Source organism: Periophthalmus magnuspinnatus, chromosome 5, assembly GCF_009829125.3.
Source record: "Periophthalmus magnuspinnatus isolate fPerMag1 chromosome 5, fPerMag1.2.pri, whole genome shotgun sequence".
Classification (NCBI taxonomy): Eukaryota; Metazoa; Chordata; class Actinopteri; order Gobiiformes; family Gobiidae; genus Periophthalmus; species Periophthalmus magnuspinnatus.
In genome coordinates this window covers 28,247,831-28,307,333 of record NC_047130.1, presented here as the reverse complement: position 1 = coordinate 28,307,333, position 59,503 = coordinate 28,247,831, and the positions used below count along the sequence as shown (strand labels likewise).

The following is a 59,503-nucleotide window of genomic DNA, read 5'->3' as shown; positions in this document are numbered from 1 at the left end:
ATTATTTCCTGCCTATTTTAATGTCTTTGCAAAGTTATACTGAACTTACATAATATCCAGGATGGAGTGATGAGAGCTCATTTGTATTCATCAACTCCTTCTGAGAATTCTTAGAGCTACACATGTTTTAGAAAGAGCGCAAAATGTTTTCAGACTTGTTAAAACTCTGAAGTGATGGAGCTAACTGCACAGCAATTTACTCATTCTAACCTACAGGCAAAACTTGCTTTCATATTCCCTTTCTGTGCCCTTGAGCAAGGCGCTTAGACAGATTTGTAAAATAAACAGTTAGCCCTCATTTATTATTTATAATAGGTGTGCGAAGTGAATGTGGAAAATGTTGCATTGGGGAAGCAAGATGTTCCTTTCATTTTTGCAAACTAAAACTAGCTGACTGCAGTTTTCGACCCAATCAACACATTTGATTGTTATCGAACAAGTTGTTGCTGAATTCCAGTATAAATTGAGACTGCTGAGCGCCGCAGAGGGGAGTACAGTGACCTGGAATAGTGTGAAATTTGGAGAAATAACACAGATGTCATGAGGAGCTATTGTATTGGTTGAAATGGAGACAAAAGTTTGTCTAAGCCTACTTCATCATCACAGTGTAAAATGATACGAGCAGTTCTGTCTGTGCGGAGATTTATCTTTGCAACAAAAACTGGATAAACTGTAAGAACTTTGGGGTAGAAACTGAAACACTTCTATTGGTGATGTTCTGAGAGGATGACTGATGAGACACAGCTGCCAATTTACACCAGTCTACCGTTTCATGGGTTTCAGTTTCCTGTTTATAGGCGCCATTTTGAGGACTTTTGGGTTTGGATAATGCACGCAACATAGTGTGAAGTGTCTTGCTCAAGAACACAAAATGTGCTTCAAATCTGGAACCAAACCATCAAAACTACGGTTATAAGACAATCACTGTGCCGCATAAATACATAAACTTACAAAAGCAGATCTGATTGGTATTATTGCCTTGGATAATCTACCGAAACACTTTCAAAGCAGGGCTATCGAGACATTAAACCTCTCCACTTGATTGTAAGTCGTTCAAGAGCCTCATACTGTATTTGTATCGGAAATCCATGAGCGCTCCAGCTGAAAAGCAAACACGAGCGTGAAGAGGGAGTTGAAGAGCTGTTGTGTGCCCATTTGGAGAGTATAACACTCGAAAAACCAAAAGTCAATTAATCTTTCCAAAAAGTGCTATTAAATTTGATAAGCTAAATGTTAAAGTCAAAGGATGTAAGTTTTGTTTTTAACCACAAAAAACAGCCTGTTGATGATTTATTTTTTGTTATTGCTCTGAAAAACTTAAAAGAACCTGTGTCCTTACTGTGAGTGGGCTCGTGAGTGAAGAATGTTCCGAAGTACGTACCTTTAATACAGAGTTGAATCACCATTTTCATGATTCATATTGCAGTGGGTGTGTGGTCACTAACTTCATGTGGAGGAGCAAGATTCTGACGTGTCTCACAAAGGCAGCAGCAGCATCACTGTGGGGGCAAAAATAAACTGTGCAATTAGTAAGCACGAGATGGAAGCTGGTGTGAGTACGGACCCGATGGCATTCCAATTCAAATTCAGTTCCAAATGATGACTGTAAACGGTTGACAATTTTATAAGTGCTGGCATATTGATTGGGGGATGCAGTTGGGGACTTGAGAGATGATTAATGGTAAGTCATTTTTGTGCAGGTGGATGGGAGCCAGATTGTGTGTGTACAGTGATGTCTCTGCTGCCTTTTTAACACACAAATCTCTAGACAGTCCTCGCCGTCGCCTCGTCTCCCCATAGGCTGTTTGGTCTCTACATTTTGATGTGTTTTCCTGTTAAGTGGCTTGGCTTGTTCAGTATTCATCAGTCATGTCTCGAGTTCCATCTGAACTATACAATGCAACTAGGAAATATTTTCTTTGGCATTTTCATGTTCAAGTTTAAAGAAAATGGGATGCCTTTTGTGTTACTTTGGTGTTCGATCTTGCAGTGGTAAAGAGATACTGAAAAGGAGAACCAAAACTGGTGCCCAGCCGTTTAAATGTGCAAAATTATTAGCTGAAAAGGCTCCCTATAAACACAACTCTAATATATTCCCATGCAGTATATTACAGATAATTACAACGAGTGATTGACAGAGAAATATGCTCAATACTTATTACATACTCACAATCGCCATAACAAATTAGCTTCTAGAAATAGACTTGTAATCAAAATCAATCTCTCGTGTTTGTATTGAACTGATTCCAACTTCACCTGAGGCGCATAGTCACGGTGCACTGACTGCGTTAAATTTTGATTCAAAGAAAGTGCCTCTTCAAAACCCATGATTCAAAACCCAGTAGGAGTTTTGATTGAAGAATGGATTTCTTGAGCCAGTTAATCTTTGGTTCATTTTATGGATTGAGCGAGTTTACGCGCAGCTCCGGCTCATGAATACCCCACACTCCCACTGCTTGTCTCATACATAGTTATAACTTGTGTTTGTCCCCAACTTTCACTCTTCATCCCCCACACAGAAGCACGGTTTGAGTCATTTCCATACGTGCTCGTGCCACATACAATATACCCATTCTTGTGCTTGTGCTTTCAGAGTTTCAAAACACTACTTGTTTACTTCTCCTTTGAAAATAAAATGTATTTAGCATTTGTCAAAAGTACATATATAATATTACACAAAATGGATTCTTGTGAGCTTTAAGTCATGTTCTAATGTCTCCCCTTCAAAAACACACCCAAAGTTGTGTTTTGTTTCTTTCATACATGTTTTGAGTAATCTTTTGTGTTGTTCCGTTCCACCTTGTGATGTCATGTAGTGGTAGTTTTCATGTTGACAATTCCAGGGCTGAAATCATCCAAATATAGTGAAGGTGTATGGAGTTTAAAAACACAGTAGAGCACTTCCTGTATCACCACATGACATCACAAGGAGTGTTTTCTGTTTGAGAGAAGAACTCAGCTTAAATATGCAGGATTTGTGTGGTAAAAGTGTGTGAATGAAACAAAACGCAACTCCAGGTCTCTGTTTAATGAAAAAATATTATACTTTAGATTAGAAAATAGCGTAACATGACCCTTTAAGCAATGTTAATGTGAAGTGCTGTTTGACTTTTGTGAAATAAAAATATTATTCATCCTCATTTGGTGGATTGGATTACAAGCTCTTTATCGTCTTGGCTCATAGTTACTCATGGCTTTGATAACCACAAACTTTACCGATACAGAGAAGCAATGTATTTTATTAAAAAAGGGCGCTATTGCAATATAATCACTACATAATGAAACTACAGCACATGGCTTCGGGTTTGTGAAGTTGTAGTGTATTGTTTTGTATCCTGCTGTTATATATTTGTGAAAAATGTCTGTGCGAGAGTGCTGCAAAGAGCTTCCTGTGGGCTGAGCCTTGTACAAGAGGTGTGGGCTTGTACTGTTAACCATAAGTGCCCAGGAGAGATCAGAAAATTACTTAAACATGGATGAAAGACATAGAAAACCTCTTAAGGAATGTTTTTAATGGGAAAATTATAATATGGTAGAAAGCTCCAAAAAGTCCATTTTGCATAATCCCCCTTTTTAATAGTTCATACTTTACAACCTTTATTCTGCCCATGCATATCTTGTAGGACTGGTCTGACTGTTTGCCAGCGGTGGGCAGTTACAACATAGCGGTCAGGTCTCAGTGGAGTTTGTGGTTCATGTGAGGAAGTGGGGATGCCACTCGTGGGGATTTGGAGAGAGATGAGGTGGAGGAGGGGCGGGGATAGAGGGTTGAGGACAGCGTTTCCTTGGGCGATTGGAATGTCTTCATGCATGTTCCTGTTTGTAGAGGCTCCACACGGCTCCCACGAGTTGGCAGGAAACCACAGGCTGCCTTCCAATGGGCTGATAAGCTGTAATGTAAAACACAACAACTTAATTAGATCAAAATATTTGAGTTTTATAACCAGGCCAAGTAAATGATTGTTTCTCAAGTGCACTTTTGAGAATTTTTGAACCGAACTGCATGCTTTTGTATTGCAGTGCAGAGTTGAATTTCAATAATGACACATTTGATTGGTATATCATGTTCTCAATAATATTTTGACATGTAGAGATATCGGTTTGTGGTATCTTACTGGCATCTGCAAATTCAGTCTTTGCCACTGGAATTTCATATACCTAAAATAAGCAAGTAATTCTTCTGCCATGGGTTTTGAGTATGCACAATTCCGTTTAAGCAACTCTAAAAGTTTAACAATGCCTGACCAACTTACTTAATTCAGTAAGATGCACTTATTAGGTTTACTGCGCTTGAGAGGAGGCAGTGAAGTGGAGTGCTTGATAGCAGAGAGAGGGGGTGGGCTGTCTAAGCGAAGGTAGATTATCCCACGAGCTCTAGCCTTTGTGACCAAAATCTTTTGGCTCACTCAGCAGCCGTAGAGAGTTTCAATGGATCTGGGGCAGCCTCGGCAAAGGCCAGAGCAACAAAAGCCCCTGCAAGCTGAGAATGTGCAGCGTATAGTAGAGGCATGGCCCAATCTCACGCTTTGTTAACTCTCCAACACGGCCCTCAAGTTGTCGTGGACATGGCAGTTGATTAAAAACGTGACAGCTCTACACCTCTGACTGAAGCAGATGGACATGAATGGGGCGAGAATATAACATGAGTCTGCTCTGAGCTCCAGACTGATGTACAGATCAGAGTTCAGTCAGAAAGTTTCACAGAAGGCAGAGCAAATGGGATGAAGGGCAGTCATTGGCTCAAGTGTGATTACTGCCCCGAAACTTCATGAATAAAAAGTATTAAACCTTGCCCTGCTATTTAAAAACTCTGGCACACTGTTCAAGGACAGCATTTCCTTGAAAATTTAAGTCCTAAAAACTTTTTACCATTATTTTACCATGGAGCAAAGCACATTCTTCTGAGGCTCAGTTGGCAGAAGAGCTCCACAGAGAAAGGCACCACGATCTAGATATTCATATGTAAAACAAAAATGAAGCTAACTTTACTAACACAAAAATCAAATTGACAGTGACTGATTTAATCTATTATTTTAATCAAAACCATTCCTCACATTCCATTAAGTTCACATGGCTGAATGTAAATCTTGTGATTTTCATGACACATGCCTCTATTGCAGGACAACCCACACACGTTCTCACATATTGAAATACAGTATAGGTGAAAAATTGTACTGAAGCCTGAAAAATGTACGGAATTGCTATGACACACAATACGATATGAGTGGCTGGTCGTCCATGTCTGCCGCCAGTCTGGAGTAATTCCCACAAGTGCACACATGCAGTCCACCAGAGGATAAATCACTGTGCAGGGCCTGGTCTGCGCTGAGCCAGGCATGTTTATGGCATTGTGACTGAATCCAGCTGTTTGGAGCCTGTGAGGCCTAGTCAATTTGGCTGATTAGTGTATCGACAGATGGTCTCCTATTCATACAGCGATCAATATGTTTGACTTCAGTCCCTCTGAATGTTTACGCAAACTCTCCCGCTGGCTCTGGTACAGTGTTTCCACACTGCTATTACTCTGCTTCCTCATAGTTCTCCTTCTTGGAATTTTCTGTAACAAAACATTTTCCAAACATGACTTCATTCCAAACCCTTCAGTGCACAGCTCAATTTATTCCAAGCTTTTAAATAACATTTAGATGGGAGTCTAAAAAACAAATCTCTCAAGTCGCTCACCGCTCTATTTTACTTGTGCACTACCTCAAAAGTGGCTCAGTTGGTAGAGCAGCTGTGTCATACGTGTATAGACAAAACACTAACCCCGCTTTACCTTTGTGAATCTGGTGTAACTGGTGCAAATCTGAGGCAGCTGGCACAGAAAGGAAGTCACGTCTCCATTAGTCTGCTCCGGGGCAGTTGTGACTATAGAAATGACTTATCGCCGTACGGTAATGCAAACTTCATCTTTGTAATGCAACGGAATGAGACATACTTCTCCACAACTAGGGCAGCTGAATGGAGCAATCAGACAAGACATCCATCACCATCCTGTGGGGTGGAGTGAATGACCTTGATGCAGTCTTCACACTCAATTTCAGACACCCTTGGGTTCCATTAGGGAAGGACTTTAAGCAGTGTCTTATACATCAGTGTAAGGACGAGGCCATAGGAGCAAAGGTGGTAGTCATTACATCATCATATATTTTATTTAAAGTTGCATATCTGAAGTAAACATAGTCTTACATTGCATCTTGTGAAGTTAATTTGGTTTTCTGATCATTTATTCTAAAATATTAGCTTTGTAATCCCTCATTCATCCAGGACTGATCCATAGCAAAAGACGAAGTTTAAATCTGTTTACTGGACAAATCGGAACCGAAGAAGCGGCTTGGATTTGCAGCGAAACGTCTTCACTCCTACATTTGTCTAGTTGACAGATTTAAACTTTGTCTTTTTCTAACAGTAGAGGTGCAACGGCAGCACCATGAACAGCGCCGACAGTAGGTGTGTAAGAGTGAAAAGGCTCCCTCGTCTTGGTTTATAGTCCTGGAACTATTAACATCCAAAACCTGTGTAAATCATCTGAGAAAAGATGTCATAGAAACATCACGCGGCCACTGAAGAAGACCACGAGTGAGCGGTCAAAACTGTCCGCTATGAAAACCATTTGTTACATTTTCACTAGATAAACCACGATGAGACTTTGAGACAGTAAAACCGTGTGGATTGGGGTGAATCAGCAGGTGGATGAGAGCACTGCCACTAAAATGAAGACAGAGCATCAGAGTCGAATGTGTAATGATGGTCCCAAATCGCCCGAGGAGATTTCAGAAGCAGAAGCCCGTGAGATGGAATTAGAATATTATTATTTTTTTCCCCCACACATATACCGCTAAAAACATCCATAACCCCCAAAAAAACAGCACCCATGACTTCTAGAGAAACAATAAAGGGTCATTTTCAGGCAGAGGAGAGAAGAGAGAGAGGAGAGTTGGACGGTAATATATCACAATCCAGGCTCACTTGCTCGTCTCCTCTGTGAGCTGCTGTTAAGCGCTGCCCCTCCCTCTGCTCCCTCTCCCTCTTCTTCCTCTCTCCCTCTTCTTCCTCCCTTGCTCTGCGCCGAGAGGACTTGGGCTGGACGGCTGGTGGGAGAGAGAGAGAAAACATCTGAGCACACACGAAAACCCACAAATGAAAACATGTTTGTGTACTGACAACAAACAAGTACTTGGTGACAAAGAATCAGATGTGCGGCTTTCCAAAAAAGAATGTTTCGCAATACAATACTGTTGCAATTGACTATAACTGGTATTCTGTACAGCGTAGCGAGACAGCGTTTGAGAAGACTACTATTGTTGTGGAAAGTTTGTTAAGTTATGCCCAAACCAAGCATTAAACCTGGTAATTTCTGCACTGCTTTACTCTAGACTTTCGTAGTATACAGTAGTCCTGAGCATGTATACAGTATATATACCAAAGGCTATTGTTTTTACCCTTATTTTAATGCATGCCTTTATTTATATTTGATCATAGGTTATATTTACCATTATTATGCATTGTTTTATGTTGCACCACACCATCAAAGTAAGTTCCAAGTTTGAAAATTGTGTGTCTGATTCTGGGTAACGTCCAGGAGTCCTGTCTGCACTCAGGGTTTCGCAGTGGATAAATCTGCACTGTCTACAAGTGTGACTTAAGCCCTATTAGCTATAATCACCTCTCCCACTTAGCTTTGATTGTGCATTCATCACCCTGCACTTCTCAAATAACCATTCCTTATTTCATTTCCAGGTCATGCAACCAACAATCGTCCGTCTATCGGCCTCTCTTTTCATTTCATCAATCCTCCTTTTCATTTCTGTGTGTGTCGTGGTTATGGCAACTGACTGTACCCCCCGGGGAGAACATTTAAGAGGCCGCACCTGCAGCTTTGAGTGGCATCATTAGCAAAGGTCACATGTGCTCAGTGTGAAATGATACACAAATGCACTTCACATTGACTTGTTAATACACCTGCCTTCCTTCGCCCGGGGTGCTGACTTGCCCTTTGCCGTCTGCCGGAAGGAGGGAGGAGATGAGAGCATGCCACCGGGGCTTCACACATTTGATTTAATTAAGAGACCGCTGATGGCACTTCACACATAGTTAAACAAGCATGTAAATAAAAGCAACGTCGTTAACGAAGCGAGCAGCAAACACAAATCAATACAGGATGTTCCGAGCGCTCTGTGGGTTCCTGCGCTGTAATCTCTCTCCTAAGCAGTGTGCTCTTATCTGTCCTTCAGGGATAGAAGAATTTGGGGTAGCTGAGGCATAGGTGTTGTGATAATATCAGGTTTTTACAAGCTGGCGTCAATATTTATTAAAATGTGTAATGGTGTGTAAAAGAGTTAATGGAGTTGAAAGCTCTCGAATATTTGACCTCATAAAATCACATTTGTAACAACGTAAAAACAGAAGGTTAGGTTAGTCATGATCTATTTCATGGATGAATGTGATAGACAACATTTTGAACACTTTACACCTTGCAAAACATTGATTATTTTGTTTTAAATCATCAATTGCCATGGTTTTTCATCATTCAAAGTGTCAATCTGAAGTTGCTGTTTTAAGAGAATTGACTGAAAAAAAAGTTATAGTGTCTGTAAACTATTATAGACTCCTTAAGACCTGACCGTAAAAACATTTAGTTGTCCCCACATAATGAGGATTTTCTTCGTTAACTAGCAAAGATGCCCTATTCCCACATGAGAGGAAGTAAGAGAGTTGTGGCCACTACGCCTCTGGTCAAATTGTGCTGAGTAAAGCATTTTAAAGCTCTTACGCAGATCACTTTACAAGACTGGCCTTAATCCTGGGACCTGTGGGACTTTTCACCTGATCTGACCTCTCCGTACATCCCTCCTTTCCTGACCAAAAACACCACACAACGTGAATTAAATGGTCCAGTTTTGACCAGAAATTTCAACTTATACAGTATTTTACCCACAGTATGTCACTATATCTTATCAATAGGATATATACTGGACTTCGGCTCATGTCTTTTGTATCTGGCATGCTTCTTTTAGACATACACTCATATATAGTCACAGATTTGCACACTAAGCTGTATTTTCATGTTCCAGTTGGGAGTGCACACATAGAGGCGACCGTGGGCTGTTTGTCTCTGTGCAGACTATAGCTCCAGCGGACAGGCCACTGGACTGTGTGAACTATAGGGCTGATATGGCACAGCTGCTTGACTCCTAATGATGCACCACGGCTCACATGACAGCGCCTCTCTCAATGTTATGACCACACATTACTCTTGCATATAGGAGTGGAGGAGTGGAGGGATGCTTTGTGTGTGTTGTTCTGCAGATCACGGGTATAGGAAGCAGAGAAGGAGCAACGTTTACTCAAAATAGTTAATCGTTCCTTTAGTTTAACGCAACATTTGATTCGAATATTGTCTAAAAAGTCACTTCAGATTTGAAATATTATCTTAAAGTAGCACTACGTAGCCTCGCTGGTGACATAAAATCACCTAACTGGGCTATATAATTGATTTTCCAAGTGAAGGGCGAACCTCATTATCAATATTAACCCTGTGCAATTAGCCCTGGGGTCAAAGGTGAGAGGAAGCCATGTGGAAGTTGTGATCTGTCGTGCCTGTTCTTCATTAGTCACTCTCAGTCCGGTCCAGCGGGCGGACTGCCAGGCCGCCTGTCTGTGGAATGACGCTGGAGTTGGCGCTGGAGCTCGTTCTGTATGTTCAGAGGTGGGTAGAGAAGCCAAAAATTGGACTTAAAGTTATATTATTGGAGTAAAAGTACAAAGTAGGGGTAGAAGTACAAAAAGTATTAGGAAAAATACAATTTATGATGATATAACTGGTAATTTGCGGTTAATGTTGGAAAAACAAAGAAAAACGAATGCTCGAAATCTTGTATTTTCAAAGGCCAGATGAAAAAATGAGAAAAGTGAAATTATATCTGAAGCAGCTTATAGATTTACAGTGGGAGGAGTCAACTAAACTTTTACTCAAATAAGAATGTGGGAGTAATACACTGCCTGGGCAAAAAAAAAAGTTGCCACCAAAAAGAAAAGGTCACACTCTAATATTTCATTGTTCCCTCTTTAGCTTTGATTACGTCACTTGTTCGCTGTGGCATTGTTTCGATTTCGCTTCTGCAACATCACAAGATTTATTTCCATCCAGTGTTGCATTCATTTTTCACCAAGATGTTGCATTGATGATGGTCGAGTCTGACGCTGCTCAAAGCTTCTCCAGCACATCCCAAAGATTCTCAATGGGGTTAAGGTCTGGACTCTGTGGTGGACAATCCATGTGTGAAAATGACGTGTCTGTCTCATGCTCCTGAACCACTCTTTCACAATTTGAGCCTGATGAATCCTGGCATTGTCATCTTGGAATATGCCCGTGCCATCAGGGAAGAAAAAAATCCATTGATGGAATAACCTGGTCATTCAGTATATTCAGGTGTCAGCTGACCTCATTCCGTTGCTCAGCCTAGATCGGACCAACTGCAGGAGGCTCGGACCTGTTTGCTTAGTTAAATCCAGGTCCACTTGGTCCAATGTTGGAAAGACAAAGACAAAGAAAAACGAATGCTCAAATGAGAAAAGTGAAGGAACTTATAGACTTACAGTGGAAAAATTCACCTAAACTTTTACTGAAATAAGAATATTGTTGCTTCAAATACAATATTACTCAAGTAGGGGTAAAAGTATGCGCTCCAAGAAGTGCAATTCCTTCAAATTTACTCAAATAAATGTAACTGAGTACTCCCCACCTGTGTGTATGCCCCCGTCCATGATGTCTCCATGCTCTCGTTTACTCTCCCCCTGCAGAGAACCGTCATGTCCATCAAACCTGAGCCTCGTTTACTTTAAGTGTTTGCTGTCAATCAGACTCAAGCACAAAATGAAGCGTGACCATTTCGTACCAGCACAAGATATAACTGTTTAGAACTATAAGACAAAGAGTTAACAAGATTATTTCCATTTGTCTTAATCATCTGTTGTGTTCCTAATGCTGTGACCAGATAAGTATTAGCACACAGACTGATGTGCTGTCCTCATTTCACCCTTCTTTGCCTCTGCTAGTGCGAGCTTGAGTGAGTGAGTGAGTATTTGTGGTTTTTCCAACACTAGTAAATCCACCAGTGATGCTCTAACAGCCCGCAGATGTGTGCTGGCTGATGAGCGCAGACCACTACAGGCTGGGTGGGCGATTCATTGATTTTTTTTTTTTTTTGTTGAACAGATTAGAGCAAGTTAGGGTCACGTGGTCAGGGGGAGGGGTTAGTGTTTGAGTCTGGCTTTTATCACCCGCCCCCCTCAGTAGATCATAAACATGTTCATCTGTCAGTCTAGGACAGCGTTCCCTTTTGGCAATAAATTGTATCCTTTCATCCAGTCGCAGCTTTTGATCGTATAAGCCTACAAGGATTTCATTTGATGCTTTTGAGAGAGGGTGGCAGTGGCTTGGTTGGTTAAGTTCAATCCCTGCCTCCGCCGCTGTAAACTGCTGTTGTATCCTTGGGCAAGACACATCACTGACCTTCATCGTTTGCAGAATTGGTAGATTATATGTAGAATGACTTAAAGGTAAAGGTCTTTGTGTGTCTTATTGAAGTAAAGAATCATAATGCAGCTTTATTAAAACACTTACGGCAAAATCTCACAAACATTCAATACAAGAGAAGGTCATATGGGGGAAATGGTCTTACATACTGGGATAAAATCTAACAGTGTGTAGTCTCTCAGAGCCTACAGGTATTTTGCACAACACTGGAGCCAGATAAGCAGGTCAAAGGTCAACTGCCTTTTTTGTCCAGGTAAATGGATCCCACACCTTATCAACATTACACAAGCAGCTCATCTCCCAAAGTGCAAAAGCGTACACCGAAGCTGCAATTTTTCTTCTCCAAACAATATCAGTAGTTTTGATAAAGCTACAGTTTCCACACAGACATTTTTGCCAGAGGTGTTTTCTTTATCAAGTTGTTTGTGAACATAATTTGTCACAGTCACATGTATAACTTTTTTTTTGTTTATTAAATGATGCGTATATACCACTATGCACAACCATAAGCATAAAAACAAACCTCCTAAATTCAATTCTCAAATGTAGAAAATAAACCAAAATATAAATCATATGTTGTAAGATCGCACAGATGTTTCTTTTTTTCTCTCACGTCTGAACATATACTGAGATTATGAGTGTATAACCTTGCAAGAAGAGATGTAGAGCAGAAGTCCTAGACGTATGACGGTGACCTCATGGCAAGGGGGCTGTGTGTTTGCCTGCAGGAGGAAAATGCATTACTTTGATCTGCAGGGGCACAGCTTATCAACCTTAGACTTGCACAAATTTGCTAAAGACCCATACACACATACTGTAGATACACTGTAGATACTTCTGACCAAGCTCTGGAGGTGGAGATGTGGTGAAGAGTTCCCCAGGTGCTGTCTGGATGCCACAGCTGCATTAAAATCACAGAGGATAGATTTCTGTATAAGGTGCATTGATATTGTGGCAGCGTCTGCTTCAGTTTTTCCTCTAGGATTGATGATATGAGTCTTCTCATTGTCACACTTCATTTGCCTCCAGTGTATTTTAAAAAAAAAGACATTCACAAGACAGAGACTACAACTGTGTGACTGGAAAGCAAAAGTGTGTATAGTCTTTCTTCTGACAGTGATTTAGGTCTCCTCTGTGCGTTTTGTGTCTCCCATTGTCTCTGGTTACGTGAAGCCTGCAGCGCGGCCCAGTGCTGATGCTGCGTGTCAGCTGGGAGGCACGCCACTGCACAGAGCTGCATGGCGCACATGTAATCGACACCTCTGGAGCCGCAGAGCTGAACCCGGGGTGAGAGACGCGGGTGGCCTGTCTGTGTCAGGCTGACAGAGCGGCGCAGTGACACATGTGGAGCTCTGATTACACAGACACATCCCACTGATCCCAGGGGTACAGAACAGCACAAGGAAAGACTGGTGTGAGCAGGAGGGAGGAAAGCAGCTGACGCGGTGTGAAATAAATGTCTGGACAATCTAGGAAATACAAATGCGCATATTAGAACGTTTAAAAATGAGTGTTAGAATTTGAAATATGTTCTTGAAGTGTAGAGCTAAACAACTAAACTGTCTTAATTTAAGTGTTCAATTAAAAAAGGAGCTATTTATAGTCAGTTTTGTTGTGCATGTCATTAGATGGTTAGATGGGAAGAAGCCAATTAATGCCCCAGAGAACATTTTTGTCCCCTGTAATTGCTGGGTGTTTGAGAACAGGCTTGTTTTATTACCATGGTTTGAGCAGTAGTCCACATTGTGCCTGTCTTTGGATCAGAAATACTTAATCTACAGACCTATAGACATTGTACACCACGATTCTACTCATTTAAACACCCTGATCGCTTGGCTGTGTAAAGCACTTGTCAGACAGATTGATGGCGATGATAACTCTTTTGTCTAACCACAGCGTTGTTGACGTAAGCCTGCATCGAGGTATTCCTGCTGTATTTTGATTGCTCTTTCTGCTTTGATTCAGCTGTACTAAATCAATGAGAGAATAGCTACTCCCTAAAGACTTAAAAAGATCCCTCCAGCACCATCTCCTACTCAAATATTAATTATATTTGACAGTTGTTTGAGCAAGAATAACAAATATGTCTCTGGAAAGTGCACAAGTCAGTAGCGCGCAGTTGACACTATGTGTAAGCACCCTCATTAAAATGTGTTTACCAGTGTGAAACCACAACACCACACTGTATGTCAGCTCCCAAGTGCCTGCGTGTTCAAATGATTCCCACATTACAATTACTAATGTACAAATGTGAACTTATTTAGCTTAACAGATGCAGCTGGTGGTCTAGAAAACTGGGTGTTATTGTGTGAATGCAATAATTTTCTCATGGTATGGTGTACAAAACAACTTTATCTAAACTCCAAGTAATATATCTAATAGAAAAGGTAGGAAAAATAAACCTACAGTAACATTTCTACTAGTGACGGGTTGCTCAGATCTGTCTCGAAGAAGTTAAAGCCAATTCTTCAGCTGCTCCTGCAACTTGGAAACTGTGGAAATACATAAAACATGGCAGAAATATTTTACTGGGCACGCTGAGATATCAATTACATGCAAATACACAGGCTAATATATTATACATACAACTATAAGTATTGGTATGGTAAATGTGGAAAAAGCCATATGAAAAAAAAAAAAAATGTAAAAAAAAAAAAAAAAACAGTAAATGAGGAGCTACTTTTTGGAGTTTTATTTATTTATTTTTTTACTTATGATAAAATAAAAATAAAATTTCAGAATTATAAGAGTGTTATTTCGGAGAAGTTTTTTTTTTAAGAAACCGGACATCAATCACTCATTTCTAACACAAAATACTGTTCATTTCAAAGCCTATTTTTTAAGCTAAAGGTTCACGAAGTTTCTGTTAGACTTTTAGCCACCCGCTTGTCTTCACTAGGATGTTATTTCTTTATCTGGAATGTTCCACAATAAGGCATTAAGCATATCTGTCTCAACTGAGCCAAGCAGATGACGCCATTAAGCCAAATTACTGGTCAGATCTGTGAAGACGTGCCCCTACTCACTGTAAGAATTCATATTTTTCAAGGCAATTAAGCAGCTAATTTAATAAATGGAAGACAGATACATTTAATGCCATGGTGTGGAACATTCCAGGTTGCATAATAACATCTCTACGGACATGAGCAGGTGGCAGACCCTCCATCACAAGTGACATAGTACACAGAACGGTAATTTGATGCATTAAGCAGTCTGAAAATGAGTTAAGAGCGTGATAATGATACTGACGACAAGGATAAGCCTTGTCTGTCAACATTCTTCTACATGAGGAATGGAGAGCTATCGGTTTCTTTCGAGCCATTTAGATAATCCCTGTCTGTCATTTTCGACATAGCACCTCATAATATAGACGTATCTCATTAGCATATGCCAGTCATGTCAAGAGGAATCACTGTAAAGCCCTGAGGGACCTGCATTTTCAACAACCCAGCGACAAGACGGCACCCAACCATCAGAGCCACCAAAAAAAATCTATTCGGCCATCAGAGACCCCGGAGAGCACCTGATTCATTTCTGCTTGAGGGCTATTAATCTTTTCAAGCAGCACTTTGCCTCTCAGGGATGGAGAGCGGAGATTGAGTTTTCTATTACAATCGAGCAGAGAAAGAAAGTGTGTGGGAGAAGGGACTCTGGCCACATTGTCCTTGCTGTTGCCTTCCACATAAAAAACAGAACACAGAGGGCATTATTATTAGTTCAGTCCGATTGATTTATAGGTAATGGTGCTGGGCAATTTTATACAGGACTATCATTGAAGCTTGGGTGATGTAATTGCAAAAAAAGATTGCATTTATCCAAGCCATGTTCACTAAATATTGGTCACGAGCACAGTTTCCTTTCACAATGATACAAGAGGTGTAACGGTGCGTGCATAAAACGACAAATTTACTTTGAATAGGATCATTTTGCATGCTGGGGACTGTATCACCAGTTAAAAATCCTAAATGAGTGATTGAATTATGAGTTTTCTAAAGAAGGTATATTGTAAAAAAAAAAAAAAAAAAAAAAAAGAAACAAAAAAAAAATTACTACCAACTGTTTTCATCTAATTGAAAACATTTTATCTTTTGCAAACTTGTAAGAAAGAGCCACATTACTTCACTTTTATGTCTGAAAAAGCTGTTCTAAAGCAGTGCTAGTGGCCAAATGTATTGCATGTGAATAATAACGATATAGCAAAAGGTTCGTTAGAGCTAAGAACAAGTTAGATTTAAATACGTACTTCTTCTCACTATGGAAATCAGGTAGCACAGATTTAATTGTCAGGGAAAATCAGAAAAAAAAAATACTCAGGTGTCTAGAAAACTGTTACAGAAATATTTAAACTTGAAACTAAGCATGAAACCAAATATTACTGAAGAGAAATATGTTGTACGAGCTTTACATTTGCTTGTCAATATAATGCTAATTCGATTACACTCTGACCCTTCACCTTAATGCTACACTAATGATAACAGCATGATAAATAAGACTGAACCTTCTGCAAATGTGATTATCACCATCACCCACAGGATCAGAGGACACGAACTACACTAGTAACTGTCCAATTAATCAAAGTTAAGTCAAATCAGAACACAGACTTCCCATTAACGACTTACTGCCTTGTAAAATCTATTTGTCACGGTCATTATATAACCTATACTCTAGAAAAATGTGCAGAATAGTAGGATTAATTGCAGAAAAAAGAACTGCTCAGGATGGTCTGTATACTTAGACCTGGAAGCCACTTTAAAATGAAAAATAGCAACATAGCAAAGTGTCACTTAATCAATGTGGAAGCCCAGCAGGCGCAGCAGAGTAGCGCTGGAGGGGGGCTGTCTGGTCCCAAGACTCATGTCCCTTGAATGGGGAAGAGGGGGGGGGGGGGCTTTTAAATGGGCCAACTTCCACAGAGTAACTCATCTCAGTAAAGGCAAGATGGCACTCGCTCCCTGGTGGCCGCCGTGTGCGGAGACTGTGTCCTCCTGGGAGGTACTTAACAACATCATCTATCTCCATAATACAATCCCACGGACGCCGCCATCCCGCCGAGCCATCATCACCAACGGGTCCTGTGCTGATCGCTGACCTTCAGGAAGAGTCGAGATTGCCTGGAAAAGTGCAAATATAAGTAGCTGGGGACGTGTCATAAACCACTTAAGAAAGCAGTGCAAATCACAGACAAAAAATAAGGAAAAAACAACTGTAGGTTTAATCGTTACAAGCAAAAACGCAAAAAAAAAAGCAGAAATTGATGTTGATTGATTGATTTCTGTGCTGTGTCAACCCCACACTGCTGAGTAACACTAACATAGGAAGGAAGCGTGCATGCAGACTCAGAATGTGGCCTTTGTTATGAACGCACATCTCCAAAGCATTCACTATAATCCGCCGAACAAATTAATGTCTTCATATGCACTCTCGGTAAGCCTTAGGTCAATAACGCTTTTGAATCCTAGTTCACAACTTCATGCCATCACTCAGGGCTCTGCGGACAGCCTTTTTCAAACTCTAATACATAATTCACAATAGCTCCAGTTAAGAAAACAGCACATTATCAAATTAAATCCCCAAATCTCATAGATGAACAAGGCAGGAATAAAAAGGTGGCCAGTGGTGATAAGACAAGTGGACATCTCAGAGGCAAAGTAAGCTATAGAGTCGATTTGTCTGCTATGGCCATGCGCTAGACTGGATGTGAGGTTTGCAGTCTGGAGCCCTAGGGTGCCTTTATCTCTCAAACAAACAGCCCCACGCGCACTCCTCATCCGTCTGCCTGACATGTGCTTCCCTGTTCCCTCTCTCTTCCTCTTCTCTCTCTTGGCTTCTTAGTCGCGGCCGATGATATTGAGCGGTGTGTCGGCGGCTCCTCCTCTATTCATGTCAAACGAATCAATCTCTCTGAGCGCGCGGTCTTTTCCACTTCAATCACGCTGCAGCTTTAAGGAAGTGCTTTTCTTTCGTTTAATAGGAGAAAAAATGCTCCTCTCCAAGTAGCTCTGCCAGACACTTCAGATGAATGACAAAGGCAAATGTTTTGTCAACTTCTGGGAAAACCATTACCGCATTGATTGTCTGACACTAACATGAGTATATAAAGAGATTACAACTGTTCCTTACTGACACTCATTAGTGATTCTCCAGTAGTGTGCATAGGATTAGACTGATACAGACATAATGTGGTGTCAAAGAATAATTTATGCCAACTCAAATAAGACAAGAAATTATGAATATTTATGTTGAAGATGTAGACATTAGGCAAGATACAAACTGACTAATGGTAACAAATATAATTACAATAAAAGCTGAAACAATACATTTGCAAAACGGCAAAAAAATATTTATTAAATGATTATGATTATATAATGTAATGCCATTGTTGGCATTACATTATATGGCATTGTTGGCTCCAAGCCTGGTGGTTCAGTAAAGAAAAATAATCCATATTTATGAATTTTTACCTCAGGATGTAAAAGGCAATTGTAAATAAAAAAGTTTTGTTAGGAAATATACAGTACTCCAACACAACTTACATATTCTTTCAAAAATCCATATCCTCAAACACGTTTTACTGACAGTCACTTTCTTCACAGTTGTCCTGGACGATATACAGAGGATTCTTGCGTGGATTTACTTCAAGGAAATTCCCATCATTCCCAGTCTTTTCTGAAGCAGCACTCTTGGTATTTGGGATGGCATCCTGTTTGCTGTGGCTAGAACGTGTCTCCACTGTGATTCTCAGCTCCTCCAGCTCCTGAATTAGCTGCCGGGAGCCGTGTGCAAGTGTGTGCTGGGCACCAGTTTCCTTGTTGGCTGTCAAAGGAGTGTTAAAGCTCCCCCGGGGGATGGTGCAGCTGGTGGAGTTGGAGAAAGGGGGGCTGTGCTGACGTAGCTCTCCTCCTCCTCCTCCTCCTCTTCCTCCTCTCTCCTCATGTGTGTCTGCGCAGTCTAGCCCTTCGCTTTCAGACTCCTCGCTCTCAGACGACCCACTGCTGTCACTGGAAGTGCTGCTGCTGTTGCCGTGGGATACCACAGCTGAATTCTCCTCTTCTTGCACCAGAAACGCAGCTTTCTCCAGCTCCTCAAGCTCAAGCCCCAAGTCCTTTTTCTCCAGGGATACCTTTTGTAATGCAGTGGCGAGGGCGGTCACCTTCTTGGACCTGCGAAGAGAAGGATAAGAATAGTTTTTGCCGTATTTTTATTTTTATTTTGTTTTATGTGCCGCACAAGGAAAATTGACTTTTGGGACAACTTGATTTGATCTATTTGTATTTCCAATGAGGATGTGTACTATTTTTAAATGTACAGTATGAAATGGATTTATCGTCTTACTCCTACTGTTATTAAAATATCAATTTTGCTACTGGGCTGTTTCTTCCTGGGGATGACATTCCTACTTCCCTGGGGCATTGAAAACAAAAATGAATGTGTTCTGCTATTGTGAACAAGAGAGAAGAAGCTAAAGACATTAAATTGGCTTCAGGACAATTCCCCCGTATAACTATCAGGGGCATTATTCTTTCAGTAATCTGCCCTGTGATTGACAGATAACTGAAAACTGTAACTGCGATTCTGTCACTAACACACCACCCAACACACAGTCATTAAATACATACAGAAGAGAAAGTGCGAGATAAGACTTACCTAATGACACAATGGAAGTATGCAAAGCAGGATAGAGGGATTTGATCTACCAAGCTTTCGTTTAGAAGGAGAAACGATCATAGAGAAATTTTTTAAACAATATCTTTTAATCGATGCCTATCAAAGTGGGGGGTGGGTCAGACAGGGTTAGCTTGCTTTTTGTAACAGGGTTAGAGTGAAATATTCCTGAAAATACTGGTGAAAAAGCAATCCTACATTTCTATAAAAGGGATGGAATTACACAAGCTCGCTATACAATAGACATAGCCACAGGATTAGTATAATCTACAAATATCTACAAATCTAATATTCACAAACCAAACTTCCTGTTAAATAGCTGTATTAGAAGAGAGCACAAAAAACAATGATGTAACAGAAGCTCGGAAAGAAAGGAAAGCATAAAAACATAAAATAACAAACGTAAAAACCTTGTCTTGTAACATCCCTTTTACACTTTTGCTCCAAAGAACACAACAGAAGCTGAAAGAAACATTTATTGCTGATGAATGTACTCACTTAAAAAAGGAGGAGTGGACACTACACATTATTCATGGCTGCTGTGCTGTCGAAAACTTTTGTGAGGGAGGGTGTGCAGCCCCAATTGCCATGGTGATTACAGATGACCTCTTGGGGTCGTCCAAGGCTATTGAGATTTGGGGTGTGCGTACATCGGGCTTTTCTAAGGGGAGGAGGGTATCTTGCCTACTGTTCCGCTAAACTATTCTCATTTTCACACTGCATCGACTGCCCTCTCAGGCCCAATTAACCCACTGCTGGGAACCTAGATGGCTTCTCATTACAGACCCGTCCTAATGAGCTTCCTGTTCTGGTGAGTCAAGTGTTTCTGAGTGCAGTATGTAGGGGGACGTGTATTCATTTAGAGCCCCTTTAGAGACCGTGTAAACAGATCTTATAGTGGGGCAGAACTACATGGATGCATTCCATCTTTGAAACACAAAGGGTGAAGTGTTTGAAGTGAAACTGGTGGTGCAACACACAGATATTATTCAGTGGTGTTTTGCTGTTCTGCATCACAATATAGTCCATGTAAAATCTGTAGCTGTGGTGAGTTTCCTTCCAAGTCGACAGTTTTGTTACGAAGCAGAAACCGTTCATTAATTTAAGACAAAGCTGCCTCCCGTAAGCAAGTGTTATGCTAATCACACACCATCTTTAAATGTTTTTTGGGCTACATCAAAGCTACAAAAAAAACAAAAATACATGAAGCGTTTACACAGTATAGTTCTTACAGCACTTTAAGTACCATTTTATTTACTTATTCAAACACCCACATATTCAGTTCAATAACAGTAGATACAAGAGATCACAGCAGAATGCCAACATAAACTTTGGAGCTGAAAACACATATTAAAAGCTGCAGCTGCTTTGGTGCGTGTCAGTGGCAGACACATCCTCTCAAATGGCCACATCACGTGAAAAACACTTGGCACAAAGGTCTGTGTGAGCGCACCAAACCACCACATTCTTTGGATCAAAAAGTCCGGCAATTTTGTGGCCTGTGTTTTTAGTTGCATTTTAGAGCCAAACCTTCACCACTTGTTTTGGAGAGAAACCTTACTGTGAAAAGCCTACATGGCTTTTATGAACACATTGGTAAGGATTTTCCATCCTGAAGGTACCTGTTTAATACCATGTACACCTGACGGGCCTGTCCCGTTCAGCAGTGTCTTATGTCTCACTGCATGAACTCCATGTGAAAGCCTCTTGTAGTTGTGGCAGTGCAGAAGAACCTCTTTCTGCAGAGCCACTTCAAAGACCACGTCGTATTCACTTTCCCCCGTGGGAAGTCATTATTGAGTTAGCATTGGAGAAGCGCACTTGTTTTCTCTCCCCTCCCTTGCTCTGTGGTGGGGGAAGCTGAGCCTGCGGTGAACACAAAGCCTCTGGTCCAAGAGTGGGGGATAATGTTGTACACAATCCAGTCATTAATACCACACCACTATTGAGGCCTGCTTTAATTAAACACATAAAAAGGCTCTGTCTCTTGCACTGTTCGACAGATGGAGACATGTTTGTCTCCCAAGTTTTCTGTGACAGTAGAAGTATCTGTGAGGCATCTGAATTGAGACAGCCAATTTAACTCCTGACCTCCTGATTTCCCTCATCAGACATGGTGCTCAGTGAAAGAACTACTTATTCAAGAGCCTCAACAAGATAACAAAGATGTGATGTGATCTCAGATTTATTAATCTGTGTAATACAAGCAGCTGATACCTCACTGTGGCACGGGGACACCTCATTCACTTACTGCTGGGAATGAAAGGTTGATTGACAGTGTGACGAGTTCTGAAACAGGCCAAAAAATGGATACCCCTACCATTTTAGCAACTTAACTGTCTGAGATTGAACATACCTAAAAACAATTGTGGATTTCTAGTTTTAGTTACCGGCCTTTTTCATCTTTTAAATCATTTTTGAAAGATGAGATTTTTGAGGTCGTTGACAACATGAATTGAGGCTTTCCATAGAAATGCCTTTTCTGTTTGCAAACAGTATTGAAATGCAACTGTTAGGACGCATCATGCTGAGAGGAAATCTGTACTACTTATTCCTGTTAACAGAGAGACAGTGGTGCCTTTGTTCCCCCCAGCGGGGTTCCTCAGATCTCCTTTGGTGTGGAGGCTAACATCAGATAGAAAGGCTCCATTTCAGTCTAAACCTATGGGACGGACACTTGACAGTTGAGCTCATGCTGCCTTGCATTTCTAGGCCTTTCCACTTAGCAGCTGGATTTCTCATCATAAGGGTGACTGAGAAACAGGAATATAAAGCTGCCATGGTTTGCTACTAAAACTTTGTAAGAGCTTTAAAATAAGACCCAAAAAGAAACAGCAATACCACCTGCGGTATTGCCAATCCAAGCATACACAATTTCACTTAAAATTGGACAAGTTTCAATCGCAAAAACTATGCTGGGGTTTTCCAACTCTGGTTAAATCTTGTATTTATCAGATTATTATTATTTTTTATTTATTTACTTCTCCACAGCATTCCAGTTAAATTGATTCAACATGTAGGCTAAATCTTGCAGAATGTCAACCATAACTCTTGATAACTTGAGTGCGGAGGTCTTTGCTGACAGTCCCTGACCCTGTGCTTAACCTTGTGCCCTGAGAGGTTCCACGTTGCTGCAGCTCCACATGATTTCCCTGCAAAAGGAGGGGGTGGCTGGTGGCTGCTCTGATATCTGCGGATACCTCTGCCCGGTAGTCATTGTCATACACACAATGGATGAATGAGCAGAGAGAGGCCGTCTTAAGCTCCTGAGGGCACCATCGTGTTACATAAACAACACAAGAACTTCATTTTTGGCAGGTTTCGTGGTTGATTTTTTTATGCCCGAATTCCTCCTTCTTGTCCTCCCAACTGCTCAATGAAAACTTGTGTTGGAGACTGCTCACTTGACAGTTTCCATTCACAAGAACCCATGCGTGTCCACTGAGGCGTTGCAGAGCGAAGGCGTCCAATAAATTCCCGCTTGTCAATTTCCACTGTGTCTAATGCACGCTTCTTATTGTTGCAAATCGTTCACACAAAACAAGCAAGAAAGCACCCTAATAGATCCATTTTTCCAAGCCGCTAATGACTTCATCTGGAAACATGACTCTTACACTTACCCTGCAGCACCTCTCTTGTACGCTGCCGTGTTTTTTCCTTCTGTTGGAATCTAATTGACCCAATTAAATGAGGGTGGATGAGTGGGTGGTTTGGAGGGAAGCAATGCTGTAAAAAAGGAAGTCTGTATGATTTAACCGAGGAGGCACTGTAACACAACACCAGGCTTAGGGGCTTTGTGTGCTTCAGGGTTGTGAATCTGCACTGGCCTCTCTCCATGCGCTTTCCTGAAGACGGGGGGAAGGAGAAGACAAAGGGAGGGAAAAGCAAAGCGAGTAGGTTTTTCTTTGGCGTCCAGCGGCTCTGTGGGGGCTTTGGCATCTGAGGACCTTCAAACACACACATTGAAACTAATGGACTGTGGAGGCGCCAGAATCTCGGAACAATCTGCAGATAATTAGGAGCGGTTGGATGCAACAGATTTAACAAAAGAAGTGTCCATTTAGCTTTACAAAAAAGAAAAGAAAAGGCTTTTCACAATTTTTTTTTGCAGTGTAAACAAGGTTAGAAAATGTGTTTTTTGTCCAAGAATAACAAGTTCAGTAGGGCTGCAATGATTAAATCGACTGATCGTGACTACAAAAGAAAAATCATCGTAGTATAGTTTGATAATTGTAATTGTTATCTGAATTATACAGACTCTAAAACACATGCCCTCCAAAAAAATTAACAAAATAAGACAGTGGCATTTTCAAACCAAAATCCCAATAAAACACCATTTGTAAATATTCTCTGTCCAGAAGTTTTCACTCACCGTATTTCAATATTTATTTAGTTTGATAATCTATTTCAAAAGTCTCAAAACAAAATAAGAAAAAAATAATAAAAATAGATAATCGTATCACTAATCAACCAAATTAAAAAAAAAAATTAATCACTGACAACTACTAAAATAATTGTTAGTTGAGTTAAAAAAAAAACAGTGTAACCAGACAGAGGTTTGAACTGTAGATGAAAATGTATGTGCATACCAAATTTTTGTTGTAAGAAGTGCGTTACGTTAAAGACAGACAGGAGTCACTGCAGATCAAATCACTGTCTTTACAAAGTTGTACATTTTACGCTCACGTCTCCTCTTGGGTTGAATTTCAAGGCTCGAAATGCATGCTCTAAATTAAATTAATCAAGTCCCCCTCCTGCCAGTGAGCATCTATTGATTTCCATGTCCAACACGCGCAGCCGGTCGCGTCGCCCTTCTGCTGCATGGAGTGACATGATACGACACTCCACCAGAGGGTACAGATTACATCTCATCTTACCGCACCACTTACAGAGAAGACTCACTTAAAGGAGGATGACAAATTCGGCACAAGGGAATATCTGCCACAGACAAAAACATAGCATACACGATCTGTCATCAGACCTGTCAGACGACACAAAGAGGCTGCCACAACAAGCTGTGTTTTTGATAGCAGAGATTGGCTGCAGTGTGAAAACTGCAAATCTCAAGGTGGTTTGAGCTTTATTGCTGCAACTGAGTGGTCTTTTTTGCACAAGCATTTCAAAAACACGCTCTGAAACAAGCAGTAGACTCGAGAGGTGTTAAAAGCTGCTGCACAAGTGGCTGGATTATGCTGTGTAATATCTTGAAAAGCCCTTATGACCTTTGAAAGGAAAATACACACTTGAAAAAAACGGAAAAGGAGGAAGGCAATAAGTCAAGTCAGGGCTTTGGGAGCAAGGGCTAATCCATTTAGTGATCGATGGAAAGCCAAGTTGGAGTCAGCGTGTTGGGTCAGACTTGACATTTAGTTGCATTGGAAAGTGGAGATGAACAGCAGTGAGGGGGAGCAGAGGTGAATCGGAGCAGAGCAGCTGCTAAAAGACTGATTGAGTCTCTCACTGGGCTGATAGAACTTCACCATGTCCTTACACACCCTCCCTATGTTTGTTATTGGTGTTGGGGACATTTTCAACAGTGAAATGCTAATCTGTATTTGAACGTAATGTGCAATCTTCTTTCCTATGTGGACTCTGTGTATAATATCTAATCTATCTATCTATCTATCTATAGATATATAGATATCTCTATATATATCTCTCTCTATCCATGTAACTTACCCAGTCCATAGAAAAACTTGGCATCACATGTATTTTCAACAACACAAACGTTCCTTGGGAGTATGTTGAAATCGGAACGTGAGTATGGGAAAAAAAAAATGAAATCCCTGCAGACCTTTTATCGTGTCTGCATCTGGGCGCCGAGCCTACAACATCAGGCACACATTTTTCAACTGGGCTTTTTCCAGACAAGCACACCACTTGGCTGAACCCTCGCCAAAAGTAAAACAGCTCATTACTGAGTAATGCGCTCGCAGGCTTACACTTGAAATGTGTAAGTAATTGTAAAATATGAACTCAGGGGTGAAAAGAGTCATCCAACCTTGATCATGGGAGAGGAAAAGGCACATTTAGCATTTTTCGCTTAGGGTCATGATTCCACCCACCTGAGATATGATGAGTACCAGTGCTCATGTGGACTCACTGATGGTAGTTCTGACATATGATACAGTCAAGGCAGCCAGCACCATTTACTGGCTCTGTAAATCACCTGACTCCTGTAAATGATTCTTCCAACTCCATGCACTCTATTGCCCAGATGCATCATGGAGATAATTGTTGAAGAGTATACCATGTGCAAGCGTGGTAGGGATGTCACGACTAACCGGTTTTCCAATTACAGAGAATATTTTTGGCCATGGCAGGAGTTTTTGAACTGACAGTATACCGCAAAAATGCCTAACTGTCCAACACGGAACGCAACACAAGTCAATAACAGGGTGTGTGTGTGTTTGCAGCATGCATTTCGGGACACCTGTTATGCCACAACTTTATTAAAACAGTTTTTAAGTCACTGCGTGTTGCTTGAACCGCTCTTTTTTTCTTTCTCTTGAGTGAGGAGGGGGGCGACACACACACAGACATACACACATCACACACAAAGAGGAGACTGCGCTGAGACAAATGGGATATTAGCTTCTTTTAATTACTTTAGGTCCGTTTAATGTTTAAACAGCGCAATACAGCAATTAGGTGTGCATTAGAAGAAGGCTTAATATTTTAATGTAATTACAAACCCAGAAATTGCATAAATTAGATTAAATGGCACGGAATAAATCCCCGGATCTGTGACATTCAACTGTCAGCACTGCCATGCCAAGCCTCTGGGGCCAGAGGAAACACTGATGTCAGTTTCTTTTCTTTTTTTTTTGTCATTAATTGTGAATAATCGTAAAATCGCAATATTTTTCCTCACAATAACCATAACAAAAAAATGTGATATCGTGAAATCCCTGGAGTACAGTGTGTGTGCATAAACTTACTTGACCCTCTGGATCCAGATGCAGTAGTCTGTGATGTACAGGTCGTTCAGTATGTAGGCTGGCTCGTTCTCTCTGAACACTCTGTGGATATCGAGCAGGCATTTGAGGACACAGCTTTTCCCTGGGCATGGAACACCAAAGAATGGAAAAACAGTGTTATTGGAGCTGTAGTATTAAGGATGACAATGTACTCCAGCTGCTGGCATACACAGCATGCATCCATTGGCTTGAGCTCATTGTTCCATACATAAAAGCCAAGGTAGAGGATCAAATGCAAATCCCAGTAAGCTGCACAGTAATTTGATCCATACCAGTTTGAGAAAACAAAAGCACTTCATTTAAAAATACAGCATCTATATCTCTTCTAGCCTATAAAATGTACACAAATCAGTAAAGGCATCACTTATTGAAAAAGGAGAGGTCGTGTTAATAGGTTAATAGCATCAGTGTTAGTTGCTCTAGAAAATTGTGTTTTCTTGTAAACAAATTCACGGCAAACAGGAACAAATGGAAATAATTATAAGAACATTTTGTTGTATACAATAGAATTCCTTGGCTTATGCTTTATGGGTGACTTTTACACTTCAACAACAAGTGATGAAATGCTTTTTAACTGGCTTTCAACACAGCAAATGCATCACACATGTAAAGCCAAACAGTACATTTGTTATTCTGACTAATTACTTTTTTTCTCATCTGTACTTTCCCATTTTACAGTATATGAAGAGCAAAGCGGCTTGAAAACAAGTAGCAAAAAATGTATATCTCCACCTTGGCAGCTCTGGGTGGCATTGTCCAGAGAAATTCCAGCACAAATCCAAATAAACAGTGAACTCAGAGTGAGGAAAACCTTAGACAAACATTTGGTTCTCATTCAAGAGTCGAGCTGTACAAGGAAAAATGCAGGACCTCACTTCCAAAGTATTGTTCCTTCCATTTAACAGCATCTTGTTTGTTGAAAATAGATAGTTAGAAAATAAGTCATGATTTCCCTGTAGCTATTTTATTACTGTTATGCAAAGTGTGTAAAAAAGTGGTTTGAGTTGATTTGTGCTTAATCTGGCAACACAGTGAAATCTGTTTTAATCTGTGGCATCACTGCTGTATTTAGGTGGCATCTTCTTGTTCTTGTTTTAATTTATGAAGCCCTGTCTTTTCGACAAAGATAAAATGGAATGACATCATCTTTTTATGACACTCAAGGCCATAAAAGCTACAAAAATGTGTAAAAATGACAGATGCAGTAAAAAATTAAATGACATACGTAAAATGTAATTTACAAACTAAAGGACTTCACTGTTCTGAATTTGATGCTTTAAAATAGTCTGAATATGCCTGGTGTTTTGGGAAATTGAAAACAAATGACATTCTGGAAAAAAAAAGTCATTATCACACAATGCATTTATGATCTCTATTTTGGAGACAAAATGTGCTTGAAAATAACGCACTGAAATGGGACTGAACCTGACATAATGAATTGGATTTATAGAGCACCTTTTACTAGACCCAAAGAGCTTTATAGTGCATTATTCATTCACTCCACACTTGGTGGTGGCAACCTACTATTGTAGCCACAGCTGCCTTAGGGCACACCAACGACAACAAGGCTGCCAATCTGCGCCATCCGCCCATCCGACCACCACCAAGGACTCACACAATGACTGTTTGCACTAGAGCTACTGCTGCCCCACTGTGGCACCTGATATTCCCAGCAATCTTCCATCCACTGACAAACAAGTATGACTACATAGAGTGGGACTGCAAAGACTGCATCTAACAGAGACTCAGCAAATTAGGCTTTTGGACCAACAATGTGCCATAATCAAATTATTTTTGCTCAGTTAACATGCTTAATCATGTTTTATTTATTTTATTTTTTTTATTACTTAATGAATTCATTATGAATTAGTTATTCAACTGTCTTAATAAAGTCTAACTGTAAGCTGTCCATATTTACATGGCTGGCTGCACAGTGAGCAGAAGTGCACTCAAAGGTCTTCCGTGTTAGTTTCCTCCTGTCAGTGGCATGTGGATGACAGATGTATAACCCAGAGAAGCAGCTAGACCCTTCCATCTTGTGGCCCCTCAAGCTCCTGCCCACTGGCTCTGCTCTTAAAGCCACTCTGGGGCAGGTGGAAAGGCTTCTTGACAATAGGACATTGCCAGAGGGCTCTTCAAATATTTACCCCTGGATAACTCTTCTTCCCGAGCCGTAACCTGTCTGCTGCAGCCAGCTTCAATACCAAAGACTTTTAGCTTTACCTTTACTTTTATAAGACAAACTTTAGCACATATTTTCACTTGCCTCTCCCTGATAAATTAACGTTTAAAGAAAAATACTGCAGGGCGATTTGTGTTAGTGCTATCTATTTGGGATGGTGTGTAATTTGTTTGTGATTTAGATATAAGAGCTCTTCATGAGTCATTTCTTCTTTAAAACAAAAAAGAAAGTCAACTTACCTTCCATACACCATACCCAATATGCAATAAATTAGCCATTGAGGTAAAGATCATTTAAAAATGTCCAGTTGTGTAACTGGCTCAAGTGATCACTTCATCATGTAGTTCAATAGAAGGTGCAAGCCTAATATTCATTGTAAAGGTCTTTTCATTTGTAATGTTAAAATGTTTAAAAAACCTCACATGCCCTGCCTCTGTTTATGTGACTGCTTTTCATTTGTCTGTGGAAGCTTTTGATTTAAACATTACTTGGGGCTTTAAGGTATCAAAAGAAGTGGTATGCTTCAGCCTAATCTACGTTTTAATCCCTGATGGTCAAAAACAGGACTCAATATAAGTATCTTTGTTTACAGTTTTGTTTTGATTTTTAAAGTCATCTCTGGTGGTAAGATTACTTTGAGGCTTCATTACTTGCATACCTTTAGCAGTCTCAACATCGCTGTGAACATGGGATCTAGCAACAATTCTCTCAGCTCATCCTAATCAGATCACAGCGCTTGACTGGCAGAGTGAATACTTCCTGTTGCTCTCACTAGCGGCTTATTTCCATATTAAAGCGGCGCTCAGTAGAAACCACAGGGTGGACAAAATCAATTAATACTAATTAGCAGCTATAATGTGCTCACAGTGGAGTGAAATCTATCTTCGCTAAGAGCTTGTCTTTACTAGAACATGTCCGCTTTAATTCCTGTCAGACAAAGAGACTACTGGTGTAAACATGGAACAGACGCCGCAGGGTCATGACCTGACTGCTGAGGTCAAAGGTCAGTGTGATAGTGTGACAGTGTGACATGTGACTGTGCTTGTTTGCTCTGGTATTGAGGGCTGATGTGTTGTGTTGCTGAGCTTACCAAACTGAAGAATCTTGGCTGTGTCATGGATGGCAGCGGAAACCATGTCAAAATGTCTGTAAAGTGGGAAGCACAAAGCTCTTCTGCCAAATGATACCAGGGCATCCTGCAAGGAACTGTAGGCCTGAAATACAGAAAGGAAACTAGTGAAGCCAAGAGCATCCATGTTTTTATTATAGGCTCGCATACCCATAACACACATTTTGCTCCAATATGATGCTGTTGAATAAAGATTTTGTGTGGGTAATGTACTTGTTAATTCATAAATGTATGGGGTAAGTGGAAAACAATGAATGACTTAGAAAACTGGATAGTGTGATGCTCTTCTCAGTTTAGTATATGTAAAAAGTACCGGTAACTGTTGTTACATGATGTAATTGTGTAGTTTAAAGTTAAGGACATACAATTTTGCAGTTGTTATGCAAAAAAAACAAAACTGGAATAGCATCTTGTCTGATATTGACCTTTTGGACTGCTTAAAAAAACAAACAAAACCAAAAACATTTGAATAGGTTATTTATATTTAAAAGAAATATTCTATTAAACTACTACACATAAAATATTTCCCATTTTTGAGTTTGTCAAAAGTAATATGTTCATGTGTACATTTGACTGAGCAGAACGGGGTGCATAGCTGCTGCTAATTACTCCTAACAACTCCTCATTTATAGAGCTGGCAAACATAGCCTTACAACTCTTAAACACCTCTACAGGCCTGCTCTGTTAATTGGTGCCTCTCTTTAATCACTGCCACACACTTTCCCGCACCAGCGGATTCTGTGCCTGGAGACAGATGCTCAGATTTTCTCTTTGCGCCTTGTTAAGGATGTGTTGCAGGCTGCGAGTGCGTGTCATCGGGGATCATGTTCTCCCCAAGGCTTGTTTAGCAGCAGTGAATATACAGTCTGCTGCTGCAGGGCGTAAGGGGTGGTTTGGTCACACCAGTGCAGTTGACTGAGGACAAGTAAAGCATCATCAGCTGGAAGGAGGGAGCAGAGCATGGCAAAGGAAGGAGAGGCACCACAGGAAAAAGATTAGGCATGTTCCCACAGTTCTAAGGTAGTCTGATCCATCTCTTAGTAAGACTGCAATCCAACAATCCATCAAACACTACACAAACCATCTTGTGAACTTAGCATTTCTCTTTCAAATATTTAACATCAATAAATGATCATTTGAGTTTTTCCTGGGTATTTGGAATAGTATTTGTGTTAAAGGTAGATTATGTATAGACAGTGTCTTCTTCTTAGGTTCTAGACATTAGATACATGACCCTGGTAGAATAGAATAATCATTTAGAGATGAAACTTATGCTCATGCTTCAGTCAAAATGGGAGTTTGGTTTTAAGCAAACAGTGACAGTGGCTCAGTTGGTAGAGTCTTTGTTCACTGATCCAACGGTTGGCAGTTTAAATCACACTCTCGACATAAACATCATTGATCGAGAGGTCAGATCCACTGATAATGCTGTCACTGTGTCCTTGGGCAAGACACTCAAACCCACCTCGCCCCCACTGTCTGTGTATACCTGTGTATGAATGTGTGTGTGGTTCTTTGATTTGAGTGCATTGAAAGTGGAAAAGCACTGTATAAAAATGTGACCATTTAGTGTCAAATGTATTTTTGTCATGAAAAATATGAATTCAAGCTGCATAAGAGATGTTTTGCTATCCTTTTTTCTCGCTTTTGGTCTGAGAAGGATGGGAAATGTGCATTGCAAATGGCAGTGGCATCAGATCAGCTGTGTGACACACAGACAGGCAGCCAGTCAAACAGAGGAAGTGATTGTATAGCACAAGATGAAGGGAGAGGGGGGATGTGAGGGGGGTGGAGCGGTCTGGCAGAGGCAGAGGCTGTGATTGAGTGGCAAGCTTTAAGGAGCTGGCAGGTAGCTGCAGTCACACATAGTGTCCTACAGTGGAAAATCTACTCAGGCTGGGACTGACTTCATGCTCTGAGAACTTCTCTCTGCTTCCTTTGAGGATGTTTACATTTCACCAAAGGATATTCTGGGTCTTTTCCCCAAAGAAAATCTGTATGTGTGCATCCTAGAGATCCCAAGTGCTTCTTTATACTTTTATGGAACACATATTTTAAAAGATTATACTAATTTATTAGAACTTTTTAATAATAGGTCAATTGTCATTGTTAACACATGGTCAAGGCTAAGTTAGCTTAAAGTACACATTATTCTGAATACTGGAAATACCGGAAATCTAATTACAGGGCATGTGTTTTGACTATAAACAGCAACATAAAAAAACATTAGCAAACTAATGTTTATAATAATTATAAAAAAGTGCAATTGCATAAATAAATAAATAAATCACATAAGTTACTTACCTCAAGCCAACTCAGAGTTCCACTGAGTTTTCGGACAGTCCAAGGTGACTCCACCTGTGTACAGACAAAACTGATCAATCACTGACACTTCAGCTGTTTCCATATGAGTAAGATCTGTTTTCACCCAGAAATCTCATCTAATTTAACTCAATAAATATAAATTTTCACAGTAAGTTCTTCAAAAGGACTATGTATGCAAATAGTCAAGTCATTTTTAGTGGAAGTAATTTATTATTGCTTTTTCAAAACAATCACTAATTGAAGAAACAAGATTCTCTAGTATTGATTTCTACATTTAGTCAAAATAATTGTTTTGATGAATACAGACTCCAAAAATGTCATGTGCTCTACGATGCTTTATGACATCTTCAGTAATATCACTGTAAATGTGCACATAGTGTTTTGATGAAAAACACATTTTGTTGTGAATATACTGAGGATGTCCTCAAGTGGCACTGATCTGGGTAAAATACGGATTTAAATTAATGGAAAGGATAATCACCTGAGGTAGGTGTGTGTAGAGGTTAACACCCTGACATATAAAAGGTAGAAACCATTTATGCTGTTAGTTTAGCAGAGTGACACAAAAAGAGGCCTGGACTGAGCAGTGGGATCTGCTGTAATCTTTTAAGGCTCTGAATGGAATAGGAGGGAGACTAGAGGATTTGGGGATAGAGGGCTTTGTCATCCGGGGCTAAGTGCTGCGCAGGAAGGGTTGCCTCTTCACAGACACTCACATTGTGCTCGCCTTCGGTGGAGCGCACTTCATAGCTGTAAGCCAGCAGAATGTCCACCAGGCTCAGCCACACTTGGCCACGGGTGGTTTTGTCATGCAGGTAGGAACGATTGGTGAATCTCCTCAACTGCTCCTTCTCCTCTTCTGTAAATAACACACCTGCAAAACGAAAAACTGTTAAGTGTACAATTAATTCATTTACAAACTAAAGATAATCATCAAAACAGTCAACTAGCCTGATTAATGCTGCTTTTAAAATACGCAGATCAACGTTTTTGGACAATCCAATCAGAGCTATTCGTTCCTATATCCTTGCATCATTCAGAACTAAATATATAACTTCCTTTACCTCTGATTTACAGAGCTTAATGCTTTGTTAGTTGACTCTGCAGAAATTGTTTCTTTTTTACTCAAAAAGCCATGTTTGCTTTAACATGGATGGAACATGTGCTTCTCTGACTGGTTAATCACACACCCATCGGATAACCATCGGCATCAATCACATCCATCAGAACTTGTAGCATTAGCCCCACTTCCAGACAAGTAAAGTATGGGGAAAAATGTGTCGTTTTGACTGGCCAGAAAAATGAAAAAGCAGGATAATCTGTTCCTCATAGATTCAATTTATGTTCATTTTCAATGAATGCAAGTGACACACTTCTCTTGTTTAGCAAATAATTAACCAAGCCAGGCTAATTCAACCAGAATTTTAAATTGTAAACTCAGCTCACAATATCTGAAAATCTTCCCATCTCCTGCATTCAAGCATTGTAAAGAGAGTGAACATCGCATTCTAAAAGAGACATCTGCCTAATGGGGATCCAAGGCAAACCTAATGGTGTGATACAAACCCACTGCATCCCTATTTAAGCTCTCTGCATCATTCAGTATTGAAAAGAGCCAGAGTGCCAGCAGGAAGAGACTGTTTCTCTCTCCTCACAGGAGCTTAGAAACAGCTCAGAGCAATCTTTCTCTGCATGAGAGAGAAGTCCCTGTGCTCAGCCTCAGATGTGGCGTGAATCATTGGTACACTCGCTGGGGCAAGTACACAAAAAAGTACACACATTCAAACTGTACTGTTGGCCTGGCATGGAGATTCCTGCTGACTTGTGTCATCTTGTAGCTCCCTGCTGCTCTACCTGAGTCCCCCAGCAGTGCAGCTGCATCAGGACAGCACAGCATGTGAGATCAGACATGCACACAGGCATTTGCTCCATTGTGTCCGCACAGCAAGACATCTCACTAGGCATGAGGTGGTGTGCTAATGTGTTTACCAATAGTGCTAAATGTTTCAAGCTCTATTTGAGGAGGGAGAGTTCTATTCATCTCTTCTGAATGCTCCCTGCACATGAGGCATAGAAACCAGTTATCTTTGTAATGCTTGTTTTATTTATTGGTTGAAAAAAACTAATTAAAACTAATTAAAACAGTTTTTATTGAGGAAAAGAAATGTCTTCTAAAAAGTCCAGTTTCATTTAACTGAATTTACCAACTAATTACAGGGACAGTGGCACTTCTCTGTTTAATCGAGAATGAGTGATGGTTAGCAGAGCAGATGACCAATTTGTTCTAGCAGACATTATCAGAAGTCTTCAATTAATAGGAAATTAATTTCTGACCCTCGATCTGTTTCAATTACCGGTAGTTAGCGTGATACACCAAGTTGGTACTGTTCTCTACAGGTCCGGATGGTATGATATAAGTAAGTAGGTACTCAGAATGAAATAAGAAACGAGACAGATAATTTGTGTGCTGTGATCTATCCAAGCAGGTAGAGCAGTCATCTTTAAGACAGTTATTAGCCAAAGGGTCACGGGACATAAACTCATCTTAAGTCAGCCATAACAAAGTGTCCTAGGTAAAGTGAGAGCACTCACTTGGGTCGATTTGACCAGAATGAACAGGGACAGCTGTGAGCCGTCGGTCTGATGGCCCTGGCACAGGGTCACTTTATACATCATTAGTGCCTTGGTTCAAGGTATATTAAGTTCAAGTTCATATTAAATCAGTCAACTGACAAATAAATCACACTATGCACAAATCTAATTAATGATCCTCTTTTTACAATAGCCAGAAAGTTTTTGACAGCACAGTGCACAGGACCCTCCTGACCTGATCTTGTGACCGACAAGTGTTCACAGTGAGCTGAGGCTAATGCTACTCAAACTGTCAATCAAGCCATTAAGTTTAATTCAGCCCATTTATCTACGGGCTCTGACTGAGCACTCAGCCTCAGAATACAGAATGAATCCAGAGTGAGTAGACGTGGCTATGGGGAATCCCAGGATCAGCTCTAATGGCCTTTGAGTGGCTGACTGATGGCCGCTCATCTGCGATCAGACCAGTGTGCTGCTGCTGGTAACTCCTCCTGTGATAATGCTATCTATTTAATCTAAATCCCCTCTCAAGTGTGCCACAGTCACACACCAACATAAGCTGTGGATATGAGCCCAGCATCTGCTTAAGCACTGGAAATGTGGGAATCCGCAGCCTGTTAGGAACACCACAGAGTAAAATTCAATTAGCTCCTACAGTGCCGAGGTCTCACAAGCTATCAGTACCACTACAAAGGGACATAGTACTAAGCAAAGAAGATATAAACAATGTGCAAGGAGCAAAGACTAGTAGCACTGTGGCATTAATTACACAGTTCTCACTGGTGTTCTGGCACTGTCTCACTGGTGTCTTTTCTGTTGATGTAGCCGGAGGTAGCTCTGTAGTCTATGCTTTGAGCTCTGACCTTCCTCTGAAGACACTAGACAAAGGACAAATGCTTCCACTGGGAATTGATACTGAAAAAAAGTCAAAGGCCTGTAGACACAAAGTCTGGCACAATGCATTTGGAATATTTAGACACATTTGTTAAGCCATTGTTTTACTAACATGTCTTGAAGATACACAGGCCTCTTTATTTTTGGTAGCTTTAATGCCATCTCCTGGTGGCCTTCAGTAAGTACTCTCCTGTAGCGCATAAGGACAGAGCCTGTTTAAATGTGCTGTGATAAAGCAGTTTCTCTCACATACTGGGTAAAGTTATAAGTTTTAATGCATGCTGGATATAAAAACATTAACTGGAGTCTTCATTTTGATTCTTGCTCAATCATTTAGTGAAGTGGCAGTTTTAAATGAAAAAGAACTCACCAGCGTCTCCTCCTTGGTCCGAGGGACACTTCAGCTTTGTCCACCATGGTTTGTAGTTTAATAGCCCTTTTATTTCATTGTCCTCAAATAAATCAGCTCTGCGATAGAAAGCAGACGTGAGCGAACAGGGATAGCAGTGATACAGAATGTAAATGTTCCTCGCACTGATGATCTCACAGGTAATGGTCTGGAGAGAACGCCAAAGTCTCTGCTTCCTGCCGGGCCCGTCTCCTCTCTGTGGCTGTGGTGCCTTCTGGGTTCTTAACATCAATCACATCAGCCAGTTCTTCCTGATTGAGAACATGACATTGTATACAGTTATTAATATCAACTTTGTGTCATTATACTGACAGTGTTTCCCATTAACAGAAAAGACTACGGTACTCCCTCCCCCCATAGTGTAAAAAGAACAGGGACTAGACATTGGCATCAACAAAATCTCACTTTGTTGGTCCATGGATAACATAAAAAGTAACTACACTGTTCAAAAATACAGCTTAAATATGAAATATAGGCAATAAGTGACATTTAGACTCCACAAATAGTATGAAAGAAAATCATTAATATAGAAACCATCTGTGCCACCGCAGTCTGAACTAAATCTATGGGAAACACTGATTAAGGATGTTATTACCTGTAGTCTAGCGAACACCCCAGTTCTCTGATTGCCAAAACCATATTTGTGCATTTGTGTCAGTTGCTCTTCCGGCGTCTCCTGGTAAACCAGCTGCTCAGTTTGCCAGTCAAACTCTTTTTCCTCTTCTTCATCTTCCACATCTTCACCTTCTGCACCTGCACAGCGAGCGTTGACATGTTTCATAAGACGATATAAAAGGTTTGATAAATTAGACATCAAGGAATTGCATAAAAAAGGGTGATCTCGATAATAACAGCTGCAAAAGTCCAGACTCTAAAATTAAAATATTAACATAAAAAATGTATGTTATACTTGTATAAATATTCTTCAGTTAACAAATAAAGTGCTAAATGTCTGGTAGACATCAAGCCTTGAATGCAGGACACTACAGAATTACTAAAGAACTGAAAGGAATCAATCAAAATACAACTTTGAGTAAGCCAATCATAAGCGAACACCATGATAACATGGGTAAGAGTCATAGGGTCTAAATCATAATTTAAATTCAATCTTACTTACAAGCAGTAACTTCCTCTATCAGTGGCTTTGCTGATTTGGAGCCTTTTGGGGCCAGTAGGCTTGTCAGCAAATCAAGACCTTCAAAATGTTCTCCGGCTGTTTCCTTTGGAACCCGAAGAGTGAAGAGCCCTAAAAACCATAACAACACACACAGTTTGGTTCTAGACCATCTTAATTTTCTAAAAAAACAACACAAATTGAAAAAAAATAATAATTCTGACAATATCCACCTATACTGTCAGAATTATTATATCATATATGGCTATTTAACTAAACAAGAAACAGTGTACCAATAAAATTACAATGATTTGGTTCTAGTGCAAAGATAATTAGATGGTCGCATTAAGATAACGCAACAATTCACTGTTTCCAAGTGTGGAAGCTGAGTAATTGTTTTAGACGCAGGCCTAAAAAAGGACAGCCAAAGGATCTTAATGACTGCTCATTACAAGTCTAAACAAGGACACTAATTGGTGGTGCTTTATAAGCAGATGGTACAAGCTTCTTTTGAAGTGTGGGTTAACAGAGGCCATGCTGACTGGTGACAACGAGATGTCACAGTCCATAAGGTAGACATCTACATAAAGACAACTTCATTACAGCTGATTAGGGGCAAGGGAATGTCAAAGATACACCACGCTGACAGAGCCACCACTGAGGGCTGAGCCAATAACCGCTCTGATGCCCCTTATTCTCCTGCCACACACAGCACAAGTATGAGCTTCTACCCAGTGTCACTGAGGCAGGCGTTACCGAAACATTACATGCCAGATGGCTCCAATGGCCCTTAAAATGGGATTAAAATACATGATCAGTTAGTTAATTTGGCTTGAAGGACTTGAGTTCAAGCTAACAAGACTTCAGGGATCATCTATAAACAGAATAATGAAACTGAATAAATATGAATGATTTAAAATCGCACATAATTTAATCAATACCATATTCCTTGGAAAATTTCAGCAAATTAAATTTTTTTATTAAAAAACTGTAAATGAACATACCTTTGTCAATGTTGAATATGGCCTTTTCTCGTCCATCCTCCACAATTCTTCCTGGGAGAGTAAGCCTAAAAATAAAACAACACATTTAGCATAGACCTAATAGAAATGTATAGTATATAATGTCACACTCACCTCAGAAAATATGGTTTAGCAAAGAATTTGAAATCATTTCCATCAATGTAGAGGTCAAACTCTGAAGTCCGGGTATAGGGTACACGGATGCTGAGGGTGAGGTATTCAGGATCCTGGCTCAGCTCAAAAGCTGGAGTTAACATTATGAATGAAGTATGACAAACCTGTGGGAGCAATAACATCAGAGACACTGCATGAACCACAGCCCTGCTGACAGCATGCCACCTTGTGGCTGCCTCTTAAATGTCATTTATTAACTGTTCCCAGGGCGTTTGAGTAAATACTGTAAACATAAAATAGTCTGCAAATGAATTAATCTATACGACTATAAAACATAGCCAAAACAAATAATTCTATACTTTGGATGTCATTGTAAACTGTTAGCTGTAACATGTAACCCAAAAACTTTATAAACATTAGAGATGAAGACGTGGCTTTCGTCGCTTTTTCATTTGTATTTTTCAGTGAATCTAAACTCACCTCTGGCTCTGTGCAGTTCCTCGTGTGAGATGTTGACATTTACTGTAGCATCATGCTAACAGCACCATGCTAACAGCATTTAGCTAACAGCACCGACAACAAACCTCTATTGGCTTTTGTTACAGCACTTACGACAAAAAAAATCTGATCATTAAACACCGGAAATGTAGGAGAACCCGTACCGATGGAAATAAGCACACGCCAAACAAACAGACTGTGAAAACAAACAGACGAGTGAGTAAAAAGTGCAGGCTCGTGTCTGTGATGCAGCGGCCATGTTTTACCATAAAGTACAAACACAGAGCGCAGTGAAAAGGACAGGACATAAAGTCACACGAAACATGCACATTTTACACTTCACACAATAGATACACCATATTTATACAGTCTAACTCTTAAGCACTGTGACTGTTTTGTCCTAACGATACTGAGATTATGTGGCTTAATGAATGAGTTTGATATGACACCCACTACAGTTTAGACACAGGACAGATTCAGTCAATCAGATTAAAAGTTGTGAGTTGTGTTTTATTTCATTCACACATGTTTGAGTGATTCTGCATTATCAGTCTTTCTAAATCTCTAGTGAAGGTGTTTGGAGTTTAAAAACACGGTGAAGCACTTCCTGTATTACCACATGACATCACAAGGAGTGTTTCTGTGTGAGAGAACAGCCTAAATATGCAGGATTTGTGTGTTAAACATGTGTGAATGAAACACAACTCCAGGTCTGTTTGTGATGAGGAAACATTATAACATAGATTAGAAAACATTATTAATGTCCCTCAAAATAGGCCTATTCACAGTCAGTGTGTAATGCAAAAAATCACAACTTCAACTTCAAACAAAAAAAAACCCCATACGATTGTGGTTGGTGATTATTGTAGGACGGGCCAAGTATCACGTTCAGTGCACAGCAGAACAGTGACACATGCACACACACTATTGTAAGGTTGATAAATTAACAGAAAATTAATTTACAGCAGGAAATATTCTCAGTGTCTTGGTGTGAGGCAGTAATCTGTAGACCTACAGTGCAGCAGATGGTTTTCTTGTCCAAAATGCCAGCTGAGAGGAATCATGTCTGTTCATTAACATGCATTGTTCCAATCAAATAAATAAATAAATAGATAGATAAATACATTAATTAACTAATTAATGAATAAATAAATAAATACATAAATAAATAAATAAATAGATAGATAGATAGATAGATAGATAGATAGATAGATAGATTTAAAAAAATGCATTTCATTTAATCGATTTAATCCCAAAATATAACAGTCCTTATCACCCATAATAACACAGTCCAGTGTTAACCATTAGGCAAAATAAAATCACTCATTATTAGACAGATTCATCATTTTGTGAATTTACCTTTGACTTTACCTTTTAGTTTAGGCCTATTTGTCTCCCCTCAGTCAAGAACAGCCAATAGTCTAAATCTAAATCGGCTAAGAGACTTTGTTCTTGCACTTTCCATGTAGGATTGTGAAATATAAGGCACATTCAGTTTGTTAGATTGTAGTTTCTCTTTTCCTGCAGACACTACGGCACGCGCCTGGCCCCGCCCCTCACAGTGAGCTCGTGCATGGACCGTGTCTCTCCATCATCATCTGCAGCGCGAGGCGAGCGGCAGCGCGGACAAAATGTCAACTGGATCATGGACCTGAGCTGCTGCGGTGCCGGGGCCTGCCGCAACAAGTTGCCCTCGCCATGCGGATCCACTGCAGAGTGCTCGTGCTCGCCTTGTGCCTCGGAGTTTTCTTACTTTTATACTTTTTAGGGGGAAACACTGCGGACGAGCCGCTGTTGAAACAAGTTGTGATCGTGAAGCCTGAAGAGAAGCGCAACTCTTCACCGTCGCCATCGGAGCTCGGGCGCGATGCTGCGGCCAAGTTTGCGGCAAAGAAAGCGCCGGTAAAAGCACGAAAAGAAGGGAAAGCTGCGACTAAAGTGACACATGCGAAAAGGTGAGCGCAGTTTGCACATTCTCTACATTCTCCCGCACAAAAGCGCCGCTAACAAGTTACAAGGACTGAAAACAAATGTCCTGTTTTACATTTACAAAACATATCTCCATCCACCATCTGTCAAAGTAATCTACTGTGCAAAACCTTCTCTCTGCAATTTCTTCTTGACTTTCATTTCCCGTTTTTCAGGCTGACTCTGAGTCACTGGACTGAACTGAAATGTCTGTTTAAATTATCTGTTTAAAGGCGTTAAGATGAGTTTAACGGCGCTGAAATGCACCACTGCTAATGGAATTATGATAAAGAGCTATTTGCACAGATAGGTTATCTAGGACATGCCATAACAGTCATAAATCATACCTGAACTCTAGTCTTATTTGTTTTGTTCTTATTGATCGTTTTATTCCTCTGCTGTTTCTTAAAGGGCACCTTGACTTATAGCTGACATTGTAATAACCTAAACAAGCAGGCACATGTGTTTAAAATCTGTTTTAGGACAGAATACACAGCTCTGTAAGAGATGCCAGTGTGGAGGATTAAAAAAACAATAAAAAACCGAAGCAAAACTATATTATGCTGCTAAAGAAAATTCCATTGTTGACCATGTTTGTTAAGTCATCACATCATGTTTGTTAAATCATTATAGTCTGCTTGATTTGTAACCATAATGGACACACAAAGAACAAATTCTGTCTTCATTAATGGCAAACTTCCATCTGCTAATGTGGCCTGAGTGCAGACGTCCATCACTCACCTGCCGCCTGTTTGGCACGACTCTATTGGGTATGTTGAATGCAGGTGCAGTCCAGATCCTGTCACTGTGGCTGTGCGACTGTTAAAGATTTGTGATTATTTCAGGGTCTGTCATGATTATACATTTTGAAGACATCTGATGTCTGTTTCTTGGGTGTAGACCCGACTTTTTAAAGACTGATTGAACAGCAATACATTGAAACAAATCACCACTTTGCTATTTTTGTTGGATGGACCCTTTTCATCAAGGCTTTCAAATTCCTGTCCGCATCCCTTTGGTTTCCTCTCTGTGGATGCCGCGGTGCCATACAATGTGGCTGCTGAGATACCCTCTCCTTTTGCAGTCAATAATATGTATTCTGCACTATGCCAAATCCAGGCTGAAGGTTGGGGACAGTGTTGGGGAGATAAAACCCATCAAGACGTTACATGGAGAGAGGGACCTTTGCGTCCTCTCAGAAACTACACTGCAGCGTGTGTGCTTGGCACAGATAAGGCAGCTGGGTGGAACGGGCCACAGGAGGGTGAAAAAAGGATTGGAAATGCGAAGGCTGAGTGCTATGCACACAGTCACTGATGATGCACAATACATTGCAAACATATACTTATTATTAAATTATTGACAATACATGAGTTACAACAGTTTGCTTCTCTGTATTAGACTTAGTCCTGCTTTCTCCTTGTCCTGGTTGAAAAGACAAATGTAACTTTTGCTGTAAAAAGTGTATTTTAACTGGTCAGATTGTTATCACAATATTTCTTTGAGTTTAGTATATTTTATTGTGATGTGTTCTGTTTTGCAGTAGCATCAAATAATAATAAATAGACTCAATTCTGTCATTTATGTTTTTGGTCTGTGGCACGTTTCATCTCACAAATCAGAGCAGCGTGTTGATGAGGCGCTTGCTGAATAGACAAACAGGCCTTGTTTTCCAATCTTATCATTTCCTTCCAACACATCACTCTACTTCCTGTGTCCAAAATAGAAGGAAGAGCTCCAGCTGTCATCCCAAACTCCAGGCAAATACAATAGCCTGCATGGACATGGGCGTAGACACATGTTGAGCAGAATGACACGCATCGAGACTGGCATATTTGCAGACTTAATTACTAAAAGGATACAGTAAGTAAAAAGTCAACAAAATAGTAAAAAGTTCTAAAACTGTTGCCTGGCTAGCTAAAACCACACGCTTTGATAATACAAAGACGTCTGGAACCATATCAAACCATAGCAGCCATGTTTTGTAGAGGAGATATGTCCACATTTGAGACACATGATACAAATTAGTGGCTGTGGTTGGACCATCCCACGTTCGGACAGTTGTTTTACACAGTTTTGGTCCAGTTCCAGACCTCTGCGTTCAATCAGAATGGTCAGGCAAGTAAAACTGTACTCAGAATTGAGATAAAGTGTGCATACCTGAGATTAAAAAGTTAAGATGATTAATCAAGATAGTCATAACAACACTCGTCTTAGCGTTTAGATTTCAGTTCACACTTGAGTTGTTGGTTTCATTAGATAAACAGATGACTAAATGTGAGATTAAACAGAAAAAAGCCCTACACCTCCTCCTCCATCTTGGTTTGTATACCGGATAACACGTGTTGAGCAAACGCAATCAACGCCTTACTTACTTATTAGCCACAGTGCAGTCAAATCAAATAGTGCTTTATGTCCCCAAGCGAAAACTACCGCACAAAGAGTAGAATCATTCATCATAAGCTACAACAATGAAAATGGACAAGTGAATTAGCTGCAGTGCCTTAACGGTGAAGGAGACAATAGCAGTATAACGAGATCTGTCTGATGCCATAAAGCTTTTGTATACAGAGCTACTGCGTGTGAGCTGAGAAGGCGAAGGATGTGTCAGTGATCAGAATAACACATGCATTCTGTCTGACACTAATCCTCAACTGTTATGTGCAGGTGTATTTAAATTTCACTCGTCATTATATTTGCATACTAGAGCACGCATGTTATCGTCTATGTAACCCTCCTTTGTTCCGTCGCGTTAAAACGATCATGTACAGGACTGGAGCACTTCTGATGCTTAGAGACAAATCCCTGCTGTGTTATTTTAGATAGAGCGGTGTTAAGCAGTGTTCCTTGGCATTAGCAGTCTCTCCTGCGCTGTAGCATTATGTCTCGCTATAAAAATGTCACTTCGCATGACGGAATGCTCTCCCAGTGAGGAGTGAGGTTTATCTTGGCCCTGTGAAAACCAGGAGAGGTGCTGGGATAGGTCTCGGTGACTGTTACATATGTCTGCTTGATTGTCTACTTGCTTTTAAATGGTTCCTTAATGAGTCATAAGACGCGTGGAAGGAAAATAAAAGTATCTAAACTCTCGGTGGGATCAAATCCAAGACGTTTTCAAAGCAGGAGGTAGTCAGCCAAAGCTTAAAAAGTGAAGGGAGTGCCAATACAATCTGAAAAAAAGATTTAGCTTTGAGTTATAAACAGATAGTATTACGCAAAATAATGAGGTTGCTTAGTTCAGGTCATCCTCTTTGTGTAAACATCAGTTGCAGTCTGATTTTGCTAAAGATGCCAAACAGAATTCAATGTTTTTTGTCCATTTAAGGCAGCAATTGATATCTTTACTTAAAGTAGAGCTCAACAAATGATCAAACATACCGGTATTATCCATCACGGGCTCAAACTGTAGCTTTATGTTTCAAGTTCACATATTTTCTGCTTTTTCGTCTAGTTTAGTATCCCGTTAATGTAAAAAATGAATGTAAAAATACAGCTTCAATACAATGGTTCGCCTCTCAAATGCTTTTCTGAATTATGAGAACCATAATCGCGGCCAACGCTGCAGAAAGTCAACAGGTTTGGCAATAGCAAGCAGCTGTTATGTCTGGCTAAACTGCTTGTGTTTTTAAATTTGGCACGCATAATTCAGAAAAATTATAGTTTCAAATCAAAGCTAGGCTACACACACAGTACTCTAGCCAAATAATCAACTATGATGTACTTCAGGCTGTGTTAAGTGGCACAAATTGTCATAGAAATATCAGCGCTAAGTAAAATCTTGATCATTTAAAATAGAGGACCATGAACTCCAGTTTCTGTTTCCCAGTCATGCAAAGACTGCTTCTCATTACTGCTGCACGGTCCACTATTGTATTTAGTTTACTAGACAACCAGTACACCCACTCTGAATGAGCAACACATGAAAACTGCTACAAAAGTGTTCCATTAAAATAGTAAAATCTCCTTTTTTTCCTCTCCATTTCACATAACTTCAGTATTTCCTTTGTTGTACTCCAGCCTCTACATGTTAATTTTCCTTTGACATTATCTCTCAAAGTGGTTTCTTTCCTGCATAATTTAAAACCACTGTCTGTGTCGCTTTGTAGTCCAAAACTGTTCTTCTTTCTTGGCTGCCACGAATCAATTCAGTCGTTTTTTTCCTTTTGAGCACCTCTCTCTCCCTCCCTCTTTCTTTCTCTCTTTCTCTGTGACTGCCTCCAGATGCTGAAACATTGCCCTGTCGCAAACCTTCAATATGCACCGCACGCTTTTTTGCAAAACAGAGCTATTTGTATGTCTTCAATTATGCAGAGGAATCATTTCCAATCTCGTTTTTTTTGCATGATATGGTGTAATAGAGTTTCTGGAGTGTGGTGGTTCGGGTTTAGGAGGGGAAACGATGTGTGCTCAACAGCCCTGACAGCACATCAGGCTTTGGAGCGTAGCAGCCAAGATGTCTCCGCACCTTCTCATTCATTCTAATTTGGGATTCATTGTCCCTCAGCCATGCAAGAAAAACCTGTGCCACGCTTTGAGATGCCCGTACTGCAGTCTCTTGTCGAATTTCAACTCGATTTTTCAACTCACTAGACATTTTTTGCAAAAACTGAGATGCAAAAGATTGAATAAGGTATATGGCAATAATATAATCTGTTAGCGTAGCACGTTTTAGGCATTTGAAGTAGCTTTGCAGCTGGCACACAGCTTCTTTTAAGGCTTAATGACACAGGAATTAGCTGCTGGATGTGACACAAATGTGGCTGTCGATCTGCGCCAACCACCACCCAACATACAAAGTGAATACACAACTTGGATCAAATGTCTTGCCCAATGACACAACAGTAATATGAAATACAGTGGTTACAACAGCCCTGTTTTAGCTTCATTAAACATTTCTCTACTGAGCCTTTGCTGCCTTAAACTAATATTGACACAGGTTTTTTAAGAGACACCAAAACAGACCCGAGTTGATACATTTTGTCAGAACTACTCTAACAGAAGCTTTACTCCTTTCAAATCTAGTGATGTGAAGCCGTTTGGCCCTCACCAGAGATTGTCTTACTCCATAACAAAAGTGCCTCTGTTCTTTTTGCTTATTCCTCTCTCCTTTAGTCTGTTCCAGCGGCTTGCATGAGCGTGTTATTAGAAGCAGCTCTGTGTGCTCAGAAGCGAGGAGATGGTGTTGGCCTTCGCCTTAGGCTCTGCCATTGTGCAAATGTTTCCCCACTGAGTGTGTTTAAACCTAACAGTCGCTCAGCATACATTGGTAAAAGTCTCATTCCGATGTATAATGTTGTCCAGTGGGAGAGTAGGACAGAAAATATGCAGCTGGAGTAGCATAAGTGATAGTAGAAACTTTGTCATTGTATTTAGCTCAGTCTAGGGATGGACTATATATATATATATATATATATATATGTTCCAGTATCGGTATCAGCTGATATCGCTATTCGATACCAACGTTTTTTTGTGCTGCCCTATTCTTTGTGTGCCACTTTTTGAACAGAACTATGACTGAAAATTAAAATAGAGAAGAGTGTTATATGGCTGTATGTTACACAAATATGTAACTTGTGATTTTATATCCCAGATAAATACATTTTGTTATTATTTTTTACAAAAAATTAATTTGCGTTCTTTACTTTAAATGAATTTCTATGGATTTTAAAAGCTAAATATCGGTATCAATAAATATTAGTTATAGGTCACAGCAGTGGATATTGCTATGGGCTAAAAAAAAATCCATATCGTCCCACCCTGAGCTCAATCTACTCATCAGAGTACAAACTACTGATTACTATCCAGACGTTAGCATTTCATATAGTATTTTTAGTATTTTTTCTGTCGTGAATTGTCAGCTGATTGATTAAAACTGTTTTATTTGACAACAAAGGCTTTATTTCAGAAACCAAAACAAACCCCTGTTCTAATTAAATTGCCTCTTGCAGAGATTTGCATTTCTTTTTTCTTTGTGGCTGGGTTAAGAGTGATAATGACAAAAGTCTGTGTGTGTGTGTCTGTGTGTGTCTTTGTGTGTGTCTGTGTGTGTGTTCAGACAATATTTTAACAATGCATCAGGAATATGCTCAAATCTGCCTGTAAATGTCTTACTTGAAGTGAAAACCTCCAGCCTTTACACTGGATTGGATCTTTTTTGTTAGATTGTAGTGTTGAATTACTTTTCTTTTCCAGTCCTTTAGGAAGTGACAGGAGGGTGAATGCAGCTGTGACCATTGGGATTGTCAGAGGGAAATAGATTCTTGTGGAGCTGACATGAGGTGACACGCTGGTACAGGCGCTGAGGAGAGCTGTCATTTTCCGCTGGCCTCTGAGAATTGATGCATTTGGTCACAGGAGGGAGCGTGGTAAACAATGCACCCTGCCTTCCTTGTGTTGTTAATTAACCGGGAATGTGTGATAAGCTATTAAAGCAGTAGTGAATTATGTTGTGTTATATTGAGGATGGAAGATTCCGATAAACCTTTATGTTAGACTGACATATTGGTTGGCTGATATATCACACCGATACGTTCTCTTTCTAGCGTATCGGCCTTAAATCTCCAGCACAGACCAATATTTTGTTTTGGTCAGTCTGCTGCCTAAAAAATACACACAAAGCTCTATATTAAAACTTTAATATGAAGAGATAACTGCACAAAACATGACTGCACAGATCTCTTAAAGGTGTGTGGTAAAAGAAAATGGCTTGGAGGGAGTTTGTTGTGAATTTAAATGACATAATTTAGGGAAAATAATGTAAATCAGCCCTACATATTAGCGCAAAATATCGGTTTCTCTGTATTCTATATAAACTGTATCGGCCATGAAAAAAAAAAAAAAGAATCGGTCAATCTGTTAGTAAAATGTATTTCGTGTAGTCTAGAGATGCTCATTATGGCCAAACACTTCAATTTGAGTTTCGTCAGACCACATGATGTGTCTCCAAAAATGAAGGAATGAAGGATGAAGGTTTTTGTCCTTGTGAATTTTTGCAAACTGTAATCTGGCTTTTTTATGTGTCTTCTGGCGTAATGGCTTCTTCCTGCAGAGTGGCCTTTCAGACCATGTCTATACAGTCCTCGTTTCATTGAGGATAATGACACACTCTCACCAGCTTCAGCAGCATCTTCATAAGGTCTTTTGCTTTTGTTCTTGTGTTGATCTGCACATTTTGGACCAAAGCACGCTCATCTCTGGGACACAGAACCCCTCAGGAAGGAGACGGGTTCTGTGATGACTGGACAGTCCCATGGTGTTTATACTTGTGTATAATTGTTTGAACAGATGAACGTGGCACCTTCAGGCATCTGGGAATTTCACCCAAAGATGAACCAGACTTGTGCATGTTCACAATTCTCTTCCTGATATCTCGGCTGATTTCTTTTGACTTTTCCATGATGTTACACAAAGCAGCACGTTTCAGGTGTGACTTCAAGTACATCCACAGGTGTGTCTCTAATTAACTCAAATGGTGTCTATAAACCTATCATAAGCTTCTAAATACATGACATAATCATCTGAGTTTTCCCAAATTGTTTAAAAATATAGTAATGTTACTGTATGTAAACTTTGGACTTTGAAGAAAGTCATGAAAAATTTTCTTTAAAAATCCTTCTCATATTATTTTGGTATTTAGCAAATAGAAATAATTTTGGTCATCTTAACTGATGAAAACTGTTTGTCTGATTTCATATCAGACAGTGAGAAAAAAGTGTATCTGTGTAGTGCATATAAAAAAGTGTATAGTGCATATAAACTTCTGGTTTCAACTGTGCTGCTGGTGGTGAAAACAGGACTTGATGGAGCAATGGTGTTTTAAAGATTAAAGATTTAAAGATTACTCAAACATGCATGAATCACACTAAATACAACTTCCAGAAGGTAAAGGAGAAGGGGAAACAACTATAACACGGTTAACACCTTTTAAAAAGTCAGCTTTGCCTAATAGGTCAATAGACAGAACCTCTTGGAAGGTGAAGTCTTTTTAAATATGGTTTTGAAGAATAAAATGTTGTGGTGCAGTTGTGGTAAACAGATCTTGGCGTTCACCTTTCCCTAGCCGAGATGAGGCCCGTGGGATTTGTGGTGGTGGCAGCTGGTGCTGGTGGTCTTTTAATAGAAGTTCATACTGTCATTAGGCCTGTTGCACAGCCCGGTGCTCTCTCTAATAGACTTCAACAGGGTTCACACATGTTCAGGAAACGTACACATTCAGACAGTTGTTTCAGAGTCACACAAGTGTCATAATCTAGATTTAATTAAAATGCCAAGCATGTTGCCAAGACATTTTCACTTTTTGTGAATTGTTCAAAGTAAAGGAGCACTGTAGCTTTTCTCATCTTTCTTCCAGTCCCATTATGCAAAGTTGTAAACAGTGTAACTTGAGTAACCAGTCAGGCAATCTGTGAACTTCACAAACAAGGTAACTGCTTAAAATGGGTCATATTTGATTTGTTTGTAATGGAAAATGTTTCATTTACTGCTAAATTTGGCTGATGATTTAGGATACTGGCATTTTGAAAATCACTTTATTACATCTCAACCAATCTGAGAGGGATGGAAACAAGGTTTACACAATGAGTGAGCTCCAGATCTGGAACAAGGCTTTGAGATGTTTAAAGAAGAGGACTTTTTAAAAACGACTTTGTATGGCTCACCAGTAACCACATACTTAAAAGGATTTATATGGGTGATTGTAAAAAAAAGTGAAAAAAAAAGGTTTTATTTTTTGCTAATGTCACCTTAGGTGGCATAAAGAATTATTTGGGCCACTTAAACTTGTTGTGCTTGTTATGGAGCTCAGAGTATCTCTACATCACCATGACCTTTTACTGCCATTAAGCTCATTCCTGTCCCATTAGTAAATATAATATCTACTGTAGTTTTACAGAAATATGTGCATTATCTGTGTAATGTCTGAAAAGTTTTGAGGATGGGTACATAATAAAGCAGGATGTTTCTTTTAAAGAACCTCAGAAAGTCTGAGGCTTCATTGTGGTATTATTTGTGATTATAGAGTGAACCATTGCAGTTTTATAAGGAATTATCCAAGGTGACTTTTTGACAAGCATATATGAAAGTATTTAATATACAAATAATGAGCACAGTAGTTTTACAATATTTCAGTCTGTCTTTTATAACATTTAGGTTGTTAGGTTGGATTTTGGGGCTAATAAATTAAGTGAAACTTCTAAATTTGAAAAGTGGACAACACAAAAATGCTCTCTACAGCATATAAATTGATTGATTGATTCTGCAAAAATCAGTAATGCCATCAGGTCACCAAATCTGGTCCAAAGAAGGGATGATGAACTAATGTGAAACCTAACATTGCTTCAAGGAAATAATTGTACAATTGGTACAGCCAGCGCACATTCAGTGTACCCCTTATTATAGAATCACCCATAGAATCTGCAAACAGATTTTCTGTTTGAGTCTTCTGTACTCTGGTGAGAGTTACACCATGTAGTATTTCATTGCTCCTTATCTTCTTTATTTCCAGCAAACAGCGGAGCAATGTGGGCCGACCTGTGACGAAGCGAGCCAGAGCTGGGGAGAGCATGCATCTGGCTGTGGTCGCCTGTGGAAACCGTTTGGACGAGACCCTGGCCATGGTTAAATCGGCCCTCCTGTTCAGCCTGAAGAAGATCACGTTTCACATATTTGCAGAAGACCCCTTGGCCCCGCTGTTTGAAGAGAGGGTAAGATCGTGTCAGTAGGTAAAGCTTTGCAATGACTGATTCTCCCTGTCAGACTTGTGGTGTATTCCCAACTGGCGGATGCGTTCTTTTCCAGTCCTGTGATTCCAGATTTTGTGCGGTGCATGTTAAACACCCTGCCTTGCTTTATAGTTGATGACAAGATCAGAGCAGTTTTAACTCCCCTTGTGACTCCCGGTAGTACAGACACATAACCCTTTTATCTCAAAGCTGGGGCGTAATATATCACTCAGACACCCTGCTTTGCCCCAGCACCGCTCCCCACTTCAAAGTCACCTCTGCTGCTGCGGCTGCTCTCATTCTGATTAGTTACACTGCTCCTGTAACTAGCATCCTAGTGTCACCACAGCCATTTTGACAATCCAAGGTTTAAAATGCAAAAAAAAAAATCATCAAATTCAACCAGCTCCAGAAAACAGCATTCAGTTCTTTTACTCAGAGTGAGCCTTTTCTGGATTTTTAGTTATATTAAATTGGATTTTTTTTATCTAAATAACTAGCGCTCCAGCTAATGATTATTTCAGTAGTTTTCTAGGCAGCGATAAATTTTCTGATTCATCGACGAATGATTATTTCTATTGCACAGTGAGACCTTTAAATCTTATACAAATAAAGGTTGAAATATGGTGAAGGCTTCTAAATGGAGGACATTTCCACCTATTAGCATACTGGCTATCACTATAGTTTTCCTTGTTTTATTTTAAGTCTGACGATGGACTTGTATATAGAAGATAAATGATGTCTGAGCCTCCTATTCCTGCTCAAAAAACAAACAAAAATTGCCTCTTATCTTCCCCCAGACTATTTTTCTTTTGTGGTTAGAGGCTTTGAGATGGATACATACCGCAGATTGGGGTCCCGAGGAGCTCTTACGACACTGTTGGTACAATCTTGTGTGGAGTGGCTGTTTGTTTTTTCAGTTTAACGCTCAATGCAGTCTTCACTACACTGAATAGGTTTGAAATAGACTGGGAGTTCATGCTGTCTGAAAATCCTCTGAAGCTTTTGTAGGTAATAGTTACACCTTTCCTTCTAGGTTCTGGTTCTCTGTTGTCCTCTTTGATCTTTTGAAGACCCATTTTGGATATCCACGATTAAAGAGGGCTTTCTGCATATGTTGTTCTTTCGCTTTTCCCTCTGTGCTTGTAGGAATAACTTGAGCTCTCTGTTGTAATGCTCGAAAAACAATGGTGTGAATCAAAAAACAGGTATTGGTTGGTGTGTGTGGGCTTCCTGAAGACTTCTACCTGGAGCTGCTGGTCTTCTTTTAGTCTTTTCATATGTGTTTTAGAGTCTGTACAGTCCAGATAATGATTGTTTTTGTTTTGTTTTTTTATAGTCGACTACTACTCGATTATTTGTTGCAGCCCTACAAATAACAGTTAGAATCTCCACTTCTTACTGCCCCTATGCAAGAAGCATTTCCATAAAACCTTACTTTAAGCAGTGACTTGCATGTGAATCGTTCCCATATGTGGAAAGATCCCATGTGGCAGCCAGAGAGTCCAGCTGCTTTAGAACATAGTGTTCAGTATGCTGCATACATTTCAGGGAGCAATTCTGTTAAGACTTCAGCTGTGATTTGCATCTCCTATTTTCATCTGCAAATTAACCGCTTATCGCAACACTTTTACACTTTTCGGGGTCAAATGTTAAACCAATAGAGCCTAATAGGTCAAATGACACATGGTTTAGTGCTACAGGAGGCTGCATTAAGGAACAGCTGTATTGGACACGACACTGCATGACTTCATTGTTTTAACTATGTTTGTATTAGTCAGATTATCTTTGCCAGACATTTTGTTTCAGTAAAACATCTGCTGCAGCTTCATGCATCTGTGAATATTTAAAGCCACATGTCACTGTGGCTCATTGCACTCATGTTTAATTAGAGCTATTTGCGCAAGTTGTGGAAAAGTAGTTCTATCACGGTTTATTTCACTGAACTAACTAAAACAGTGATATTTGTGTTCAGTCTGCACACATTGAACCATGAACATAGTGGCTGCCTTTGCCTCAGTTTTGTTTTTGTTTGTGTTGAAATGCTGTGTCTAGTGATGGGTGAAAGGGATTTGAAATTTAACGCCGCGAGTTACTACGTGGAAATGTGTTGCTGTTTCTTATACTGAGAAACCTCGCTATAAAATGAAAACAGGAAATTATATTCACAGATAACTAGAGCATGGGGTGCATTCTTTTGAGAAAGCTGAACCCGATCTTACCATACGAGAGACAGACTATTAATCTGTGTCATTGCATTTACAGCTGAAGCAGTGGCCCCGCTCCGTTGCAGCTAAATTTCACTTCACCATCTACCCCATCACCTTCTCAGTGGGCGATGCGGAGGAGTGGAAGAAGCTGTTCAAGCCATGTGCCGCACAGAGACTCTTCCTTCCTGTAAGTGTCCTCTCAAAACGCCATTAATTAACATGTCAGCCACCCCAATCCAATTTACCTCTCTGTTCATGCCGTTGTTATACTCTTCTGACTGCTTATAATTACTCGGTTAATTATTGATGATTTCACACCTCCTCTGCTAAGCTTAGTGAACAAATCTCTAGAGATCAAGTCTGGTAATTCTATCAAGTGAAAAACCTATGCCTGCGTATTGATTTTTACTCTCTCAAAGCTGTTCATTGAAATATCAGACAACTCACTTACCGTGTAATCAGCATAGTGCAGGTCGAAGGGGTCCATAGCTGATTTTTTTTTCTCTTGCTGCAGTCAAATCAATATATTACCTTGTGTACGCAAATGAAGTTAAGTGTTCTAGTAAAAATCAAAGTAGCCTAAAATAAAATATAGATTTTTTGGCCTTTTTGTTTGGTCTTTGAACGTACTGAAGGAATGATTAATATTTGATTATTATAGATAAAGAAACCAGTTCTTGAATAATGGATAGATTATGTGTAATATGTCTTGGTATTTTCTGATTCAACAACAAAGTGTGGGACTACATTCTTATAATTACTTCTTCTTCGACTTCTGAATTAGTCTAAATAAACCATGAACAAAGACTTAATTCATGATCACCACAATAATTCAGACTTAGCAACCATTTAATTAATGTGTTGGGGTTAATTAAGTACTTACTAAGCATGATCCATTCTTTTTTTTCCCAAATGTTTTTATTAGGAACACAGGCAGAAAGACAAACTACAATGAAATATACAGTTTAGTTGTCCTTGTTTTGTTTCTCTTCAAATGCACAAGCACCGTGCGCTAGAATTGTACAAAATACGAGCACATAGATATGGAAATGTCACCCACCATGTTTGTGTGCAAAAAAAAAAACATGAATAAATTAACATCCCCATCCCAATCCATCTCAGCCCAACACTACACCACTACACTTATCACATTTGTCTTCAGTTTCTCTGTACATTTCAGTCCTGATGTACAACTTTGAATTGGATAAAACAAAGACGAGCGCAGGTAGTAGCAGATCGTATTCTATCAATGCCGTCATCCCAGAGATCCTCACTCAGTAGTATTCCCAACTCTTTCGCCCATGCATTTTAATTTTGATGCTTAAATCACCACTTAATGACAGAGTGAAGTCATGCATCTTAGAAATCAGTCATTTGTGATGTGGATTGTGTGAGAGCAATTTGTCCCAGGACTGTGCAGGAGGTACAGAGGGGAAATGAGGAAAACGCTTACAAACAAAATTACGGGCCTGAAAATAACGAAACAAGTACGAGGTAGGGTATATTTGGAGGAGAGAGTAGTGAAACTATCAAACACACCAGATGTATATAAACCCTTGATTTGTTTGATACCACTATTGTACCAAATTGAGGAGATAAGTTGGTTAACAAGCTTTGGGAAGAGGTATATAAATTAAATCACTGTCTAAACTGGTACCAGATTTAAAGTGTGTTGAGAAGTACTTGATTATCAGGCATTATTCATTCTCAGTAAACAATTTGTTCATTATGAATTAAGTCTTTCTGCTTTATTTAGAACTATACAACCTTCCCCCTGTTATCATATTTTTAGCATAAATGCACCGTTACTCCCACTATCGTATGCTTTCCTGCTAGCAGTCTTACAATTTTAGTAGCTGCAAAGTCTAAAAACCCCTCTTATCTTCTTCCCCTCTGGAGTTTATCTGCCATCTATGACAGCATGATCCGGCAGTCTGCACTCAAAGTAAAACTCATCTTGAACGTATCTTTTGTTTGTAGCTGAGTCAGTGTTTTCAGTCACAGATGCAGTGCAGCCGGAATCTTTAAGATGTCCTTCCACAGGTTCTTATCTGCGGTCTCCTGTCTCGCAGTCGTGTACTTCATTACTTTAGCTTTAGACTTTTTTTTTCCACGTTATGTTTGGAAGCATTCTACAGTAAAGTCACAGCAAAGGCATTTGGTGGAAAAAGCTGACAAATCACTGCGCAACTAGTAAAACGTGGTAAACCATAAACCACAGAGAGACACCAAAAGATTACAAGAAAGTTTTATGGTAAATATCCACATCACGGCCACGTTCAAGAGTCAGCAGAGTGCAATCTAAACATATTATTGGCCTGCAATGCTTATCCCAATCTGTTACATTCATTTGGGCTCCATTATGATATTAATATGCCTTTTACTGGTCTGTTCTTGTTCGGTTGGTTGCTAATAAAGTTTATTTTGTATCTTCATTCTTCTGATAGGTCATTCTGAAGGATGTGGACTCTCTGCTCTACGTTGACACCGATGTGCTATTCCTCCGGCCCATGGATGATGTCTGGAGTTTCTTTAAAGCTTTCAACAGTTCACAACTTGCAGCAATGGCCCCAGAGCACGAGGTCCCAAAGATCGGATGGTACAGCCGCTTTGCACGACATCCTTTCTACGGAGTTACAGGGGTCAACTCCGGAGTGATGCTCATGAACCTGACGCGGATCCGCAGCACACTGTTCAAAGTAAGAAGCAAACTGTCACGATGAAGAAAAATGACTCACACGTTCATAAAGTTCAAGACAGCCGAAAACACAAATGAGAGAGCCAAATAAAAACGTAGACGCAGTTATTTGAAGGCCAGTATAATGACAGTGTTATTAGGAATGAGACTTAAATGTTGTCGTTCTTGTTCACTCTGATCGGTGGCAGACAGTTTGGTTTTTCTTTGAGCTGGAGTCACTGGCTGAGTGCTGTGAGTGGGTTGTGATTGAAGTGTTCTGATTACCACACTGGCAGCACAGAACTCTGCCCTCAGAATTCAATTTAGCAGCTCTCTTCGTGCTGCCAGTCGTTTGCAATTGGGAGGGCAAATGTAAATTGGGTCTGCTTTGATGATTGTGTATATTTTGAAAAAGGCTCGACTTGAGCTGTCTGTGAGTGAACATATTATTATTTATAATGCAGAACAGTATGATCCCCAGTGGCTTGTCGTGGGAGGATCTTCTAAATCCACTCTACCAGAAGTACAAGAACCACATCACCTGGGGCGACCAGGACCTCCTCAACATCATTTTTCATTATAACCCAGGTACCATTTGCATATTGTCCTACTGAACCCTGTGTTATATTAGATTGGCTTTAGGTGACTGAGGTAAAAATGGGGAGAGAGAGAGTTGTGACAGGAGATTTCTTTTTAATTTGCCCATACAATATTTAAATTGCCCCTAAGGGATAAATGAAGTTATTTGAGTTAGCACAGATAAAGTAGTCAAATGAACAGATAAAAAAAAAAAAAAAATCATATAGTAATATTAAATTATTACATGGATTAATGGACTAGTGGACTTCTTATCAGCTTTACAGATAGATGGAATGTTTTGCCAAGCCAGTTCAGTGCCTTCAACTTAAAACAGTAAATAATGGTTAGTTAATAAATAATAGCTGTTTTTTGATACTTCAATAATACTATTGTACCTATTGATGTACTTCTCATTATCTAGAATAACAAAGGTGAAAAAAAAAATAAAATCTTTGAAGGAAACTTTTTTTTTTTCATCAATTTATGGTGACAATGTCTAGTAACTTTTAATAGTGATCACTCAGGACCCACCAGGCATCAACATTTTCATAACTGGTATCACCTTTTAACAGTATCCATCCTTAGTAAACAAAGAGTTACGGCAAACTCCTTTTTTAGCTGCTAAACACACTGCACGCACCTGTGTTTATGTGCGTAATGTCGCAAAACAGCCACATGTCAATGTGAGGACGGCCACAGCTCAAGCAGGACGTATGCGTGCAGCACTGATGGACTGTGTTTCAATGGGAAAGTCCATCAAACTTGACTGGGCGCATTTAGTCACTTGAAACAGGTCTTCAGTGAAAATGCCTAGCTGAATAGGCTTGTATTTACAGTCTGTGGATGACAAATGTGAGGATTTCAAGTCTTTCAGTCTTTTTAAACTGGGGCTCCTTCAAACGATACATAACTGTCCCAGGAATACATTATACTGATGGCAAATGCACAAATACAAACACAAATGTATTCTTTCTATGTATTTTGATGGGGATACACGCCTACGCTCGTGTCAGGCATCAAAAAATAGGTTGGATTCAATTTTTTTTTTTATTTACTTGCACGATATGTTGCCCAATTCACATCCAAAATGGTAGCGTGGGATGAAATACATATAATACATATACAATAAAAAATAAATTTTGGATAATCTGGTTCTTTTAAAGATTACAAACATATGCCACTGCTGTTGAATAATCATATTTCAGATTATTTCTTTTCTTTATTTCTATGAATTATGAAATGAGTAAAGTTGTAGGTAAACAGCAGACTGGAGCAAACAGACGAACCAGCTGCAGAGGCCAGATGTGCATTCTAAGTGTTTAAAGCTATCTTCAGGGCTGCTTGCTTGAAAACCCAGTGAAGTGGAGTGTTTGTTTTAGATGATAAGGCCTAAAGCTTTCTTCCATCTCCAGGGGGAAATTGTCGAAGTTCTGACCCATTTTAACTGAAAAGGGCTATTTAATCCGCCTTGAGCAGCTGGAAAATCAAAAAGTACTTAGCTGGTTGCATTTTCATATAAAATAGCTTGCGTGCAGAAATGTGTGTACCGGTATATGTATATATATTATATTATATTATATATATTATATATATTATATATATTATATTATATTATATTATATATATTATATTATATTATATTATATATATATATATATATATTATATTATATTATATATATTATATTATATTATATATATTATATTATATTATATATATTATATATTATATATATTATATATATATAATATATATTATATATATATTATATATATTATATATATATATATATATTATATATATTATATTATATATATTATATATATTAAGGCAATCTATTAGAGATGTACTAAAACATTTAACTTTTTAGGTTGAAGTATTGCACAATAAGGACTGTGAACTGTAAAATTAAACATAAAAATTCAAACATATCACTCTATAGAAGGTTACATGACAAGTTTCTGTTCTTCTCAAATTTTTTTAAGCTCTTTCAACTGTTTAAAAGTATAAATAATATACTCAGAGTTCAAATTTTGCACATCTCTCAAACAGCAGTTGCAATATTACCGGTAATAATTTTTCCCTGTATCTTCCATCTCTACATGTAAACTATCGGATTTTTCCTAATATCCAGTGGCAATTGTGGTTTTCATTTTTCTTTTTAGAGTGTCTTTTCATCTTCCCCTGCCAGTGGAATTACAGGCCTGACCACTGCATGTACGGAAGCAACTGCAAAGGGGCCGAACAGGAGGGTGTGTCCATTCTGCATGGAAACCGCGGAGTGTATCATGATGACAAGCAGCCGGCCTTCAAAGTTGTCTATGATGCAATCCGTGATGTGAGTGTCCTTTACCTTTACTGTATCATCCAGAAGAATAGCACCTCCTGTTGGTGCAAATGTCATCTCCTAATACAGAGGTTGGCATCTCAACCTTTGCTCACCCACTAATGAAAAAGACTAAATAGAAAATGTATATCATGCTATGTCATTCAATGCAAATTATGAAGGAATAAAAACATCATGTGTGATAATGTACAATAAAAGGGAAGTATCTGATGACACAGCCCAATCTGATTCATTTGATCTAGTATAAGAAAACTGTTGTTTTAATTTCAAATTAAAGAACACAGAAACCCTTTACTCATCTAGGTCAGTATGTTAAATGATGTCTTTTATCTAGTCACAGAGCTGTGCATTTTTGTGATAAGCACCTTAAACACTAGCTGGGTGGAAAGTGTGATAATACGCCATTACATCTGTGCTGATTATTTGCGCTTTAGTTACTGCTGCCCTGAAAGTTCTGATAAAATTAAGAATTATTTCAAAACATTTCCTAAATGATAATGTAATGAAATCATTTTAAGCCATTATGCCTGAGTACTGTTTGTATGTACAGTATTTTTTATTTAGTTTCATATAAAATAAATACTTTGTGTAACATGACAAATTCCTGTCCTGTGAAAAATTCTAGATATTCCAAGTCCATTAGACGATCAACAGTTCTTTGCTCCTGTTAGGGGAACATCCGGAGTGTATATTAAAACTACCTTTTAATTTTTTTACCTCTTCCGTATTAATTCATGAATTATGTGGATTCACCTATGTGTATATATGTGTTTTGGTGAACAAATACAGATTATTGTGATGTATAAAACAAACGTGTATTCATGTACTTAACATAATGTTTTCTGATCTTGTAGTTTCCCTTTGAGGACAACATGTTCCAGTCCCTGTTCTACCCAATTCAGACTAAGTTTCTTGACACAGTCAACACTTTGTGTGGTCGAATTCCTCAAGTTTTCCTGAAGCAGATAGAAAAGACTATGAGAAAAGTGTTTGAGGACAAAGTGATCCGCCACGCTCGGCCCCGCAAGTAGCTGCTGGTCTGAAGAACAGAAAACAGTAATAATTGAGCTGGTATCACTCGAGCCTTGAGCCTTTTAATTGACACAGGAACTTGAAAGTAATGTTGAACTAAAATGAAATATGAAAACTTTGTTTTAATTGTGAAATGAACCTATGAGCAGCAAACAATGCAGGTCATTGATGCTGCTTTATCATCTTTTAATTTTCATTAGCCACCTGCAAACAAAATGATTGGATTGACCTGAATATATTTGCTCATGTTTGAACAAACATATTTTAATATGAGCCATCAAATAGCATCTTTTAATGTCAAATAAATCATCTTATTCATATTGTCATGTTCTAAGACAGACCTCATTTGTAGGTACACAGGGGAAAACATTTCTTTTTATTGTTTTTATTTAAGGTGTCATGTGAACAATGATGTGTCAAATGACTTTAATACAGTGTTTAGACTGTTTTGTCAAACCAGTGTGTACATATTTCATCTATACAATTCATTTTTTTCAGTAGTCACCCATTT

The 59,503-nt window shown here is 39.5% G+C and overlaps 2 protein-coding genes across 2 annotated transcripts; one reads left to right on the top strand and one right to left on the bottom strand.

Annotated features, from left to right (window-relative positions):
* Nucleotides 1–17,124: 17,124 nt before the first annotated feature.
* shq1 (SHQ1, H/ACA ribonucleoprotein assembly factor) lies at nt 17,125–38,740 on the bottom strand. The gene is made up of 12 exons (XM_033966648.2): nt 38,443–38,740; nt 37,963–38,126; nt 37,831–37,895; nt 36,830–36,958; nt 36,308–36,465; nt 35,851–35,963; nt 35,674–35,771; nt 32,534–32,691; nt 31,797–31,850; nt 29,454–29,577; nt 26,143–26,263; nt 17,125–18,699 (listed from the first exon to the last, which is right to left on the bottom strand). The coding sequence occupies exons 1-12, from the start codon at nt 38,479–38,481 to the stop codon at nt 18,108–18,110; spliced, it is 1,815 nt and encodes a 604-aa protein (XP_033822539.2). The 5' UTR covers nt 38,482–38,740; the 3' UTR covers nt 17,125–18,107.
* Nucleotides 38,741–40,070: 1,330 nt separating this feature from the next.
* gxylt2 (glucoside xylosyltransferase 2) lies at nt 40,071–59,246 on the top strand. Its single transcript, XM_033966649.2, has 7 exons — nt 40,071–40,415; nt 49,931–50,129; nt 52,413–52,544; nt 54,805–55,056; nt 55,499–55,622; nt 57,779–57,951; nt 58,815–59,246. The coding sequence occupies exons 1-7, from the start codon at nt 40,159–40,161 to the stop codon at nt 58,989–58,991; spliced, it is 1,314 nt and encodes a 437-aa protein (XP_033822540.1). The 5' UTR covers nt 40,071–40,158; the 3' UTR covers nt 58,992–59,246.
* Nucleotides 59,247–59,503: the final 257 nt, after the last annotated feature.

Excerpts from the sequence above, each read along its gene's own strand:
- shq1 (XM_033966648.2), bottom strand. The coding sequence starts at position 38,481 with ATGTCAACATCTCACACGAGGAACTGCACAGAGCCAGAG. Across the intron at positions 38,127-38,442 it reads GGAACTGCACAGAGCCAGAG|GTTTGTCATACTTCATTCAT; the intron begins GTGAGTTTAGAT and ends TTGCTCCCACAG. Across the intron at positions 29,578-31,796 it reads GAACTCTGAGTTGGCTTGAG|GCCTACAGTTCCTTGCAGGA; the intron begins GTAAGTAACTTA and ends TCTGTATTTCAG.
- gxylt2 (XM_033966649.2), top strand. The coding sequence starts at position 40,159 with ATGCGGATCCACTGCAGAGTGCTCGTGCTCGCCTTGTGCCTCGGAGTT. Across the intron at positions 50,130-52,412 it reads CCCCGCTGTTTGAAGAGAGG|CTGAAGCAGTGGCCCCGCTC; the intron begins GTAAGATCGTGT and ends TTGCATTTACAG. Across the intron at positions 55,623-57,778 it reads CATTTTTCATTATAACCCAG|AGTGTCTTTTCATCTTCCCC; the intron begins GTACCATTTGCA and ends TTTTCTTTTTAG.